Source organism: Megalops cyprinoides, chromosome 1, assembly GCF_013368585.1.
Source record: "Megalops cyprinoides isolate fMegCyp1 chromosome 1, fMegCyp1.pri, whole genome shotgun sequence".
NCBI lineage: Eukaryota > Metazoa > Chordata > Actinopteri > Elopiformes > Megalopidae > Megalops > Megalops cyprinoides.
In genome coordinates this window covers 68700619-68753000 of record NC_050583.1, presented here as the reverse complement: position 1 = coordinate 68753000, position 52382 = coordinate 68700619, and the positions used below count along the sequence as shown (strand labels likewise).

At 40.9% G+C, this 52382-nt stretch overlaps 5 protein-coding genes across 8 annotated transcripts; 4 read left to right on the top strand and 1 right to left on the bottom strand.

Moving 5' to 3' along the window:
- The first annotated feature begins 1515 nt into the window (after window positions 1–1515).
- capn8 (calpain 8) lies at window positions 1516–13539 on the top strand. Its single transcript, XM_036540672.1, has 21 exons — window positions 1516–1752; window positions 2730–2799; window positions 5162–5280; window positions 5377–5510; window positions 5837–6005; window positions 7489–7572; window positions 8197–8282; window positions 8366–8440; window positions 8615–8775; window positions 9082–9251; window positions 9365–9376; window positions 9716–9927; window positions 10296–10332; window positions 10461–10526; window positions 10729–10786; window positions 10895–10959; window positions 11298–11366; window positions 11492–11570; window positions 12337–12453; window positions 13217–13275; window positions 13516–13539. Exons 1-21 carry the CDS (start codon window positions 1516–1518, stop codon window positions 13537–13539), a joined length of 2103 nt encoding a protein of 700 aa, XP_036396565.1.
- Window positions 13540–14741: 1202 nt separating this feature from the next.
- Window positions 14742–31601, top strand: capn2l (calpain 2, (m/II) large subunit, like). Its single transcript, XM_036553690.1, has 21 exons — window positions 14742–15006; window positions 17003–17072; window positions 21493–21611; window positions 21830–21963; window positions 22702–22870; window positions 23143–23226; window positions 23418–23503; window positions 24141–24215; window positions 24926–25086; window positions 25662–25831; window positions 26116–26127; window positions 26889–27100; window positions 27706–27742; window positions 27979–28044; window positions 28458–28515; window positions 28859–28923; window positions 29538–29606; window positions 29991–30069; window positions 30438–30554; window positions 30798–30856; window positions 31578–31601. The coding sequence occupies exons 1-21, from the start codon at window positions 14770–14772 to the stop codon at window positions 31599–31601; spliced, it is 2103 nt and encodes a 700-aa protein (XP_036409583.1). The 5' UTR covers window positions 14742–14769.
- Window positions 31602–33855: 2254 nt separating this feature from the next.
- On the top strand, window positions 33856–38829 carry sde2 (SDE2 telomere maintenance homolog (S. pombe)). Its single transcript, XM_036540684.1, has 7 exons — window positions 33856–34193; window positions 34392–34509; window positions 35285–35396; window positions 36232–36401; window positions 37147–37237; window positions 37537–37963; window positions 38251–38829. Exons 1-7 carry the CDS (start codon window positions 34092–34094, stop codon window positions 38464–38466), a joined length of 1236 nt encoding a protein of 411 aa, XP_036396577.1. The 5' UTR covers window positions 33856–34091; the 3' UTR covers window positions 38467–38829.
- A 1559-nt stretch (window positions 38830–40388) lies between these two features.
- mtif2 (mitochondrial translational initiation factor 2) lies at window positions 40389–48063 on the top strand. Of its 3 annotated transcripts, none has more exons than XM_036540638.1 (14): window positions 40389–40446; window positions 41092–41303; window positions 42179–42293; window positions 42433–42604; window positions 43000–43160; window positions 43260–43436; window positions 43551–43690; window positions 44605–44729; window positions 44968–45172; window positions 45531–45783; window positions 46272–46412; window positions 46668–46832; window positions 47215–47355; window positions 47771–48063. In XM_036540638.1, the coding sequence occupies exons 2-14, from the start codon at window positions 41094–41096 to the stop codon at window positions 47938–47940; spliced, it is 2175 nt and encodes a 724-aa protein (XP_036396531.1). In that variant the 5' UTR covers window positions 40389–40446; window positions 41092–41093; the 3' UTR covers window positions 47941–48063. The 3 variants fall into 3 exon arrangements, with proteins under 3 accessions (XP_036396531.1, XP_036396523.1, XP_036396540.1); XM_036540630.1 differs by having other exon boundaries at window positions 40398–40537; XM_036540647.1 differs by lacking the exons at window positions 40389–40446; window positions 41092–41303 and having other exon boundaries at window positions 42233–42293; window positions 42486–42604.
- Window positions 48064–48617: 554 nt separating this feature from the next.
- On the bottom strand, window positions 48618–51470 carry LOC118785768 (ubiquitin-40S ribosomal protein S27a). 2 transcript variants are annotated; one of them, XM_036540707.1, is made up of 6 exons: window positions 51394–51470; window positions 51220–51284; window positions 50326–50380; window positions 50109–50194; window positions 49559–49690; window positions 48618–48906 (listed from the first exon to the last, which is right to left on the bottom strand). In XM_036540707.1, exons 2-6 carry the CDS (start codon window positions 51265–51267, stop codon window positions 48757–48759), a joined length of 471 nt encoding a protein of 156 aa, XP_036396600.1. In that variant the 5' UTR covers window positions 51268–51284; window positions 51394–51470; the 3' UTR covers window positions 48618–48756. The 2 variants fall into 2 exon arrangements, with proteins under 2 accessions (XP_036396600.1, XP_036396593.1); XM_036540700.1 differs by lacking the exon at window positions 51394–51470 and having other exon boundaries at window positions 51220–51387.
- Window positions 51471–52382: the final 912 nt, after the last annotated feature.

The window sequence follows — 52382 nt, the reverse complement described above, 5'->3', positions numbered from 1 at the left end:
CTGAGAGTATTCTATGGTACAGCAAATAACCAAGAAAAAGTGTTTGTTTGGGAACCCAAAGAGTTCATAATTATTTCTTGTAAGGCCCATTTACTTTCTAAAATATTTAAATACTATTCTTGGAGTTGTAAAATTCTTAGTGACTTTATGAGGAAAAAAGCAGAATCAGTTTCAATTTGATACGAATGTTGAATAATAATAAATATTGGTATAACCCAGGCTACTCTGTAACATTCACTTTCAGTGATGGCTGATGATGAATGCAAAAATCACTGGTTTATCAGTCATTGCTGATATGTATTTTATTCAACAGCATCAGAAAATTATGCTGTTATCCAAAAGCATAAGAACCTATCTTTGCTTAACATTGTACCCCTAAAATTTATTTTATTTTATTTTTCATGCATCAATAAAACTGTTTACACCTACTCCAGTTCAACCTGAAAATGAAAAAAAATAATTCCAGATCTGGAGGCCTTTCTAAGGTCAAGCTCACAAAGTGATTGCCATCCCATAGAATAATTAAGAATGATTTGAGTATCAATCTACTTTTTCCAAAATCATAAACAAACTAAAGGGAAAGGGACCCCTGAATGTGAAACAGCATTCTGAATGACTCACCTTCCTCCTTGGGGACACACACAGAACACACACGGCCCAGACAGCACAGTGTCAGAAACTGGATATTGTTTAGGCTCCCTCCCTTTTGTAGTGAAGTGGCTGCACTTTGTCATGTAACACCTGTGGCTGAGGAGCGCGTGCAGGTGAGCCGCTGCAAGCGAAACTCTGCAGGTTTGCCTTTGATCGTGGCTGGGTTATACAATAGGCATGGAAGGCAATACATGACCTGCTGACTCTGTTCCAGGTTTGGAGAAATCACTAAAACAGTTTGTAGAATTAATTTAAATGTCAAGGCTTCAATGCTGGTGGCCTGCATTTCCTTGAATGTATGTGTACTATGACCTTATTCAATGAACCAAAATCCTAGTTTTATTAGGATGCTTTCATCCATTGTATTGTACCGTATCTAGGTTCATGTGTCACATGGGCTAGTGTCTAATGCAGCTCATGTATGAGTGTGCCACTCTAAATTATTTAAACTTGAATGATGAATATGACAGATGGAATTTTAAATGGATTCAAATAGAATAAAGATGTGAAACCAGAAATCAGTCAACCTGGAGAAAAGATGAAATGCTAGCATCTATTTAATTTGGCAGGCTCAAGACAACATTACTAAACTTCAGTGAAAAAGGTTTAAGAGGACTGTTACACAACATCACTTGATGCATGTCTGTGCTGTTTTGCTAGCGTAGAAGAGACTGAAATGGAGACGGGGGATATAAGGTGTGGCCACCTCTACCTGTGGCTTGGGTGCTTTCAGGTGCACCTGACTCCACCCCTCCCCCTTTCCTACTGCCGACAAGCCCTTCATAAGCAAATGCTGGCTCCACCTCGCACCACATAAGAAGTCAACACTGCCAACCCACACGCACACACAGCCGAGGTGCTACCATGTCGAATATCGCGAACCATCTGGCCAGAAGAAAGGCCTGGGACGAGGGGCTGGGCAGCAATGAAAAAGCCATTCCCTTCAACAAGCAGGACTATCAGTCCCTACGGAGCCAGTGCCTGCAGAACCAGACCCTCTTCTGTGATGAAGCCTTCCCCGCCGATTCGAGCTCCCTTGGGTACAACGAGCTGGGCCGCTACTCCTCCAAAACTCGAGGGGTGGTGTGGAAGAGACCCACGGTAAGGGGCGGCTTCTTCTCCCAGGGTGTGAATGCTGATGCAGCTGCACACAGAGGGACACGGTGGGAGGTTTCCAGAATGTGAAACATCTCTTCATCTTTCTCGATTACACTGAGGATGTGTCTCCTTTAGCGGGTTACATAATCTGATCTGATAATCTGGTATTTATTATTCCACCATGTCTGTGTGTGCTTTGACTCCACCTACCTGTTGCCCTGGTTCAGGTTTCAAACACTAAGGAACATTAACTTGCCCTGGGGTGATGGTAAACAAAGGCACTGCTGGTCTCTGTGACAATGCTGCTTGTGCTTTGCACTGTAGTTGTTCCCTGAGGATGCAAACTAAGCTTTGTCTGCTCTGGTTTATCTTCCTTAAAACAACTGAAGATGACAACTCAATCTGTCTTGGCAGGAAAAAAAAAGAATAACAATATGATATGAATCATATCATAAGTCCCATGGAAAATGTAATCATGATGTTAAATCCCATATTAATCTTGATTGAGGGCATATACAATAGCATTTGGAGCAAACCATTATGTTAAAGGGAAAAATACAGGAGGAGTACTCTGGATGGTTGACAGACATTGTATGGAAAACTCATTGATTGTTCAGTGCATGATGAATGGTTTATTGTTGGTCCTCTGTGGGACATTTTGAAAAATTTCAGTATTTTACATTATACTTCATAATTAATAAGATAAGATAAATCTGATGGAGCTGAATTTAAAGCTGTTGGTTGCTTTCTGGGGAAAAAGTATTTCAAAGTGAACCTCAGTTTAACTGCTGACTTGGACACACAAAGCAGCTAAGTCTATGGTGCCATCAAGGCTAATTTATACATTTTCAGTAGGTTAGGCACTTTCTTTGGGTTTCATTTTCTCATACAACATACACAGTGAGAATTCTCCCATCCTTGATAGCATAGATTTAATTTACAGAGTTTTCTAACCCTTCATATATGTTTAATCTCTACAGGAGCTGTGCTCGAATCCTCAGTTCATTGTTGGTGGAGCCCAAAGAACAGATATCTGCCAAGGAGCCCTGGGTAAGCTGACTCCCCTGGAGCAAAAAAAGATGTAATTCAAGTGAGATAACTGCTGAATAAAGTTATTGCTAACAAGTATACTAGGTTTCCTGTTTCGTTGGGCTGATAGCAAGGTGGCATGGATGGTCTGATGAGACAGTTCTGCTTTGATCCAATTTCAGATTCTCATAATGGTTTGGTTTAGGGAAAAATATAATGCATGAAAAATCAATTTAACTAATTAAAAAATCTGTTCTAACGTGTCAGCTGGCATAGGTTTCCAAAATAAAAACTGAACTTACTTACTGTATACATTCTGGAGATTTCACAACACAACAGTGTGCGGTCAGCAACCAATTAAAACAAGATAAAAGAGTGTTCTTACTGATGTTTCTGAATGGGCAGCACAGTTTTGTTCTAAATATACTGCTTTCTTCTAACAATGCTTCTGTTCCAGTACTTATCAAATATTCTGTATGCTATGCTTTTTACATCATTAACAAATTTGTGTTTGATGGATAGATATAGTAAATGCAAACCCCTGCACTAACATCTCCCCATCTAATAAGTAACACATCACATGTAGAATAAAATCTGAATTACGTTATACATTTAAAGATAAAATGTTGTGATAAAAATCGATATCGATCGAGTGACAAACAAGTGCAAGACAGGGTTAGTGGTCTACATCCTGTTTTATTATTTGAAGACGGACAGTCATTCCTGCTGCATGTGTTGCTGGGGAGACTGTTGCTGCAGTGACCTGTTCCACTGCCACATCAGGTTTGTTGTGTTGATAAGAGGAGATCTCAGGGGGGACACTGAAGTGAGTGAATTGAATTGCGTGAATTGCTTCATGTTGGTGCAGTACAAACCAAGAAAAATATATGTATGTATAAGTGGGTTGCGGAATGCACAAAATACAGACGAATAAAGAGTGTAAAGAAAGACATTCTGTCAAGGGCATAGTTTTGGTCTCAACTTTGGTAGGGACACAACAACCAAGGGGACATTGGAATTATGTAATATGACTTCACTCCAAAGATAATGCGAATGAGTTTGCTCAAATATTGGTAGGGACATGTCCCTACCGTCCATATGCAAAAATTACGCCCTTGCATTCTGTTACGACCAGGTTGTAGGCTCCAGTGTTTCTCCTGACCTCCATCTAGGGGGTTTTGCGACTGTATGCACTCCTGTGTTTAATATGGGATGTTATGTTTTATACCACACTCCACCAAGACTGTTCTCAATGAGCCAGCAAGTCAAAACACTTGTAACAATGATATACACATACTTGCACTGAAAGGTAGAATTTTGCTCAATCAGTGGTGACAATTTGGTGGGTGTGGCAGGAGTTTGTGACCATGAATAGACGGTGGGTTTTCTTGAAAAAAGCAATTGCAAACTTTTGTTGGACACATTCAGCATGTTGTAAAAAATATTGAAAGTTGTCCGGGCAGAAATGTAGCCGCAACAAATATAGGCACACTTATCTGCAAGCTAAACACACACACCAACCCAAACACAGTGCACACACACCTATGTTTGTACTGCACAGTGATTCAGTATACAGCAATTAGGTACTGTATTATTTCACACTTTCATTCTTTAATAATGTCATCATTCAGCAGTGCCTGCCTCTTCCCAGAGACATTGCCGGTCACAATGCCTTTAAATCACTGTAATGTTGTCTCATGAGCTCCATGTTAAATATAAACCACCCTAAACTTACACATTATGGGGTGCGTTGTAGGAGTGTACCACTCTGTGCTGGATACCGGGTAAACTTGTCTCTGATTGGACGTGAAAATAGGGCATGCCTGGGAGTATCCTGTTCTGTACTGGCACACATTGCAGGGAATTCCTCACGTTTGATCCCTCTGTGATGCACCCTTTTTCCAGTGTACAGTACATGTACACTGTCCTACCTATATTCCATCTCCCAACAGCACTCAAAATTGGAGCAAAATTTAAAAAAACTAAACTTCACTCTAAAATGATTTATTGCTTTATTTACTAACCTGGCTTTTCTATAAATGTAAAAATGTACAACTGCACAACTCCAAAATATAAAATTAATGCTAAATATAAATGACTAAACATGAAAAGAGTCACCAAACATAAAGCAAGCACTGAACTTGAATATGTTATGAAAATGATATGTTATCTCAGTTAACAAAAATGGGATGGGATATGTTTAACAGTGAGCTACGTACTTAACCCTAGATGATGTTGTCCACTAAACTAATAATTCTACCTAGTTTTAAACATTTTGCATCATTTACATTCATGCTAAATGTTGGTGCTGGAAATCAGAAAGGGCTTCGCTTCCTGATTAACAGTTTGAATCCTCCCTCCTCAACTCTAAATGCCCATGCAGGTGACTGCTGGTTGCTGGCTGCCATTGCCTCCCTGACTTTGGATGAGGACATCTTGGCCCGTGTGGTCCCAGCTGGACAGAGCTTTCAGGAGAACTACGCTGGGATCTTTCACTTTCAGGTGAGAGGATATTTGAGCAGAAAATGGCAGAGGTAAGGATCACCATATGAAGGACAGCACAAGGCCACTGTCTTTGCGATTTAATGTGTCCCACAGTTTTGGCAGTACGGCGAGTGGGTGGATGTGGTCATTGACGACAGGCTGCCCACCAAAGACGGGAAGCTGCTGTTTGTCCACTCAGCCGAGGGCTCAGAGTTCTGGAGTGCCCTGCTGGAGAAGGCCTATGCCAAGTGGGTAGAAGGAACTTGGAGTCTTGCTGAAGGATGCCTGCATGTTAACTGATCCTCTCTTTGTACCGCTTTCTTTCATCCTTTCTTTCCATTCCTGTCTCCAGAAGTATAATGCAGTACTTGATGCACATATTATACAGAATGGGTAGTTCTATGAGGTCTTTTCACATAGAACTTGTAAGCTGTTTGGTCCACACTGGTTAGACATCTCCAGAAAAGTTTAAAAATACTTGCAGGTGATGCCTATCTTGCTGTGTCTAACAGACATGTGAAAGTGTGGTCTTCCTGCCTGTGAAGCCTTTCCCTGGCGTGCTGTTCCCTTGCAGGGTGAATGGCTGCTATGAGGCTTTGTCTGGGGGATCCACCACAGAGGGGTTTGAGGACTTCACTGGGGGGATCTCAGAGATGTATGAGCTGAACAAGGCCCCCCCATACCTCTTCAAAATCATCCAGAAGGCCCTGGGCCTGGGGTCTCTCCTGGGCTGCTCCATTGATGTGAGTGCTTGCAATGTATCATTTTTATGCTCTTTGCCAAAAGCAAAAGTGGACAAAATCTCAGTCTGGAATGATTTGGTTAATAGTTGACAGACAAATCAGGATGTTTTTACACATACAGTACCATCCATTAATTGAGAACACAGCAAAGAAAGGTCTCTGCTTTTTATTTATAGCATTACTGCAAAGAAATACAAAATGAGAAATAGCCAATCAAATAGGAGGAGTTAGTGCAAGTATCATAAGCAGTAGCATAATCATTTTGTCTCCGTCATGTTTTATATTTTGGTTCTTACTCTACCAACCACTTGAAACAGACAGCTGTAAATATTAGACATGCACAAAAAAGTCTGAAAGTACTACTGTGTCATGCATTATTGACAGCTGGAATACAATGTTGAAGTGAGGGACAGTTGACCAGTGATGGGGCTGGTGTCAGGTATACCTGTGGAAATTCAACAAATACACCAAAAAACTACCTTCCTGAATGGCCTCTTTCATTAATATGTGCTACACCTATACTTGACGACAAGGCAGAAAATCCCAATATGGCTCTTTCAATTTCACAGACTAATCAATACCTAGAGTTAATCGTTTCTGTATTATGACACTTGTTTCCTGGTTGCTATACACTTGTTGCTATACATTTTTGTAGCTGTCTATGTAAAAAAGGTCAACTTGCTTAAACTCTTAAAAGTTGCCATTATGGGAATTTTCCACTTTCAACCTTACAACTGGCAAATCATTTTCAGCAAACAGTTTTGTGGTTTTTTATCCTCTAAGCTAATCTTATCACAACAGGGCATGAGTACATACCTGTTCATTACTCGGGTATAATTTCAAATAATGAATTCACACCCTTATACAGCCATATTGCTCCTTTTTGTTTGTTCTTACTTGTTTCAAACGAACACAAGATTATCTGGAGTCTCCACACCTTTAGCTAATCTAATTTAGATCAAAGTAATATATATTTAAATAAATGTTGCAGATTTTTTAAAACTCCCATTTCCTCTTCATTTTTTATTGAGCAGAGCCACCTCACTGTTTTTTGCATTTTGGAATAGCTAAACAGACTAAATTGGTTATGTTGATGGCCGTACGTTATTGTCTGTATTGCAGTGATAAAAGGAAAGTCAGAGTAAATATTGTATGCATTAAAATTGGGAGAGGGAATGTCTGAAGACATAGGTTACTTACATACAGTTACTTCGCTGAACATTCCGCCAATGAAGAGTATATGATTACTGATTCCCATCTGATTATTTGCCATCAGTGACAATGTAGAAGCCTGAAGGATGGTTTGCCTTCTGTGGAGATGTTTTCTGAGTTGACAGAAACGTTTTAGCTCCAGGCATAAACCTAATGGAAATTTCATCCTATTCTTCATGACAGTAGTGCTCTGAATCATAGCTGTGATATTTCGTGCAGATCACCAGTGGGTATGAGATGCAGAAATTGATTGTTGTGGCATTCTGTGTAGATCACAAGTGCGTATGAGACGGAAGCAATCACTCGGCAGAAGCTGGTGAAGGGACATGCCTACTCTCTGACTGGGGCTGAAGAGGTAGGTCAGCCTGCAGACCTTCATCCTGTTTGAGTCAAAATTGTGATAGATACTAAGATGGCATTATGTTGTATATGAATGATTTTGTATACAAATGCCAAATGATTGTTCATTTCAATACTTTAGCGATTTTGTGAAAACATGGAAAAAATGTAGATCCATGTGTTATACACTAGCGCCTCCTTTTGGTGCTTTCCTTTTTGAAAACAATGCTTCACAAAGCAGAAAGTGCAAAAAATGTCTAAAATTAATTTATGTCTGGATGTGAATGTAATCACAATAACAACTTTGATTTTCTTTTTGGCTCAAATTTTCTTTTTGTTTGTGGATTCCTGCAAACAGTGACAGTAATAGTTAGATTTTAAGACCAGTTATTTACATTTTGAGTCTGGGATTGTATTTTTGAATAGCAAACGATGCATTCTGTTTGGTCAGTTCCTGCTTTATGATACTTGATGGTCAAATTTTCATTCAGCAGGCATTTTGTTTCTGAAGCGAAAGGCAACATAGTAAATCATTGGTTGAAGACAGTGCAAGTACTTGTAGCTGTATGTCATATTTGCTGAAATATCTAGAGAAGTGACATGACAGGCATGACAGAGAGCCATCTGGTCTGACCGTTAGGTGCACCTGCATGGCACCCCAGTGCAGCTGGTGCGCATCAGGAACCCCTGGGGCCAGGTGGAGTGGACCGGACCCTGGAGTGACGAGTGAGTGAATCCCCATATCAAACCCTCCAACCTCGCTGCCATTGCGAAAGGGAGTGTCCACAAATGCCCTCTCCTCTCACCAGCTCAAGGGAATGGGATCTCATCCCCCCGGAGGAGAAGGCAAAGCTGGACCATTCAGCCGACGATGGAGAATTCTGGTGAGACCCTGCCTCAGTTGCTTGTGACTCAGGGACCGCAGCTGTGCAATCTGCCCAGCCTTGGCAGGTAGCCAGACTGGGGACACCTGTTTATTTCTGACGTGGGATAGTAGGTCAAAGAGAAGAGGTGTCTGATTGGACACTTATTGGAGCACACTTCTTTATGCCCCTCAGGATGGCCTACACAGACTTTATCAGGCAGTACTCCAGACTAGAGATCTGTAATCTGACCCCGGACACCCTGACCAGCAATGAAGTTGGACGCTGGAACCACTACCAGTTTCAGGGAATGTGGAGGGTGGGCTCCACTGCTGGGGGCTGTAGGAATAACCCAGGTACAGATACCTACTTGTTACATGTTGATAGGACATTTTCAGCATCCATGTCAAAGTTTGTTCAATCCTGGGTCTGGTGGGCCACCATCAAGCAGGGTGTCATACTGTGTGAACATCACATGACAGTTTGAGGAAAGGAATGGAATAAAAAAACACACTAGGAGAAGAATGACCTTCAGAGGAGACAAGTACTAAAGTATACCCACCCGAGACCCAAAATTACTGTGGGAAAGCATTGGACTAAACATTTGGCACTACTATAAATGGTCTAACTACCAAACACCTGTGCCTCCTTCCCTCGAGCAGCCACTTTCTGCTCCAACCCCCAGTTTGTCATCAAGCTGGAGGATGTGGATGATGACCCCCATGATGGGGAGGATGGCTGCACCTTCCTTGTGGGTCTCATGCAGAAGGATGGACGCAAGGAGAGGCGTTTCGGCCGGGACCTTAACACCATTGGCTTTGCCATATATGAGGTGTGGCAATCTGAAGCTCACTGAGCTCTGTTGTTTCAACATAGCTTCAGCTGTGGTTAAAAATAGGCTGAAGATGATAATTCACACCTTGTTTTTCTGATTTTGTCTTCCAGGTGCCAGATGAGGTATGTCAGTACGGCAATATTTGCTCCTTACCCGTAATGGTAAAATCTGGATCACACAGGAAGCCGAAATGTGAGATGAAATTATCTGAGACGGTGAATTGGTGATGATGAATTTACTTCCAGAGGCAAGATATTGAGGGTTATTATGGTTCCCTGAATTAAAAAAAAATCAATTCTAAAACAACAAGCATTTTTTCTTCTCTCTTTGTGCAATTTCTTCTCTCTTCATGGATCCCTCCATTTATTTATATTAGCAATCTATATAGATAGCTCAACAATGAAGCAGTGAGTAAGATGCACCTAGATTGCAGTAATTCAGGTGTGTGGTCCCTGTTGAAGTACAAGGGCCGGACCAATATCCACCTGGGTCCGGATGTCCTCCTGAGGCAGCAGGCGGTGGCCATGAGCAGCACCTTCATCAATCTGCGTGAGATCTGCAACCGCTTCAAGCTGCCGCCGGGGGAGTACGTCATCATCCCCTCCACCTTTGAGCCACACAAGAAGGGCAGCTTCCTCCTGCGAGTCTTCTCTGAGAAGGAGGCCTCCACCAGGTGGGACAATTTCTGATGGGGATCTTGTGGATCCCTGCTGTTACCTGATCTCTGCTGTCATTTATTAAGCATCCTTGTCCTACACACTTCACAAAGAAAAAATACACTTTAAACATAAAATCCAGAATATGAAGAATACAAATTATAATATTCCTCAATAGGTAAAATATATGTTATCACAGGTGTACATCTACAATTATATCTAACTACACTACTACTATTTACACTATTAGCACTGGAAGGCTAATTATATCATCTTTTATAAGTAGCAGGGGAAAGATACAGTTCATTCTTTAATTCACAAGATCTTATTTTTTTCATAAAAGATTTCATTTTTGAATATGTAATTATTTTTTTGTTCATTGTAGCCCCATGGAAGAGGACATCAATGCAGAGGTGGAAGAGGTAAAATTTCAATCATTTGGGAACCATCATTTTTAAAAATAAACCTAGTCACACCTGCATTTCTAGACTGTCCTACAGTGCCTTCCAGTGCTAATTATTTAAATATAACCCCTTTAACATATTTCCAGCATGGAATCACAGAGGGCGATGTGGATCCCCATTTCAAACGCTTGTTCATGCAGATTTCTGGAAGTGTAAGTATTTTCATTTAGATGTGTTTAAATTCTAAAGATCATTTAGCACCGTGTTTATGTGAAAATGGATGGAAATGCATATACTGATGGCCATGGCAAGATGTATTGAGGTTCTATTAAAAATCTCAAAGCAAGTAAAGCGTTATTTAAATGAAACACAAACAAAATATAAGCCTATCATTTTCAATTTTTATCTTAACAGGATTCAGAAGTGTCAGCACCTGAACTTGTTCAAATTTTGAACAGAGTTCTTTCTCAAAGTAAGACCTATGGCTTATCATGATCTGATTATTCAGTGTCTAAAGTTTTGAAGATATGCATATTAAAATAAATGCAGAGGCCTAACGGGTTGCCCACTATCTTTTCAGGAACTGACATCAAGTCAGATGGCTTTAGCCTTGAGACCTGCCGCCACATTATTAGTCTTTTAGATGTATCCTTTTCTATAGACTATTATTACCTTTTTACCTCCATGTCGAAAATGCCTTGTAGTCTTACACTTTGTCGCTCCCATGAAGATTGGTCCATTTCAGAATTTGCAGGGTTGAACAAAATGACCTCTAGTGGCCAGCTGAATGTGTGGAATTACAACTTTAACAAAGATGTAATACATTTTCACTGTTCTTTGCATTAGTGCACACTATATTAAATCTATCAAAAAAAACAAAATTAAGGGCATTTATGTTTTTAAGCTCTTTGATAAGGTTGTCTTGTGGAAAAACTTCAGTCAACTGAATTTAGTGCTGAAAAATGGACCTTGACTGTAGGCAGTGTGACGGAAGTGGAAAACTGGGCCTGGTTGAGTTCCATGTTCTGTGGATGAAGATTCAGAAATACCTGGTATGAACTGAAATGTGGATCATGTTGCATACCATTTGAAACACTTCATAATCCCACAATACATCTAATTATATTTTGCTTAAGTTTGAACAAATATTGATAAATACTGCTTTATCCTCCTCCAGGAAGTATTCAAGAAGCATGACTCTGATGGTTCTGGCACCATGAGCAGTCATGAGATGAGGGAAGCTCTTACTGAAGCAGGTAAATCCATACGTGATGAAATATAGTTTTGATGTATTTATGTAACATGTTTCATTTCGGATTTTTATTTGCTATCAGTCTGTTTCACATGACAGTACCATATGATTTAGGGTTAGCTTGTCAGGACTCAGGCACGGACTCAGACGCGGACCACAAATGCTCCAATTCCAGGCGTTTATTCACAGAATCGTCGAACAAGCAGGCAGTCCAAAACAGGCAGGGTCAAAATACCAGGTAGGCAGTCCAAGGGCAAAACAAGGATCAAAACAGCAACAGGCAGGGTCAAACCGTGAAGGCAGGCAGATCAGGCAATCAGGACAGAAGGGCAGGCAAAAACGATGTCAAGGAACAGGCGAGGCAAAAACCAGCAAAATCCAAACAGGGAAACAGGCGGGAAACGAAACAGGCAGAAATACTGAAACAATCTGGCAAACAACACAGAGACAAGCAGGGTAGATATAGGGCTGGGCTGATAAGGTGATGGGAAGCAGGTGTGCAGGCAGGCAGGTGGAGACAATCAGGTGGGCGGAGACAGAGCGGAGAGCGGGGCAGGGCTAGAACACAAGGAAAACAAAAGCACATGGACAGGGAAAAACAAAAACACAACAGCTAGGGGGCGGGAGCCCTGACATAGCTTGCTCAAAGCACAAGAAAGACAGAATAAAAAATTGGCTACTGCAGATTAATGATTTATTGACAATAAGCACTGTGCACTTTACAGAAAGGTGTAAGCCTTTGTGTTAATGTTATGTTTGCCATTTCTCAGGGTTCCAGCTGAACAGTGCTGTGCTGCAGGTGATAGTGGCCCGCTACGCTGATCCTTCTTATGCCATAGACTTTGACTGCTTTGTGAGCTGCCTGATCCGATTAGAGATGCTTTTCAGTAAGTCTTATCTCCTTCAGGGACATATTTACGCATTTGGTGTCACCCATTTAATATTATTGTCATATTCCACATGAGGGCAGCAATGCATTGGTTAGATATAATGGAAGGGCTCACAGCTTGATGTTGTTTTTGTTAAACAACAGGCAGGATGTAAATGCACATAGTTTTCATAAAGGAAGCAGATTAGTATGTGCCGTTCTGTATTATGGATGAAAACAGAATGAAAATATAGCTTCAAGAAAAAACAAGACGGTTACGGATCTATTATTATTAACAACAACAGCAACAACTTTGTTGTTGTTTTGAACCAGTCTTTGATTATTTTGCTTCACATTGGTCTATGTTATCTGCAAAAGTCATGAATACAGTACCCCTCCACCAGTGCTGAATGTTTGACCCTTCTGAGGGTCCAGTTCCAGAGGCCATCCCATTTCTCCAGTACATTTTTCAGCAAATAGCACATGCATTCATTAGCATGCCCTATTTAATTTTAGGTGTAGAGACTTATCATAAATAGATTGTTATACTTATGCTTAATGGACCATTGAGAAACTGAAGCAGGAGGTAGGTTAGTTATGTAAGTTGTGCCATTTCTTGTTTAATAAGTAAAATTTTTGGATGTATATGGGAATGATACTTTTAATTAAGGATACGTTTTAAGCATCAAATGGCCAGCTCATCTTCGCTTTAATAATCATTTTAAGATTGCTGCCAGCAGGTCACGTCACAGTTTGACTATCAATTTTTTTTCCCCAACCAGAAATGTTTAAAACACTTGACAAAAGCAACACTGGGAAGATTGAGCTGGACGTGTCGCAGGTCAGTTGACACAGGTTTTCTGTGTGTATGTGTTTTTTTTTTTAACTTTTCGTTATCCAGTGTTGGATGATTTTGTGTGCATGCATGGCTACCACTCTCCTTTCACTAAATATTTTCTTGGCAATTGCACCATTTCACAGTGTTTTATGAGAAGAGCAAACGTTATTTTATAGCTTCAATTACAGTATTTTGGTGTTTTGCCAGCTGCTCTATTTGACATATGTCTGTGTTTATTTGCAGTGGTTATGTCTGGCCATCAATTAAAATTCAAGAAAACATTATCAACGATGGAATCATGTCAGTTTCAAACAGAATGAAGCTATTTGCAAAAGTCTCAGATATTGTTTGTTCAGTTATCTCTTACTTGATTAATTTATCTAAAGCTATCTTAATTAAAATCTGAATTTTAATTCTCATTCATAGCAATTTACTAGAAATGCCTTGAATTTACTACATTTTTTAAGTGATGAGGTGTCTGATTTAGTCCCTGATTCATCCTAAGTAATATGCTTTCAGAATACAAGATGACTTGACTGAATTTACATTAATAGATATTAATAGATTTATAGCTTTATTAACACAACACAATTAACACAACACTAACAGTAGTCTTCATTCAGTAATCTTTGCTTCATGAGAACAGAGATTTATATGATGTTTTCACAAATTTTCATTTCATCATTCTAGTAACCAGCTGTACATCATACACACCAAAGCACAATTGTATTACTGTGTAATGGGGGTATTTTGGGAATAAAATTTTATGTGACAGAACAATAAAGTTATAAGGACAACCTATGCGTGTATGTTCCATTTCTTTTTCTTCTGAGTCATCGGCCAAATTTGTGGGAAACTGCAATTTTTTGTAAATTCTAATGTAATGTACGTGTATATGTACAAAGTATTTTTCGGTTTGCCATTTATGTAATTACACATTCTTAACCTTAGCCTTACCCTTTCCTCTCAATTTTCAATAATGCAGTTCAGTTTTCAGAACTATGTGCTTTCCAAACAAAAAGTGTGGTGCAAGTCAAGAACTACCACACACACACACAGAGAGAGAGAGAGAGAGAGAGAGAGCGAGAGAAAAAAAACAGTAAAGCTGTATTTGTAAGAAGCAAATCGTTTTTGAACCAGATCCTTGCCAATGTCTTGAAATTAAAAATTTCATATTGCCATGTTCTTCCAAACTGTTGTCAGCTTCTAAAACTCGCGGCATATTTGGTCTTTTCACATTTTCCAGCGACAGAGATGTACACCAGGAGCAGGAAAAGGATTTGAACTTGAAAACTGGAAACTGGCAGTGTTGTTTAACCTTAGCAGTAAGTCGTTGCTTTTGCTTGTGTGAGAGGGAGCGACAGTAGGGGAATAGGTGTGGTGGGGGTATGGTTCATGGTTTACGGGCGGAGAGTATGACTCGCGCACACAACTGCCACACCTCAATCGTCTAAAACGACAGTCGCCGCTTCAGAGTACAGCGGTGTGGCAGGGAAGATGTCCGGAATCGCGGCGAAGCTTCAGCGTAACAGAGCAAGGGCGGAAGGCATCGGCACGAACGCCCAAGCAGTGAAATACTTGGGGCAAGATTTCGAGCTATTGAGGCAGAATTGCCTAGAATGTGGTCAGCTTTTCCAGGATGAGACTTTTGGAGCAATCCCTTCATCTCTGGGTTTCAACGAACTTGGACCCAACTCCTATAAAGTTCGAGGTATCACCTGGAAACGACCCACGGTAATTCTGTGATTAGCCGGTGCTATAACACACGCCTGTGTTACTTTATGATTGTTGGTTCAATGATGTGGTTCCACGTTGGCATTGCAGTTAGCAGTATAATAGTGCATGTTAAGAATCTTAACCTGAAGACATGTTAAAAAGTTTTAGGCGCCGCTGCGTGACTTCACAACCCTTATTAAATATATGTAGGCTCACGCTGGAGGGATACAAGGGAAAACGACAGGTGACCAGTTTTTTCTAAGATGAATACTAAAGTACTCCATATCTTAAACGCAACGACACAAATATTGGTAACAGAATTATTTTAAAAAGAAGAAAAAGAAATCAGTGCATTTCTTTAACTCTGTGTTAAAGTGCTATATAGTCTCCATTATAACCATATATATGGTTTACATTTACACACAGCCATCATGTCCAAAGTCCAGTGGCCTAACAGGTAAACACCTTGATGCATTATTTTATTAATGATGGCTTGTATAGTGAAAAGGAGATCCAAAGTCATTGCTCTTAGACATGGCAGATTAAAAGTCAATATGAGTGTGATGAAGTTCGGGTTCAGCATGGTGGTTGCAATGCAGCATTGTGACAAGTAGAGGTTAGGGGGAGGAAATACAAAAATCTAACATAAAATCATGTTTGCAAAGGATGGTACTGGTTTTATATCGGTAATTTGACAAGATAATCCTTCAGTTTCTCGAAGTTATATTTTGCGAAAGACAGCTGTTGAGTTTATCCAGCAAATTATTATGAGAAAGACTTCATGTCTTACTCAAAAGCCTGAATACTTTAAGTTCCTTTGACTGTGGCCCTGTGTCCTAGATACCATTGCGGAAGTGTGCCTCTTTGTTCACCTTGCCCCAGGGTGTTTTCTTTTTGATGTCCCAGTTCACATGAAATGTAAAGAAGTAAAATCCTTTTGCATAAGGGACCAAACAATCTTGTTTTAGTGATGTTACAGTTATTCTAGCATTTGTGTTCATGGGATTACCCTTGCTTTGATTAATGCAGTCCCAAGCAGGCTATTGGCCAGTGGCTTGGACATGTGACAGTCTTATGCCACCTTGCTTGCTAGAACCTTTTGTGAAGTGGCAGATAACTTGAATTGCTGTTCAAGCTCCAGTTCTCCTTACCTTTCTCATAGGATTCTACAATATTATTGAATGCACTAGTATATGTTTGATCTATTAAACTTAAATGACAATTTACACTGATAACCATTCTCATGTAGTAACCTGCAACTGAAGCTCTTTATTGGACCAGTCATAGTATGGAGATGGTGAATTGGTTAATGTATGTGAGGCATACAGAATATTCCAGCTCTGCGAGTATGATGTTAGTCATCCCTCTCATGAAAGCAGCGTCCTCCCCCAACATGCAGTGATTCATGCTGCAGGATGGGGCAGTTCCATTGTGTGCACTCATTCTGGAAAGCTGCAGCCGTCATTGCTGAGTGGGGTCAATCAAACTCCATAAAGCAGCCAACACCGGAACATCTGGGATTTAACAGGATAAGAGGTCTAAAGGTTGATCAGCCAACACAGGGCTGGATGATGAGAAAATGGCACTTAGTGGCTACTCTGTAATGGATACTGTATGCATAATCGATATGAATTCCTTCCACAATCCCATTATTCCCTTGACAAAGTCTATTAAAGAATACATAGATTGACTTCAGAATTGGCTCATGATTAATGATCTCCACTTAATTGTCTCCACTGTCTTTGTATGCAGTAAGTCCAGGTTAACTAGTCACAACAGCTGACACACAAATGTACCTGACTGAGATTTCACCCACAATGTGAAAACACAGTTGCCCCTCATCACACAGATGTTGTCCCATGCTGTGCTTCCCTTTAAATTGCACAAACACTTTAAGACCTGAACTATTTTTTGGCCATAATTTCTTTAAGTTTGCATTGTTTGCAAGGGATTGATGCCAATTCAGCATTAATAGTAGGATTGGTTCATGTTGTCTACCTGTTTTGTGTGTCAGGAGCTGTCTTCCAGCCCCCAGTTTATTGTTGGCGGTGCCACCAGGACTGATATCTGCCAGGGTGCTCTTGGTAAGTTCTCAGTGCAAACATTTCTGAATATGTTTTTGATTGACTGTACTGGATTTTGATGTGGTATACAGGTTATGGGGTGGAAAATATGTCCATATTTTTTGTTCGAAAAGTCATAGGCAAAGGTTAACTATTAGTGTTTCTCTTCATTTACCTTTACGACAGTCGATCGCTTCATAGCTTTTTTAGCCTTACAAGCGAGGTCTGAAGTCAAGGCAAACTGTACTAGCAGCGTTCTCTGAATAGTAGTCTTGTTGCAGTACCCAGCCTTGGCTTAATCTGCTCGCTTATTCTGTCAACCTGCGATACAAGCACCTCAGTGTAACATTGCAGTAAACCCGGGTAAGCTGGAGAGGGCTTAAATATTGGCACTGCACAAATTGCTTGATGGCTTCCCCTGTGCCTGCTCACATAAATTCTTGATGTTGTTTTAGTGTGGATGAAAGGCCTATGATGAGACTTTCCTTATGCTGCTATGCACATTCGGGCATTTTAGCCAAAGAAATACATCCTCTGTGCAATGCATTTGTAAACAGTTTGCTGGCTGATATGACAGCATATGGTCAGCCCATGAATGGGGAGGAGATTGGGTGGGTCTGAAGAGTGGGTGGAGACAGATGTAGGATCAGATGAGACAGATTTAAGCTGCTTGAAAACCAGAAACAGATGCACCCGAGACCATTGTAGTGATTTGGAAATTAAGTAAAGGAGAGTTAATATGGTGCCCAGTGCAAAGTCTGCATACAGAAAAATAAGATAAATACAGTTAAAGACTGAGGCAGAGTGCGACTTCATAGACAGAATGACTTAGCTATCTTAACACCAGAACAGGAAGAACTTAGAAGATTAGAGATGTAATAAACATAAAGTCAAAAAAAAGACAACAGCCCTTATCATAGTACTGTTAGAATAACCTCTTAATTTCTCATTAATTAGCTTCAGGTTACAAATCAATTGAATAAACAATCAGAATATTACTAATCCTATTTATATTCAGATTAATATGTTGATGTTGTATGTCTATAAGGTTCAAGAGAAGAAATGAAAGTACTTTTCTGTTTGGATTCAATGAGGATATTAGCCTTGGACACATTCCAGAAAAGTGTTTATACATGACATAGTGGTGGCTTTCTAACTTCCTCCAAAGTAGCATGCTTTTACATTTATCTACAAGAGTTTCTCTCATGCGAGAGAAGTTGTGTGCAGAACATAAAAGAAGGAGAGATTGTGTGAAGATTATTTATACGTGTGCACTTGAGTGCATTATGCTTTCACTGGTCCAGCATAGTCTAATTGGGCTGTTTTCAGTAATTTTGAGTGTATTTGCCTAGTGTTGGTAATACCATTTTTCTATCCCCATCAAAATAAAAAAATGGGTTGTGACCACTAAATTCAAGCAAATAGTTCTTAGTTTTAAGTGGTGGGTTTACACAATCCGTTACAGGATGATGGGGATGCAGGCTAACAGTGTGGTCAGTTATAATTTCAAAGTTAAAGGTGAGGGTTTCAGAGCAAAAACCTACAGATTCAAATCACTAACTGAATTATTTCAGGTGTTTCATTTGGGGGTTGCTGCTTGAGTTGCACGTACTTCCATCAGATGTTTTACTCAAATATATTTTGACAGTTCATTTTTAATGCCCTATAGAGAATTGGTGCTCAAAACGATGTGTTAAATGGATGGAGGAATGGTATTTTGATAAAGTTATGTGAAAAACCCTGTGTTTGACAGCAACTGCAAATGACAGCTTACATCTCACCAGCTCAGTGTTCTTGGGGACAAAACTGGATTACTGTGCAGTAGTGAGGATTTGTAGTGGTTATACTTCCCAGGGAAAATAGGTTCAGCCACATTCAGTTTAGCCTCAAAAAAATCATCCCAAGTGCAAAATCATGCAGAAAAAGTTACAAAATGCCAGACAGATGTTGCAGCAGGCATGCTTCATGAGTACACTCTTGCCAGAAATAAAGATGGAATGGAACTTACTAAATGAGACTGTATGCCTGTAAGTGAAAGAATTTAACTGAATGTCAGGCCGTCTAACATTTCAGAAAATGTTCTTAGTTTATTTTTGAGCTATACAGTCCCAGGAACATATACTCAGTGTCTTATCAAGTCTGTAGAAAATTTGACAATGACAATGCAATGCAAAGCTATGCAAAGCAGGAGACTCTCAGGGGTACTGGCGGGCATGTGGGGCCCGCTTCAGTGACAAACCCAGGCGACTGGAGCCGAGAAAGAAAGCACAAGTGAGGACAAACAGCGGTGCGGCTCTGCCCCGCCCATGGGAGCTTGCCAGTGCGGGTAAAAGTGAGGCCTGTGACTCAGCTGACATTCCTGCATCAGGCTCTCCGGGTTTGGAGGCAGCCAGGGAAACGCGTGCCAAACTACTCAAACTGCCCTGAAAGCAAATGTTGTTCTCTGATCATTCGCTCTTTTTAATGTTGCACTGCCAGTAAGACTAACACACCTTTCTGAGGCTTTGATATAAAAACATTTTCACTGTCACGTGCTTAAATGGGACAAAACTGAACAATTTCAGCCAAGCATAATAATAATAAGCTTAATGGCAGATTTATCTGATACATAATAAAGTGCTATATGATTTCCTGTGCGTAATAAGTTTTAGCTGACCCAGTTTTCAATCGAAGATTGTTAAAGGTATATTTGCATTAAAATGATGTTTTTTTGCATATTGTCATATCTGGAAGTCAGCACTAGGAAGACAGCAGTATGTAGTATTGTAGGACGTCACTTGGCTGTTAACAAGTGCAGACCCGACCTTATATCACAAGTAGACCATTGTCAGTTATACCTTAGCTCTACTTTGACCTAGCCCCAGCCTGCAGCCAATCAGCTTGAGCCAGAGTGTGTGATGGGGAAGTCTACTGATGATGGAAAATTCCATTTGCAGCTGTGGGTGTAGATGGAACAGGGAATACAAAATGTCTTGGACAAAAGCGTGTAGGCTGCAGGCCTAGGGTACGAGTATGAACAAGTGCAACGAGACATGTGTATACATACCATCTCCATTTGTGACTTGAGTTTGTGACATGAGAAACTAGTTTGTCCAATTTCACTTTCTGATGCATGGGCTGTCTGCCCTCTTACAACTCTTTTAGGGTTTTCTGTGTTTTAGCAAATACATGCACTGGGCTTTGGTTAATCTCACACAGATCAATGAAATGTCCCTCACCACACATGTCTCGTGCACTAGCTGTGAAATCCTGTCTGGATCATCTCCTACTTATGTTCAGCAAAACAGTATCATCTGCTGTCCAGCCTTGTTCTGTCCTCTTCTCTAATTTTCTCATTTTATTTCTCTTTATTTCCTTTGTTCATTTTTTTCTGTATCATTTCCTTAGTGTGCTTTGTTGTAGGTGAGTGTAGTTGCTTTTTTGCTGGATGCTTCTTTAAAATGGCAAAAGCAACTGAAGTTGTATGAACAAAAGCGATTTTTCATGGGTTGGTATTCAAAAGTTACATGAGCTTGTAACGGTTTTTAAAAACATGCCTATATTTCAGATATATGCTACTCTTTTAATGGTGTTTTGCCAGACAAAGTATTCATAAATTTGGTGTCCAGATTTGGATACAAAACAATAGCTCAGTGGAGTTTCAAGATCCGAGATCCGTGGTCTCTGAACTCAGATCTGTGACAATTATTCTGATTACCGAAATTGCTGCCAGACAAGTAGTCTTAACAGACAGTTGAAGTATTATACATTTAAAGGTCTAGTAGGCTTTATTGATGTATGTCTCTGTTGTGCAATAAGACTGTTAATAGCTTGAAAATGATTGATTTGGTCAATGCAGTCAACCTGATCATCCTTAACAAATTTGATTAACTCCTAATTACCTATTTATGAACAATCATTGCTGTGTGTTTAATTTCCTGTAAATTATTTAGGCTATTGGAATTTATTTTTCTGACACAGCTGTATCACAGCTGAGAATGCTCTTCTCCATTTCATCACAGAAAAGGTTGCAGGCTGGGCTGTTTTTCTAACATGTGTTTGAGACAGCTGGTATGTGCATCTTTTCCTTTCTGACCAGAGAAACATTATCATACTTTGCCTGTTTCCTGTTCACTGACTTATCATTCTACGCCAATTCTACGCCTTCTGAGTGCTGTGAAGCACTCTGGAAGATTGCAGAAAGACTAAAGTGTAAAATGACTTTTAAAGACTTAAAACACTCACTCTTGATAAACACCATGAACAACTGGTGGAAAATCTTTCTGAAATTTTGGCAAATTGTGTTGTAGTGAGCATAGCAGTAGTACACTGCAGCATTATGAAATACATGGAAATTGTCTTCAAGCAGCAGCTGATGAACCCCCTAACTAACAGTAATAGGACTGTAATGGAGGTACCAGTGCTGGCTATATGTGTAATATATGAAGCTGTTATTTCCCAGGTGACTGCTGGCTCCTTGCTGCCATTGCCTCCCTGACTCTGAATGAGCAGGTTCTGGCCCGGGTTGTCCCACCTGGGCAGAGCTTCGAGGAGAGTTATGCTGGAATCTTCCATTTTCAGGTGAAGCATGAGCCCTTGCTATTACCAAGCTGTAAAGAGATCTCTGACATAGAAAATGTTTAAGTAGCCATTAGTCTGATGAAGTCTGATGAAAAACAGTTTAAGTGAGAAGACTGTAACAAACTGGATATGATATATAGAGATGCAAAAGGCATACTTCATAGCTACGAAATATAAAATTAATCATCTCTCACAAGTAGTCTCTCTGTGTTCCACAGTTCTGGCAGTTTGGTGAGTGGGTGGATGTGGTCATTGACGACAGGCTGCCCACCAAAGATGGAGAGCTGCTGTTTGTCCACTCAGCCGAGGGCTCAGAGTTCTGGAGCGCCTTGCTGGAGAAGGCCTATGCCAAGTAATGGGGTTCTCTCATAAATAACTATTGGCTTCTTCCCAGAAAACTATAAAGATGTTTTAAATAATTATGGAAAGCTACAATACTAAGAATTGATATGTAGTTGACCATTTCAGCATTTGTGGAAAAAAGCAACGGTTACTGTGAGTTGAGAATAAACACCATGCCAATGGTCTATTGTCTATGGCTGAACCAGCAGATAAATGGTTCCCAGCACTGAAAATGTATGACACAATATAAAATGTTATTAAGGGTGAAAGACATGTTTTCTGCAAGTCACTGATATAACCACAGCTGATTTTATAGGATCAGATACAAAAAGGTAGTACAACAAAATACCATCTGTGCAGAAGGAGGGACTGATCAGCACTAAATCTCCACTACATGGTCCTCGTATTTTCAGATACCAGCAGACCATGGCTTTGATTGGATAAAACAGTTTTGTTGTCTTTTTAAATCACTAAACTATATTTTAAAGCGATTGTAAAAAAAAAATGTCTTTAGTTTTAAAATGCCTAGAGTTTTAAAACATTCTAACTCACATTTACACACAGGTAAATGAAAGGCAAGCTAGCAAACTGAGCAAAAAAGAACTAAACCCTTTGAGACAGCACAAGGTGTCATCCAAGGAAAAGCTGAAGTGGGTTTCATGCTGCATTAGAGCAATAGGCCAGGAGCAGGGAGGTGATGGACAGGAATCTAGTCTTCAGATGATGGACGCACGTCTACACCCTGCAGGCTGAATGGCTGTTATGAGGCCCTGTCGGGGGGGTCCACCACTGAGGGGTTCGAGGACTTCACTGGCGGCATTGCGGAGGTGCATGAGCTGCAGAGACCCAGCCCCCACCTTTTCAAGATCATCCAGAAGGCCTTGCGCCGCGGCTCACTCCTGGGCTGCTCCATAGATGTACGTTTGCATGCTCTCTTTCCCTCCTGCCCATTGCCACAGCACCTGGCCTGCCAATGCTCCTGATGCAACCTCAGTCAGAATCTTTTGACTGGGTTCTCATGGGCGTCAAAAGGGAATTTAATCCTCAAGTAGTAGAAGTAGTGAATTTGCTGAATTGAAGTATTGGGGACGTCCACTAAGTGGCATGGTATGGGCAGCGTCTGCATCGGTTAAAAAGCTATGCTACGCTAAGCCACGCTAACACAAACTATTTCCCATCCTGTTTGCAGATCACAAGCTCAGCTGACTCAGAGGCAATCACGTCACAGAAGCTGGTGAAGGGGCACGCGTATTCCGTGACAGCCGCGGAGGAGGTGAGTGGACTCTGAGAGCAAGCTCCCTGCACCCACCACCACGAGTGAACGGGAGTGCAGCCTGAAAACAGCAGGTGCAAAGGCAGTGATGGGATTTGTGGCAAAGGCAGTGATGGGATTTGTGGCAAAGGCAGTGATGGGATTTGTGGCAAAGGCAGTGATGGGATTTGTGCGTCACTGACCTGTGGCAGGTGGACTATCGCGGGAGCAGGGAGAAGCTGATCCGCATCAGGAACCCCTGGGGCCAGGTGGAGTGGACCGGGCCTTGGAGTGATGGGTACACCCCCTGCCTACCACAGAGTCTTACATGTGCCCATACCCTACTGTTTGTATTGGTTCCCTCAGACATGGACTGGTTTTGTATTCAGAGCTTTTATGTGAGTCAGTGAATTTTTTTTTTATTGTGTTGCTGTCAAGAAGCAAATTCACTTTATTACCAACTTGTGCTGCTAGATTTCTTAGCATTATGAAATTTATGAAATTTTGGCTTTTGACGTACAGATACGACAGTTGAGATGGGTTTGTCATTTGCTCAATATACTACAATGCCCAGCCCACACCTACGCATAGTACAGTAATTCTAAAGCATTTAGTTTAACCATCATGACAGGATGCCACGCCCAGTAAGACTCTTTTGAAACCTATTGTTATGGAGAAACTGGTTGTCATGGGGCCATTTTTATTTGGTGTGCTCCTGTCACCTCTAGCAAGGGTGTGTCCAGCTGCATTCTGTTCTGTGACATAGAGCTCTACCGCAGAGAATGTGTATTAAATACTACTTGCTGTCATCTTATAGGCCTAATTATATGTTCACAAAAGATTTAAAATAAAAAACAGAGATGGTAATAATACCGGCATTGTAGGGTGATGGAACACAGTGAACAGAGGCTGACACCTTCCATTTGCTCCTGCAGGTCCATGCAGTGGCGTCAAATCAGTGATGAGGACAGAGGGAGGCTAAGCAACCGATCTGAGGATGGAGAGTTCTGGTAAGACCGGTCCCCTTTCCAGTGGTCACCACCTGCTACATCTCCAAGTAGCTGCTCTTCCATTTGGCCAAATAGGACCAGGCCCAGCATCAATAGCCAAGAACTGAGTCACAGACCCAGGAAGCCATGTTGTTTTTCCACTGTCCACTGAACTTGTTCACTCACACATCCTCACAATGATCCTACCCAAAGACAAACAGAATATGAAGACTTGTTTTAAGGACAACATGACCGACCTGGAGCTAATTCACAGTAAATGTGCTAATTCAACACATTCATCACCTATTTTCCATAGAGTAAAATGTACATTTTGAAAATGTTCAACTTTCAATTTCTGGAGGTGAGGCTGAAGTACCAGCTTCAAGTTGGCAACAGGTTCACTAGTGTCATCATTATTGACAGTACTGACAGCACAGTATGGCCTCAGCTACATACCTAGCTGGATAGTCAAATTTTTACTGATTAATCATTTTAGGCAAACTGAACTACACTTTCAGATCAATGTCAACAAGCCACATACTTGCATTTGTACTCTTAGTGAGCCAACTTTTTGAACTTTTTTACTTTTGGTGGTATGGTTAACTTCTCACAGCTTTACATGCTTTGACCAGATATTGACAAGGACAGCACTGATACTTCACTGATGCTTTTAGGTTAAATGCTGCTTGTCTTTTGTGGCTTTTGAAATCTGCTCCCTTTGGGTCTCTCAGGATGTCATTCTCTGACTTCCTGCGGCACTACTCCCGGCTGGAGATCTGCAACCTCACACCTGACGCACTTTCCGATGACAGTGTGAAGAAGTGGGCCCTGTCCAAGTTTAACGGAAGCTGGCGGATGGGCTCCACAGCAGGGGGGTGTAGGAACTATCCAAGTACGAGCCCCCGCCGCCGGTGTGAGGTCATCAGTTCAAGCAATCACTTTTTGCTGATCCCACCATAGATGAGAAGACAACTTTGACCCTTGTTGCATTGACTTGAAGCCAGTGAAAAACAGTGCAAATGGGTGGTGGTGGTGGTGGGGGGGGGGTGCATACTTGCTAATTATCTTATCTCTGGTAAGCGGGGTTAAGGGGCAACAAAACTACATGCATTTGAGTGAAGGATCATTGAAATAAATCACCTATCATGTTCATACATCTGTAGCTAACGCAGGTAAGGGAAGAGGGTACCCAGTTGAGTCAACATTAAGTCATATCAATGTGCAGCTGATCAGATGCAATGTTTGTCAACCAGATAATCAGTTCAATATTACCTGTTTTCACCCAAAGTATTTTCCTGTTGTATTTATAGGTATGTGATGATATGTCTGCCAAATGGACATTTCACTCTTTTGGAACTGGCCTGGTTATGTCTCAACCTTGTCACAGTCAATGATATCGTAACAACATCTAACAACATACCCTAACAGCCTGACTCTCATGCTGTCCTTGTTTCTCTTCTTGCACAGACACATTCTGGACAAACCCCCAGTTTGTGATCAAGCTGGAGGAGGAGGATGATGACCCGAATGATGACGAGGCAGGCTGCAGCTTTGTGGTGGGCCTGATCCAGAAGAACCGACGCAAGATGAGGAAGATCGGAGAAGACATGCACACCATCGGCTTTGCCATATACGAGGTGAGATGGGATGAAGGCTGCCGCTTTGGTATAGGAGCAGGTGGCCCGTAACCATTAACCCTCCGCCCTTGGAAATCACAGGCCTAGTAGCATTAGAGACAATAGAGCCCTCGTAAATAGTACATGATAGGGGGGCTGCTATGTTCACAGCTTTGCTACTGCCCTGTGTTGTACTTTCAGAAATACCCACCCAGGAATATGTTAGTATGAAGTACTGATGACTGTTGGGTGCACAGTACCCACGTAAACACAACTTTTTGTCCTTGTCTGTTTGCCTTTTGCAGGTTCCTGATGAGGTATGTGTCCAATGGTGGTGTATCCTAGGGGCACATTGAAGTTCATACCATGTGAGGTTGTTGTTTACTTCCAGTTTTTACTGTTATGAGTCACAGACCTGTGCGTCAAGTTTAGTATAATTTTCAAGTACTGACAGAGGTTAGTTGATTGAAACCAAATCAGCTTATATTTTTGAAGGATCCAGAATACATATAGGTAATCAAGTTGCATTTCAGAGTGAACCTTGGTTCCCTATTGACTCCAAACCCATTGATTTCTGATCAGTGAACACCGATGGAGCTTTTCATGTGTCATTTTGTCCTGCGCACTTTCTGACACCTCCATCACATGTATGGTGAAACAGCATCGACAAGAGGCACTGTGATTGGGTGGGGTAAAGAATCCTTGGGAGTGCTGTGTTTGTATAATATAATAAGACATTTTTTCCCATGAAAAGGAGTTTATGTCTCCAGGGCAAGCTGTCACAAATTTTTCACATGCTGTTCAGTCATACTGTACTACATGTGCTCAATCATGGCCACACCTTCAAACAAGGGTACATTTAAAAAATTCAAGATAAGCTCTTGAGCCTGCTATGGTACCAAGTCTAACAGTCAGATGTGTGTGTTCATGCCACAGCAACTGTAAAATGAAAGTGCTCTCAAGACTTCTTCCAGCTTTATCCAGTTCTAATGTCTCTAGTTGATGTTCTCTGTATCTGCGGCTGTACAACCCTAACTTGTGTATTGCCCTTCCCCGTTACTGCATGCCCCACCTTCAGTATTCAGGCCAGAGGAACGTTCACTTGAACCGTGACTTCTTCCTGCGCCACGCCTCCAAGGCCCGGTCTGAGACCTTCATTAACCTGCGGGAGGTGTGCAACCGCTTCTGCCTACCACCAGGGGAGTACCTAATCTTGCCTTCCACCTTCGAGCCAGACAAGAATGGGGACTTCTGTGTGCGCGTCTTTTCAGAGAAACAGGCAGAGTTCCAGTATGTTCCCCGTCAACACAAGTTACTCAACCACATGCATAATTTTGTTTAGAGAGCAGTGCTACTTCTTCCATGCTGCTGTGATGTTTGTGGATGAAGTGTAAGCAATGAGAATCAATGCTTCGTGAAAGGGAGCAACCAATGTTGTTCTACTTCTCTTCAATCTTTCAAGTCCATTTGATGTTTTGTAGTGAATGAGAACCTTGATAGAATAGTATGAATATACAGAGAAAGCCTCAGTGATTGTTTTAATTGTTTCTTTCTGACAGTATGCTTGAAGAAAATTTATATATATGTATGACTTTTTGTGTGCAGAGTATCAAACATTAAAGGTGTGAACGTTTATAGTATAATCACGGAAAACTCCTCAGACTGCATTGATCTTTTGGCATTATCAGAAGTTCTTCAGAACCAGATTTACTTTGACATTTTTAAAAGACATTTTATTTCTCAAATATATGGATGAGCATCATCCTACCTCACTGAAGCATTTCTATTGAACAATGAACAAGGCCACAACATTATACACATACAAATTAAAACTTGTTGATCTATAGAACTTGCTGATTCATCACTTTTTGCATTATTTTCTTCTGTACTTTCAGAGAGCTGGATGACCCCATTGAGTCAAAGGTTGAAGAGGTAAAGCCACATTTATCCAAAGCCTCCATTGCACGTGATAGCGTGCCACTGTTGGTTTATTTGAAGGCTTCTTCAAACACTTGGCTTGAAGTTCTTTTTTGAGTCTGATTTGTCAGATAAAAAGTATATGTTAAAAATATTTCTCTGCATAACCTAATACAACTTTTTCTGCTCTCTGCTCTTAAAAAATCAATATCCTGAGATAAGTGAGTATACTGGCTTCTCTGTGGTCACAGGTTGAAATAGACGAAGATGACATTGATGACAAGTTCAGGAATCTCTTTGGGCAATTGGCAGGGCAAGTAAGTATTTGTCATGGGCAGATCGAAAAAAAAATTGGATTCTGAAAGTCTGATTTTTGTTCAGAGGAAATGTGAAATGTATTAGGGTGTTACAAGTTCACACACTGGGTTGTTCACTTAAGCATTTTTTCAAGAAATGAGCATTTGTGTGGCCTCCTTACAATCACACCAGCTGAGGCAAAATTTTGAGACAATAAACAGTTATGAAGTTCAATTTTACCTGTCAAAATCTCAAGATTTTTTTTTTTCATAAGTTCATTTTTGTCAAAATCAATGTCAATTTTTTCATTTACAAATGTTTTGAGAAAAGCTAGTTGAAACTGAAGTTAATGTGGAAGTATTTAAGCAAAATGCTGATGTTTTATAACTGGCAATGTATAATTTCGTAAACCTTGTGCTCTCTTGCTCTATAGGACAGTGAAATTTCAGCTTTTGAGCTAAGAAAGATCCTGAACAGAGTGGTAACTAAGCGTACGTCATTAGATTTCTATGTCTGTCATCTAGATTTTCCTGTTCCTCAAAGTAGACGATGCATTCATTGCCCCCTTGCAGTGCTTCAGCTTTGCAACAACTTTTGTGTTTACGATATTGAGTCAGTCACGTGCAAGGAGTGCATGGCTCAGTACTAGACAGCAGATAGCACAGCAGAAAAGCCAATTCACAAAGTCTGGTCAGGTGTGGTAGATGTAAACATATGACTTAAAATAGAAAATCACTCACTTTAATGACTCTTTTTCACTGTCATTTCCTACTAAAATGTTTTGATTTGCTAAGGTGGATTCCTAACAAGGAAGGAGTATGTTTCTTTTCACAGGCAAGGAAATCAAAACGGATGGATTTAGTCTAGAAACCTGCCGCAACATGGTCAATCTTCTGGATGTATCCTTTCTGAGGGGGATGTAAAGTTGGCTGGCTGTTCTTTTCTTGTCTTCTCTCTCATGTCATGCTCCTGCTGGTTACAGATTCCTTTTGTTTTTGTGAACTGACAAAACAGAAGGTCAAGCAGAGCATGTTATTGACAACAAATCTGGAACTTTAATGCTAGAAATGCATGGCTGACAAAGGCGACAACATTTGTACCAACTCACAAAGAATGAGTTTTTACCTTTCTGATGTACTGTATGTATTTCTGTATTTACACTTAAAATTATTCAGATAACTAATTTCCCACCATATTTATCTATACCTCTGACTATATAGAAAAGGAAAAATGTACGTTTTGTTCCATTTTTATGAACAATATGACTTTCCTCTGAGCAGTGCTATTAGGGGGTGAAGTATAATTTTTTTTCAGTAAAGAAGCAGAAAAAAAATCTAATATGCATTTTATAGCATTTTAGGGGTATGACTATATATTAAAGTCACATACTACTAATATTGCTTGAATCAATAATTCTAAATTGATTTCCACCTTTAATCAGAAGGAGTTTACATTGCAGGGAATGGTTCTCTAGCCACATTCTTGTCACACTGCCCTTAACTGTTCCCAACAGAAAGATGGAAGTGGCAAACTCGGGCTGGTAGAGTTCAAGATCCTGTGGACCAAAATTGAAAGCTACCTGGTCTGAACCTTGCTGTATTACCTAGTCTAACGTACACCCTTTGAGTACAGTTATCCTTGTTTTATGTGAATAATACTGTTCTAGAGTATTTTTCACTAATGCTGTCAACCCTTAACATTTACTCTAATATGGACCTTACGCAATGTCATAGGTTTCATTGAGGAGTCATTGTGTTGAATGCATAGAACAATGCTCTTGCAATGTTGCACTGACATTCCTACAATGTTAACATGAAAGTATGTTTACATGTTAACAACCCTAGCCAAAACCTTTATTAGAGAGGGTTCTTTAAGCAATAAGCAGACCAAATGCTGGCTGTAAACACCAGTCAACAGTTCTTGTTGTCAGGTTTGACTTTCTGATATGATCTTCCCTGTCTGGCAGAATATCTACCGAGAAAGGGACACGGACAAATCAGGTACAATGAGTTCCACAGAGATGCGCATGGCAGTGGAGCAGGCGGGTAAGACGTGTACTGATCTCATCAAACTAAATGCACTGCTTCAGTTGTATATAAACTGACGCTAGACCATAAGAACCCATTACATAATAACTTTAAACATTTACTTAAAAATTAATTTGAAAATCAACCATAACAGGGAGGAGGAGAGTTAAGGCCTTTCCCACAATGCCTTGCAGTTCACTGACCTTTCACCTTGTGTTTACCTCCCATGGTCATGATAGGATTCCTTTTTAAATTGAAACTAAAGTCTAGATGTCATGGAAAAGGTAAAATCCTCAACAAGCCTGCTCTGTGGCACTCCAGTTGGATTTTGAATCAGTGTCATGGGCACTTTTGTAACTCTGCACACCTCCTGTGGTGTACCTCAGGATTCTCCCTGAACAACCCTCTGCACCAGATCCTGGTGGCCCGCTACAGCGAGTCTGACCTCACTATCGACTTTGACAACTTTGTGGGCTGCCTGGTCCGCCTGGAATCCATGTTCAGTAAGTAATCATCAACAGCTCAGCCCTACTCGTTGCATATTACTGTGGCACACTGGATATCAGAGGGGCTACTGAAGAACTCATCAATGTTACATGAAAGAGGTTGCATAAGTGAATGTGTGGAATTGTCAAACATCCAGTAATGAGTATATAATGAAAATCAATATATTTTTAACCATCTGGTAGAGAGTCTGTAGGTTTGTGAACTGAAATATCTTGAGTCTTCTTTCGGTATCCTAACAGAAACATTCAAAACTTTGGACAAGGGTAATTCTGGAGAAGTGGAGCTGAATTTTCTGGAGGTAAGTACAGCAACAATCAGCATTCATTTGTGATGATTACACAGGCTCCAGATATACCTGGTATAAAAAAATTGAACATTACCATCAGTAAACGCACCACTTTTAGTACCTGGTGTTTCCACTTGTTGTAGGGCACTGTGGAATCTGCATTGTAGGGAAAGCAATCAAAATTGTGAAAACCAGACTTAAAACAGAATAAGACATCTCTGATCATTACCAAATAGTTTTGATTTTATTGACATTACATAATAGCACAGTATTTATGTCACTGTATTTAAAATGTAAAAATAAATCGATAAATTGATATAAATTTCAGCTTAAATCCTGTGAGATACAAATTCATAATTCATGTATTTCACCATTTGCAAAGGAGTTTACAGTAAACATTGTTTATGTACATGTTTATTTTTCCATATCTCAGTTTATGCAACAATGCTCCTTCGTTGTCGCATTATATAAATTTTGTGAAAAAAGTAGTGCTTAAAATCATTTCAAAATGTTGGTCTTTGTCAGGTTTTTCCTGCATGTTTCGGTCTATGTCTGGCAATGTATGTAAATACAGCAGAATAAACAAAAAACCTTAAAAACTAAAACCAAGAAATCCAAAATCAGTTAAACATAAATCTAAAATCTGAAAAACATAATAAAGTGTATATCATAGGCTCTGTACACGTGATTTTGTTAAATTTATGTGAGTAACTTTTCTTTTGTCTCCCTCTAGTGGCTGAATGTGTGTCTGCTATAAGACCTGATGACCGCAAGCATTGACCTGTAATTCTGATCAGGGCACAGGGCAATGGGGAAACAGAAAGCTTGTCTTGGAGACCTGACCTGGCTGAATCTACCAAACATGTTTTCTTTTAGTTTTGCTTTGAGAGGTTTTTAGACAATATATCTTTAGTGAAATATAGAAACAATATATATCTAAACATCTAAAAGGTGCCTTGTATTTTAGGAAGTAGGATTCTGTTTTGCTTGACTTTTATTGTAAACACTAACAGGCTGATACAGAAATGCTCAACATTGTTTAGGATCGAAGAAGTGTAATAAAAATCAGTTTTCCCGAAATGGCAAATCTGACTCTTATACTACATTCACTTATGAATATATGTTCACATTCACACAAAATAATAAGCCATGTTGAACACATTAGCTGAAATACCAGTTGTCACACTAGAAGTGCTGATCAAACAGTGACTGCGAGAGAGAAAGTTTTCGCTAACATTCATATCACTCATACTTTTTTTTGAATACAATGTTTTTATTAACAAAACATAGATGTTACAACGTCATAGCAGAATAACATGACAGTGTTACAATCAATACCCTCCCACCCCTCCCATCCACCCCCCCCCCCACCTCAGATATCAATCACACAATGGACCCTTACATTAGTACAAAAGAAACAGTAAATAAAAATAATAATAAAAAATCAAATGTCTTGATGACAAAGCATGTGTCTCATCTCATATTACTTGCCAGCAAAGCCTTGACTCTCAGTGCACTTCATTCCCACAATTCTATTGTTGAAAGTTTAGCATTATGAATTCTAGCAGTAGAAAGTTCCATCATAATAACATCTTGAAAGTATAACAACCATTTTCTAATTGGTAGTTTGTGTGGGGGTAACCACCTCTGCACAATCAGTTTCTTCGCTGCTGTTAAACTTGCAAGCCAGACTTTACGCTGTTTTTCAGTAAACTTTATCTGCAAGTCATCATTAAGCAACAACAGAGTCGGTTGTAAGGGAATATGAATTTCTAATAAACCAGACAGTGTAACAGTTACATCTTTCCAAAATGACTTGACCTCTTGACAGTCCCAAACCATGTGCTTAAAATGTACCTGGAATCCCTTTGTCACATAAATCACAATCCAACCTGGTTGCTCGCTACGCATGATATCTATCAATTGGTGTATCACTCATACTTTTAAGATTACTTTTCTCAACACCATATTTGAATGTGTTCACAATTTTTTTAGTACAGTGAATTTTAAGACTGAAAAAGGTCCATCCATTTTATACAATCACTGTTCAAGAAGATATAAAGAAGGGAATGGTATCTTACCTGACACAAAATAAGTAGCCTTTCCATTTCCATTCCATTTTCTCTGCTTCTTTTTACAAAGGGAAAATATCAGACAGACAGCTAGAATCTGCATTCAAATGTATTTTGGAAGGGTCCACAGAATGAACCACTATTATGGTTAAGTAGATGTATTTTACTGAACAGCCATATCTTCATTATCAGTCAATACACCTTACCCTCCTTCAATATACAACACTGTACAAGTATATCAGCATCATCAGAGAGGCAGAGCAAACTTTGAAGGCCTAAGAGATTACCTTTACCTTTCCAGTTCTGGAAAGTCCACTTTCAAAGCCAAATGGACACACCAACACATCAATCCAATTTTTCAGTTGATGTTTGTTGTTGTTCATAGTTATACTGTACATCGTTGACTATTTATCTCCTGATAGATGCTGTTGTTTATTTATTTATTTGAAAACTATAACTCTTGTACGCGTTATAGAATCACATTACCATACATGCGTGTCTACAGTCTACACTCTTAGTTCCTTGTGGGTTGTGCTCGTCCTCACACCTCAACATTCAGTCCAGTTCTGCACAGTTCAAGGACAGTTTGGTGGCTGTGAAATTTGTCCATAAGACTGGTTTTGTACATAAAGGTTGGGCTGAAATTCTAAATAATTTAGCTCTCAATATCCGGTTGAGAGACTAAATTTTTTTCAGGAACACAAGTTATTATTCCTAACAAATTAACATAGGACGACACCATTCTGATTACAAAATGGAATTTTTAATATACTGGTCATTAACTCTATGAAGTGTATCGTTGAATCTTGTTTGCGCTTCCCCCACGAACGCGACCCTCCTTGAGTGAACTCCAGATCGGTAGATGGCGGCAATGAAATTTTTGTCCAGCATACGGAACAACTGACGTAAATTAACGACAGACTACAACTACATAAAACAAGATGGCGAATGGCAGCTGTTTGTAGACGGTATTTATATAGTTGCCTGCTGTCTCTCTAGAACTCGAGATCTACAGAACATTTTGGTTGAAAACGTTAACAGAATCTTTGCTATCCGATACAGGAAGAATCACAGCGACACATCTTTGTCGATTGCTAAAGTTAACTAACGTTAGTGAGCACGCTAGCTTGACTGGCCGCTCAAAAACCAAGAAAAACAGTGAAGACGCGTAAAACATGGAAGTCCTTGTAACCGATCTTTCGTTTCGACTTTGTCATGTGTGCCTCTCCTCAGGCGCCTCGGTTGGGGATTTGGCACATGTCCTCTCTCAGGAACGGGTGAGTCTCCTCGGTAAAACTTGCTAGCTAGTGAACTAACGTTAGCCATATTTTGTAAACAAACGGCGTTACGTTAATTTAACGTCGATTTAACGTTAGCTAAGCATTTGTGTTTTAGTTAGCTACCCAACGTCATCGTATTTGCAAACAAGTCATATATATTACCACGTATAATGTATGTAACCACTGTTGCTTCAGGGAATTCCTACTACGGAGTTTTACGTGAAGAACAACGGACGGCTGTTGGGGAACAATGAGAGACTGCAAGAGGGAGTGTGGTACCGGATGGAGCCCCGGCTCTGTGGAGGGAAAGGAGGTAACGTTATCTAACTGTAGCAATAGTTGCTGAAGACTAAAACACGATTATTACTGCCCGTTATGGTGGGACCTCATACTAGAAGGACCTCCAATATGTAAGGGACTGCTTATTATATCAGAAATCCATGTTAGTCACTAACTAGGTGTAGCCAACGTTAGACCTCTCTTGGTCTCGCTTCACTGGCTCCCTGTAGCTGCCCGCATCATGTTCAAGGCCTTGATGCTCACGTACAGGGCAGCCAACAAAACTGCACCTACCTACCTGAACTCACTGCTGCAACCCTATGTTCCCTCCCCACTGCCACGCTCTGCTACTGAACTATCCAGAACTTTCTCCGCTGTTGTCCCCCGATGGTGGAATGAACTTCAACACTTCATCTGTTCTGCTGAATCCCTCTCTGTCTTGAAGAAACACCTGAAGACACAGCTCTTCTGCTCTCACCGGAGCACCTGAAATACTGCCCCCCCCAAAGCAACGTCTTGTGGCTCAAAACTGTCTGTAAAATAAAAAAGTAATCTAATAGTTGAACGCACTCTTAAGCTTTACCCGCTAGTTTGTACCTTGCCTAGCCAACCACAGAAACCTGGTCATGCAGTGCTTCAAATATTTTTGGCTCCTTTTGGTTTTTTGCTTATGTTGTACTCTACCTCACTTGTAAGTCACTTACAAAGCGTCTGCCAAATGCATGAATGTAAATTTACTAGAGCTGACGTGTGAGCATGGTTGTTTTCCCCAGAAGCATATAGTCAGTATTTTTTTTTTTCCCCGACAGGTTTTGGATCCATGCTACGAGCTCTCGGAGCTCAGATTGAGAAGACCACTAATCGTGAGGCATGCAGGGACCTGAGTGGAAGGCGGCTCAGAGATGTGAACCACGAGAAAGAGTAAGCAGCCGTCTTACCAGTGCCTTGTGAAATGAACTTGCTACATTATTTCTTGACCTAGCAACTTGTAGTAACCCAGCACCTCATACAGACTGATAAAGACACATTTCTCGCTTTTAACTGAGCTGCTGTGCTGGTATCCATTTCAGAGCTTCTGTCTCTTTTCAACTTTTTTAGCTATCTAATTTCTTAATGAAATAATGCAGCGGGCAACTTTTCCTGTAGCTAGTCTCTTTTTTAATGGTTTTCTTTTTCTGAGCAAATGTTTTTTGAGCTGGAAAACCAGAAGAAATTTTAAAATTCTCTGCTGTAGAATTGCTAGGAACTGACTTGCTCCTGCTGTGCTTTATCGCTGTGTTTACCTTTGGCTGTCAAATGACAACAAAGTAGTGTATTTATCCAAGAATACGTGTAAAAAATTAGTTAAGCTTAAAATGAAATGTCTTCATAGACCGCTATACTGTTATGTCTTAACTTTTGATGTCTAATACTTGTGGGAAATGCAGGATAGTCACTTAAACTGTTTAAAGGATAGAATTCAAAGAGTGCATGGTGGGTGTTTAGCGGTGGCCAAGTTACATTTACATTTACATTTATTCATTCAGCAGACGCTTTTATCCAAAGCGACGTACATAGGTTACAGTTCTTTACAATGTTATCCATTTATACAGCTGGATATTTACTGAGGCACCAGGGGGTTACCTTGCCCAAGGGTACAGCAGCAGTGTTCCAGCGGGGATCGAACCGGCAACCTTTCGGTTACGAGTCCTGCTCCTTAACCACTATGCTACACTGCCGCCCATTACCATGCGCATGTCTGCCTAACCGTGTACAGGATGGCGGAGTGGCTGAAGAAGCAGGCGGACCGCGAGGCAGAGAAGGAGCAGCGGCGCATGGAGCGGCTACAGCGCAAGCTGGCCGAGCCCAAGCACTACTTCAGTGATCCCGAGTATGAGAAACAGTGCCACGAGATGTCAGAGCGCCTGGAGGAGTCCATCAAAAGAGGTACCGCTGTAGGGTCTCTCAAAGCCTCGGACCTCAGGTGTTTGGGATTGGACATTTAGAATGTGCAGCAGAAAGCTTTGTTCATGTTTTGTTGACTTTGCACAGAGTTTCTGAACCCTTTGTCGTTGGGGCATATAGTGTTTTTATTTGAGCAGAGTCAGGTTTGAATGAGCTTGAATCCCACTTTGGATTTGACATCACTTCTCAGGGGTAGCGTTGGGGTGTTGTTGTAGGGAGTGGGGCTCCTAAACCAAAGGTAGCCGATATGATTCCCAGACAGGCCATTGCTTGGGAAAAGTACTGAACCTGAACCGCCTCAGATCCATTTATGTAAATGGATTGTGTAAATAAGCTTTAGGCTGATCAAGTCATCCTGAGTAAAGTCTTTGCAAACAATGCTGGAAGGATGTTCAAGTAACAAGGGTGTTGCAAGTTAAAATTTAAACCAAATTTAAGGGACTGATATGAGCAAAAATGTATTGTAGAAATCCTGTGGATCTTTTCACTTTTGTATTGCATTCTCTATGCAAAGTACTAAAATGTGATTAACTGATGATATGTTAAATATTGGTCAGTGCTCAATTAACCTTAAATCAACCCCATTAAAACCATCTGTAGATAAAAACAATGTATAAAGTGTGCCTCCAAGAGCCAGGGTAGAGAATGCTTGATAATAGGGATCATTCCACATTGTCATGATGAAATGGAATGCAAGTGTGAGTACCTGTGTGTTATTTTGTCAAAGGTATGCAGGCATCATCTAGTGGAGTTGCAGGGGCTACAAGGAAAAGGTCCTCTCCATATGAAGTGGAGTCTGGGAAAAGGAAATGTGATTGGTAAGTAAGATTTTGTGGAATAGCTCTCCATACCCTCCATTTCATAAGTAGCCTGGTAGACAGTTGTGAGACTTCAGTCGTTAAGAACATGCTTCATGACATTTATGTCCTGGACACAAGTGCTTCAGAGCCCATAGAAAAGGAAAGGTCTTCTGCTTTTCAGTTATCTTTGGTCTTACAGTTTCACAACTGCAGAAACAATGTATCTTAGATGGCATATTGGTCTGGGACATTGATGCTTCTGTAGCAGAGTCCCATTGAAGTTGACAGAGAGCACTGAGCTTGATTTGCCTCTTCAGGCTGGATGTGATCAATGGAATCTCGAGCTCTGAGGACGACAGTGACGCCAGCGATGGGGAGGCCTCCGCCACCTCCTCCTCAGCTGCCCACCCAACGAGAAGCTCAGCCGCTCAGAGCTGTGTGCCTCAGCGTGCTGCAGAGGCCACAGGGATCCCCAGCACAAACAGCTCCGGTGCCAGCACTGGGTCCAGCTCTCCACAGAGCAGTCCAGGAGAACCACACAAGGAGGAGGCCGAGGGGGAGGCTGCAGTTGTGGCTCAAGAGGTTGAGGCAGCTGTTGAGAGGGAGGCAGAGTCAGCAGCTGTGGCGCAGGAAGAGGCAGCAGCTCCAGGTTCAAGTGAAGGGTTCCATACACAGCAGAGCACCCCTTCAGACAGGAGCCCTGAGGAAACCTCTCAGCAAGAGGTGGCTGCTACACAACCTGCAGTAAGTGCTTGAATTTCATAGGTGGCCCACTGTATTTGTTAATCCATCTCAACACTACGTGGTTCACGCCTGTATGGTCCGGTTTTATTTCTGACAATTATGTGAGACCTGCAAAATACAAGAGTCCCATTATGTTACCACTGAACCGCACACATGTCCCTTAACATTAACTGAGTCTGGGTTCTGTTCAGAAGGTTTTGACAGTATGGTATACTTTTGACAGTATGGAATCAAAAGTCTTGATAGATTATTCTGTAGTAGTTTATGAGATGTTTGTCCCATTGCAGGATGACAGTCCTCTGGATCTGCAGGCGGTTTCCAGTGCTGCGGAGCTGGAGGCGCTGGGCTTAGAGAGACTGAAGATGGAGCTGGTGGGACTGGGGATGAAGTGTGGGGGCACATTGCAGGAGCGGGCTGCCAGGCTTTTCTCTGTCAGAGGCCTGTCCAAGGACGAGATCCCATCTGCCCTCCTGGCCAAGCCCACCAAGGGCAAGAAAAAGTGACCTGCCAGCGATGGATTCTACAAAATATTTTACATGTATCTGATCACAAGGGACATTTAATCCTTTTTGCAAATTTGGAATTTTTATTTTTTACACCAGTGAAATCCAGCTGAAGTGTAAGATGTTTCTGGAAAAATCTTTTGGATTTTGGATTTGGAAAGAGTGTAGAAATTAATTGCGTATTCTTTGAGCAAAATTAAATGGTCCAGTGTATACACATTTCTTTTCCAAAGTTGACATGATGGCAGTGTGATTACATCATAGGTTGTACGTAATCACTCTTTCTGGAAGTTGCTCTTATGTTTTGTGTTATATAGTAAAGATTTTTTTTTCCATAACTGATGTAACCGGTCTTTTATTTGTAATTTTTTTGGGGGGTAAAGGACCATTATGATGTCAACTATTTTGTCTAAGGTTATTCCCCAAAACATTTATATTAGAATCTCAATCTAAAAGGCTACAAGCTTTTTTAAGTGTAGTGAGGAAGACACTGATATGACCAACAGCAATTGTGTTTAGTGTATAGGGATATTCATATTTTATTGTGTATATCATTTAAAAGGCTGTCTGTCTTTTATTTGAGTTCATCTGCCTTGGATTACAGATCATATATGTTCCTTTATTATGCAAATAGTTCTTGTGTGAGAACACGTATGTAAGGGTGACATGACCAATTTTAAATTTATTCTAAATTTTAGAACTACCAAAAACACCCCCTGTAAATGGAACAAAACAGTTTTATAGTTTTGCGTCATAACATTCAGTAAAAATGAGGGAAGTCTACAACTGCAGTGTCAGTGACATATCTTGTATATATCACTGTTTATAGTTTTATGGTGACCAACTCAGTGCTGTGGCTTTGGACCAGAAGAACGTAACTCACATCCTACAAAAAGAACAGATTACACCTGTTCTTTGAATTCAAGAACATTGAGCAAACCTTTGAACTGAAATGTCATTAAAATGTGGACACCCTAAGTGTAGTTAAAGCACTGTATGTAATAAATGTAATTGAACTGTACATTAATTGCTTAAATATAGTTGCTACAACCAGCACCATACAAAGTTACACTGTCACATGATGCATGACATCATTAGTCAGGGAAAGCACCAGAAAGTGACATTTTTATTGACATGACATAGAGTGCCCTATATTTACATTAATACATTTGATACAGATGAACTAAAGAGATTAAATATGAAATATAAAATAAAGCATACAAGCACTGACTGAATTATGCTTAAAAACTGGAAAATGCTTTTCTCCAATATTAATACATTTGCTTGAAAAATAAAATGACAGGATCACAATTGCTCACATTCACAATTAATATTTTAAATAAAATCCAGCAAAAATTAAAATCTGCATCAACATGCTATGTTAATATTTGTAAATTTAGGGAACTTTACCATGGCCTCCAATCGTTTCTTGGGGTGCAAATACAGAGATGACACGCATTCTTAATCGCCGGCCATCAGCGCAGTGGTGATAATACAATACACAATGATGAAATCAGCATTTCAACCTAGGTATTGTATGAGTATAGTTGAGAATATTTTCGACCTAGATAATAACCTAAACAGAAGGTAACTGTTGAGTGCATTTTCTTAAATTCTGTATCGTAGTAGTCAGCGTCTCTCAGTAACACGAGTGATGTTCATTATCGTGGCAACAAAGTGTTTAAATAAACTTAGCCACGGTTCAAACATATTCCCTTGCAAAACACATGATGAAAAATGCAATAACCTATATTGTTTCATATGCTTTTAAAACTTACTTCACAACTACGTTAAAGCCATCATACACGCAACGTCCTAAACGTGTGCTGTGCTCATATTTACACACAAAACACGCCCAGACACACAACAATTTCCGGGAAACACGAACAGTTCAACAGGCGAATTGCATTATGGGAATTAGTGTCATGGCGGCGACCATGAAAACAGGCGGAATGACATCAGATCATGGCTCTTAAAAAGGCATGACTATATCAGATGTTTTATATGCCAGTCTTTTTCGGTAGCAATGAAATTATATATTGGTAATCGAAGGTGATATCGATATTAGGAGGTGAGTCTGGAACAGCAAGCTTTGTCACCTAGCCAGGTTCCTAATATGATTGTCACTACTTAGCTAGCTGGCAATCTCGATTGCAAGTGGCTTCATTTGTATTAGTGTGGCTAGCTAGCTATATGAAGCTGAATCAGTTAATATGATAACTAGATAAGTAAATTTGATTATTCTCATGTTTTGCGATGATTTATTTTGCTGTCTTAGCTGACAGTGGACAAATGGATGTCCTAATTTATAAGCTCCTGCAGTTTATATTATACTAATACTAATGTATTAGAGGCAACATTATAGCTAGCCAGCTACATTACTGAACACCAGGTGCCGTTTAGCAATTGGCATGTTCTGAACTTTGACATGCTAATTAAATCACATGTGGTGTGGAAATGCAGTGTCTGAGAGGAATATTATGCATTAAAACTATTTTGGGATGTTTTTCTGGGTTTATCATAATATAAAAGCATGATTTAAGTCATTGTACAATACATGTGAATCATCTGTGTGCACATGTGAAAGCTGAATTTCTTCCTGTGACATGTATGTTTTTTGTGTAGTGATGACAGGACTTAAAACCCTCCTCAGGCTGGAGCGTGTCCTCTGCTGTGGTGGGGTGATGAGCCAGCTGTGTGCACTGCGCTGTGAGGGAGTGCGCCTGGCACACTGGAGGGCGGCTGGCTCGCACTGCGTCAACCCCCTGTCCTCAACAGTCTGGCCCTGCACACCACCGACCACTTACCAGCTTACCCGGTTCATGGCCACCAAGCATGTAAGATTGGCTTATCATAAGCTGGGGGACTGAGAATGTGCAGCACCGATCCTGGAGATGGGCTTGTGTCTGAATCATTGTTTCAGACATATGTGCATATATGATCTTTCTCTCTAACTGAACCTGATGGGAGCCTCACCTTTTATGTCCTCCTCAAATGAATTGTAACAGTGGGTTTACGTAAGGATAAGAATATAAGTATTAAGTGTAGAAATGAGCGAATAAATGTAAATGTAATGTAAATAATAATGTAATGTAATGTAAATAAATGTAAATGTAAGTACTCCAGTCAAACAAAAAAAAAACACCCTAAATGATCCTAAATGATCCATGGTGGATATGGTTGTTTGGATTTAGTAATGACAGTAAATTTAGTCCAGATATGAACACTTTGGGACAGCAAAATAAGAGCACTGCAGCACTCCGTGATCTACTTGATTACTTTCCTGCAATATACATTCTCAACATTTGAAAACCCAGAAAAGTGTTTGGTTTGATGCATCATCTTATTTGAAATATGTAGCATGGCCAGTCATGTAAATTTATTCAATCAAATGTCCAAAATGTGTGTAGTCACAAATAGAGTCATACATTTACTTTGGTGTGTCAATATACATTAACTTAAGGATCATACATTTTATATGAGATTGATATATCCATCAAAACACTTTTCCCGGGTTAATTTCTAAATATTAAATGAACAAAATATTGTGAAACTCCATTTGGACACAGGTTAAGATGATTTGGCCTTATGTTATTAATAATTTTTCAGCAAACAGTCCTTTGGAGAAATGCCTTTCAGGTGCACACATAAGATTTTGCTGATTTGTTTTATATTGAATTCAGTTTCTCATTGAGACTTGTGTGCTCAACAGGGTAAAATCTCTGGGAAAGTTCCGAAGCCCAAACCAAAGCAAGAGAAACAGGAAGTGGAGATCAAGCAGCGAATGACAGTGTCTGAGCTGGCTCAAGCCATGAAACGAGATACAGGTATGCCTGACCACATAATTCCCAGTAGTCATATGTATATTTATGATTACTTATCTTCTGCCTTAAAAACTGGGCCATCAGATATAAAGATGATGAGCATTGTAATAGATGTAGAATTACTACTTACTTCTCTCTCAAGATCATGTTTATGAGGCCTTGCTCAATACCTCCTTCGACTTGGATTCTCTTGAGCCTGAGACCATGCTAGAGGAAGACTGGATCAAGGAGATTGTGAAGAGGTCTGGGATGAAATTTAAGTGGGCCAAACTGACAGAGGACAAAGTGAGGGAGAACAAGGATGTGGAGAGACAGTAGGTTTGATTGTCAAATCATCATTTTGATTCTATTAATGACTTTTCTTTGTGAAAATTCTCTATACTGCTTGGAAACTCTAAGCAATTGGTAGATGACCTACCAGCAGGATCATAATATAATCAAGTGTCTGGTGTCAGATATCATGGGTGGATTTATCTGCCCCTGAATCTGCTTTTTTCTGTATCAAGTGAGGCTGATATAACTGAAGTGAGATAGCTGCTTGATTCCAGATGACTACATACCTCATATCATGTTATTCTGCTTGGTCAATATAATGCATTTCGCCTGTAAATATATTATAATAATATAATGCACTTCTCCTTGCAGTGTGTTCTGTATGAAAGGCTGGTGGGGCAGCTTGGTGACCATGTGCATATGCCTGTTTTTCCAGGCCTCCCCCTGACCCAGCAGCGCTGGTCCCCCGACCCCCTGTGGTCACTATCATGGGCCACGTCGATCACGGCAAGACCACTCTTCTGGACAGCCTGAGGAAGAGCCAGGTGGCAGCCATGGAGGCGGGGGGCATAACCCAGCACATTGGGGCCTTCCTGGGTGAGCACAGCTATGGGTGGGCACACTTCAGTACAGCCACTGCATTTCTCATGACAGTTGTTTGTGACACCAGATTGACCTCTGTTTTGCCCTTTGCAGTTCAGCTGCCCTCAGGGGAGAGAATCACTTTTCTGGATACCCCAGGACACGCCGCCTTCTCCGCCATGAGGGCCAGGGGCACCCTGGTCACAGACATCGTCATCCTGGTGGTGGCTGCAGATGATGGGGTGATGAAGCAGACTATAGAGTCCATACAGCATGCCAAGAAAGCCAAAGGTACCTTGCAGTTTCCATTGAAGTATTATGATTTCTGTGGGACAACTACACTGTGTGGAGCTATAGCATTATCATCACTGTGTTGTAGTTGGTGCATTTCGTTGTGCTTTGCAGTGCCAATCATTGTGGCAGTGAACAAGTGTGACAAGCATGAGGCAGACCCATCCCGGGTGAAGCAGGAGCTGCTGGCCCATGATGTGGTGTGTGAGGAGTTTGGCGGGGACGTGCAGGCCATCCATGTGTCTGCACTGAAGGTCAGCCTTCAACCATCTAAACAGTTAGTTGCCAGCCCTCACGAAATATCAGATAGCTATAGTTGTACATCAACTCTGTATGGGGGTCATGGGAGAGCCATGTCCTATAGAGCTATGACAAAATAACTATTAAAACAAATTTTATTAGCTCCACCCACCCAGTCCAATAATGCATACCATATTTCCAATAGAACACTTCTGTTTCCAGCCACCCCAGCATTTCAGTTTTCACTCTCCATTTAGGTTAAGTTGTTATGAGTGTAAATTGGTAGGGTTAGGGTATATTTAGTTGTCTTGCAACTGGTTTTAACCACAGTTTGGTTCCTTTCATATACACTCCAGGTGTAGCTTGGTCTGGGCCGTATTGGTGGCCTTTCTGGGGTAATACTCAATATGGCTATGCAGAAGTTGGTGTGCTCGTTGTGATGTGGGAATGGTAATCAGGATTTTTTATTCCCACACACCTTGCATATTATTTAATTAAACAAAGCGAAGTGTGTTGTTTTTGTGCTATTTTGTTGCTGTGAGCATTGCAAAGAGACAAATAGCTGTCACAGTTTTTGTTTTGGGGAAGTGCAGATTGCAGCTTCTGCTACGTGCAGTTGTAAATCAGTTAATCTCTTTGATTTTCCATGTTTTGCTCATTTTCAAGGTTTTGCAAACCCACATTAACAAGTTATATTATTGGATGGCATGTAGATGCAAAATGAGGTAGTTGACATGTAATGTTGCTGGAATGGGTTTGAGGCTAATTGTCTGTTTACCTGCTGAAATTCAAGAAAAAATCCCAAACACAATCTTGAAGGACACCAGGTGAACATGGTACAATGCCGCTGTGCCTTAATGCAGAACGTCAATTAGGTATTCAGGTGATGTAGTTTCTTCTTTGATGGAGGCTTTTGTTCTTCCTGCAGGGGGACAATCTGCTGGAGCTGGCAGAGGCCACTGTGACACTGGCTGAGGTGCTGGAACTGAAGGCCGACCCCACAGGCCAGGTGGAGGGCACTATCATTGAGAGCCGCACTGACAAGGGCAAAGGGTGGGGGCGGAGTCTGACACTGTAACTCACTGAATGACAATTACAAGTAGTCACAAGCTGGATGTTTGTTGACTGAGAGATAAAAATGGTAACAACTGTATGGACATTTGTAGGTTGCATAAAAAAGTCCCACGCTGGAATATTCAACATTACATTGGCAATGAATGTTCTTTTTACTTTGTAGGTGAATTTACGTGTCTTGATTACACACTGACCCAGATCCCATTTCTCTCTATAGCCCTGTCTCCACAGCGATAATCAAGCGTGGAACCCTGAGGAAGGGCTGCACGCTGGTGGCGGGGAAGTCTTGGGCCAAAGTGCGCTTCATGTTCAATGAGAACAACCAGGCAGTGAGCGAGGCCGGGCCCAGCACTGCTGTTGAGATTGTGGGCTGGAAGGAACTGCCCTCTGCCGGGGAGGAGATCCTGGAGGTGGCGTCTGAGGTGAGACACGCTGTCAGCTCCGGCTGCAGCTTTTCAACACTTTGGCATTGCAATGCAGAGTCCCTTCGACTTCCAGCTTTGACTTCGACTCTGTGTTTAAGGGCTTTTTGGAAGTCCCTCAGAGGTCCAAAGGTCTGTGGTTTTCATTCCAACTTTTAATGACTTCACTAGCGCTGTTAATTGGAATGTTAACTTTAACAGACTGCTGTTTGTAGGTGATTAAGCAGTTGAAAGGAATTTTAAAATTTCATGCAAAAAACCATGCATGTCTAGGACCAATAGTTAAGTAATAGTTAAGTAATGCCAAACTGCAAACCCTCTAGATGAGTCCCATTCTGTTCATCCTCTGTCCTCCCAGCAAAGAGCACGAGAGGTGGTGGATTGGCGCTGTTACGTGGAGGAGCAGGACAAACTGAAGGAGGACATGAAGGCTATTGAGGCCAAGCAGCATGAGCACCAGGAGAGCTACAAGAAGGAGCGTGAAAGCATGGCCCACCTTTCCTGGAAGCAGAGGAAGTCTGCCATGTACCGGGCCAACAAGCAGCGCATGGCCTTCAGGCCCAGTGAGAGGGTGGAGAGCCAGGAGCTGACCTTGCCACTCATTGTCAAAGGTGCACACAAAATGGCACATCCTGTTTGTACAGAGCAACAGTAAATCCAAGCATGAGAACCACCCAGTAACCAAATGTACCAGGGAGACCATACAGGAAAACTTTACTTTAAGCTCTTTCCATGAAATTACCATGCTGTAGGGCTTCAAAATATTCAACAAATTCCTACCATAGTAATTTTGTACTTGAATCCATTTTACAATGTGTGCTGGAAAGGACATACAGAATGTTGATATTAACGCGTGTACACAGCCTGCAGGTCGAACTTGATAGGGATGGACAGAACACTAGTAGATTAGACATGATGAACGAATACTGTAATGAAGAATAGTATTGGAGAAGATATGCTTGCTCACAGAAGGTTCCATATGGACACAGAGCCATGTTTTTCCTTCTGACCATTCTTTTAACGACTGTGGAATACAGTGCGCTCACGGGCCTTTGAAAGTGTGCTTGGAGAAATGACCAGTCCTTGTTGCTGCTGCTAGGGGATGTGGATGGCTCGGTGGAGGCCATCTTGAACATTCTGGACAGCTATGATGCAGATGAGCAGTGTCAGCTGAACGTGGTGCACTTCGGAGTTGGGGACATCACTGAAAATGACCTCAAGCTGGCTGAAACGTTCTCAGGTAAGTCCTCTCTCAATAGCACAACTAAAAAATGGCATTTCGAAGGGATAGAACAGATGCATTATTACAGACCTCTCAATAACCACAGTAATTGATGTTACCGGATCTATAAGCTGCCCTCCGTCAGTCACCCATCCTGTGCCTTGCAAATGTTTTTACATAATCTTAAAATTCTTACAGTACTTTTTAAACTGTGGCTTCTTGTTTGTTTAGTGTAAATCTGGTTTCTGTCATCTTGTTTTCTCTGTTGGTTAGGCACCATATATGGCTTTAATGTAGCAGCCAGCAAATCTGTGCAGCAGACTGCAGCCAAGACAGGGATTCCTCTGAAGCTGCACCGGGTCATCTACAAGCTCATCGATGACCTCAAAGATGAGTTGAGCAGCAAACTGCCGCCAACCCTGGAGGAGAACGTGATTGGTATATAGCTCGGCATCAGGGTTTGGCCTTTAGCTGTAGTGAGCAGGGGTGGACTCATGGGGCACTAAGGACTGCTGTTAGAAACAGATCAGCTGCTTTCATTTAATATGTATATCAATATGGAGTTAAGAATAAAACTTGTGTTTTCTGGTAACTTCGTCTCATAATGAATTGCAGGGTAAGTATTTAGGTGTACATATCATTCACGCACCATGTTGGTGAGGCAGGGTGATTTATAAATGCTATGTATGTCACTTACATAACTTAACACCTTCTAAGGGGTAAGGATAAGTGTATCATTTAGTTAGTCTGGTGTGAAGGCATGTGAATACAGGCTTGTTTAACCTGAGATGTGCCCCGACCACTGTATTGCACTGTATAGGTGAGGCCTCAGTCCTAGCCACTTTTGATGTGACTGTGGGGAAGAAGAAAGTGCCTGTGGCTGGCTGCAGGGTACAAAAGGGACAGCTTGACAGAAGGATGAAGTTCAGGGTCATCCGTGGCCGAGATGTCCTCTGGGAAGGTAGATGAACTATGCAGGTTTGATGTGCCGGGTAGGCTCTCCTAGCATGGCAGCAGACCTTGTATTTAATTGTAAACAAATTCCCCAAGATGCGTTTCATTCATTCATCATTCATCATTCAACATTCAACATTCATTCATCTGGGTCCATAAAACCAGTTTTTGTACTTTTCCTAGCTTGCAAGGTCATTCTTGACAAAATTTAAGAGTACTTAAGTGTTACACACACATATGTTACAAAGTAGTACACTGGAATTTCATTTTATATGCGCAGTTTTTTCTTTAAAAACACACTGCACATAGACCGATCATGGGGGAGCGCATATTGCGTGCCAACAGAAAAGGGAGACATCTCCATATCAGCATCATACTTTCCCTAACATTTCCGTTCCCTGACTTGTGTCTTGCATCTGCAGGCCACTTGACAACACTGAAGCACCACAAGGATGATGTGCAGACAGTAAAGACGGGGATGGAGTGTGGGCTGTCCTTGGATCGAGATGTAGACTTCAGGCCTGGGGATGAGATTGTGTGCTACGAGGAGGCTGAGAAGCAGCAGAAAATCTCCTGGGATCCTGGATTCTAGCACTGTCGCTAAACTGAATATCCCTCCAACAATATGCTCAGCAGGAAAATTTCAGCAGAAGATGGTGTAAAATACCAGCATGTGTTTTTTTTATATGGCTTCAGCAGGCAATCATTTGAATGTCATTAAAGAAAACAACCATGTATTTAAAATTGTAAATACCAATACTTGTCTATGTTTAATTAAAATTGTGAAAGACTGATATAGTGCTTGTGAAGATTCTTCATTGAAATGCATTTGGGTAGTGCAGTCCAATCTTGATTTTAGAGGGCAGTAGTGGCGGCAAGTTTTGGTCAATCCTAACTTGACCACCCACTTCATTCAATGACAGTAACTTTAACTGACTTTAAGTAACTTTTAACTAGTTTTATGGGAGAATCACAGCTTCCAGGACCACAAAGAAAAGCAGTGCTGGACTGCTAAATGGAAAGTGAAAAACCTCCATCTATCCACAGTGAAATATGTGCATTAAATTTTTAAACATAATGTCTCCAATGAAAAATATGAACTTCACAAGGCCAAAGTTTGATCACATGCCCTGGGAATGAGATGAAACTCAAAGTTGAGACAGTTGAAATCAAACTGATTAATTACTAAGGAATCAAGTTATATTGTGTTTTCTTGACAGCTGTCATCTTGACATTACTAGGGAAATTAAATCTGTTTTGAGAATGGAGCCAGCGTGCAACACTGCTTTATTTTGCTTTTGATTACAGAATATAAAAAAGAGCTTCATTTACAATCCTACAGCAGCATGACATAAAAAAGAGCGGTGGTGAAGTGGTAGGCCAAAGCTTTGCTGTTCACAGTTCATTCTCACTTGTCCTCGGGCTTGTTGAAGCAGTAGGTGAGGCAGCACTTTCCGCAGTAGTGCCTGTCAAAGTGGCTGGCCATGAACACGCCTGCGCCACACTCGTCCGCCGGGCACTCGCGCCGCAGCCGATGGATCTTGCCATTTTCATCCACCTGGGGGTGGGGGGGGTGGGCAGGGGAGCAACTTGTGAGAAACGTCACGTGGTGGGAAGCGCCATGTATGGCCTGTGTAAAATGCCATGGCATTCCTAACACACTGGGCTTTGCCTTCCTTAACTCAGGTTGTAACAACATTTTAACCTGCCAAACATTTACTGTGTACATATATTCTTAAGTACCAGCAATTTTCAGTAACGCTAGCAGTAATTATGGTATTCAATAACATTACTGGCATTTAGCAGATGCCAGACTGACTTACATAGGTTCCAGTCCCCCCCCCCCCCCCCCCCAATGTCATCCAATTATACAGCTGGATATTTACTAAGGCAATTGTGGGTTAAGTACCTTCCCTAAGGGTACAACAGCAGTGCCCCAGTGGGGAACTGAACCACCAACCTGGAGTCTGGCTCCTTAACCACTAAGCTATACTGCCGCATTAACAATTAAATCAATTAGAGAACTGCCAAACCCACTAAAATTCAATTCATAAATGATTCAGCAAATTATTTAAGATCAATAAGGATGAAGATGGGCTACAATCTCTCCTTTATCATATACTCTTTTAGAGTGTACTTCTCTTGATTACAGCAAATTCTCCAGACCTCAACAGGAAAATCCACTTCCAGAGCTAGAACAGACGTTGTACCTTATAATACTTGAGCACGGCAAGCTTGACCTTCTTTCTCTTGTGCTTATTCTTCTTGGGTGTGGTGTAGGACTTCTTCTTCCTCTTCTTTGCACCACCTCGCAGCCTCAGCACAAGGTGCAGAGTGGACTCCTGCAGAGAGCATGAAAAAAATCATGGTGAGCATGTGCTCATGACAGCCAGGTCACTGAACTGGGCATCTGCAACAGTCTGGTCTGTTATTAAGATTAAAATTAATTGAATAAAAATTAAATATCTGAGGTCAGATATCAGATGGTACAGTACTGAGTCATGCAATAATCAATATTAGCTTGCAAGTCATTTATTACATTTAAATTGTATATTTAGATGTAACCTGCTGCAATGCAAAACACAGACACGCATGCATAAAGGGGGGCTTCACAACCTCTGGGCCTCAGAGCCTCAGAGCATGGAAAGCTAATTTGACGACCTATGTGCATTATAACCACAATCTCAGGATCCAAGCACTTCATATTTGCTTTGCCAAATGTAAGTGAGTCTGTGCTTTAAACAGGTGACAGACACTCACCTTCTGGATGTTGTAGTCAGATAGGGTGCGTCCATCTTCAAGCTGCTTTCCAGCAAAGATCAACCTTTGCTGATCAGGGGGGATTCCTAAAGAAGAATTAGCTGTTAACATAATCAGCTCCAAATGCAAGCTATACAAAGCAAGTGTCCTTCCATCTAAAGATGCCACTGTTAATACTGAGTGTATGTCAGGTAGTTCTTAAAAAATCCACCCTTACCTTCTTTGTCTTGGATCTTAGCCTTGACGTTTTCGATTGTATCCGAAGGCTCAACCTGTTGATTGAAATCAGATACTGTGTCATTCTGACAGTAACTTTAACTAGCAGCGTCACCCAGTTTAAGGCAGACACTGCAATGCGTCTCACCCATCCACAGTACCTACCACTTCTCTCTCATATTACGTCATACTTATATTCCGAGGCAAGAACAGATCTGTCTTTAAATTCAACAGGCAACCACCGGTCTCGTTTCAGCTAAATAGCTACCGTGTCAGGATAGCCAACATTAAACAAACTTGCATGGTCAACATTAGCTTTCGCTTGTTAAATATCTACGATTTTCAATAGCTAGCAAACTCTAATCTAGCTCCCTGTTACGATTTTCTCTTGGTTGTAACAAAATATTACGTAGCAACTGACAGTAGTTTTAATGTCTCTGCTCAAGCAAGACAGCTTGTTATCCATTAAGTACCTTGTTAGCGAATGCATGCAAATTGGTGTGCGAGTTGTTTCTAAGGAACAAACAAGTTCTAGAGAGTTTTTCACTAACGTAACGTGAGACAGATGATCAGCAACAAAACAGAGAATCGCCCAATAAAGGCCACACTGGCTATTTAATTGTAGTTGGTTAGCTAAGTAACACGACTGTGTCAGTGATGGTTAGCAGCCCATCGCATCGAGAAGATTTTTTCGTTATAACCCAGGCAGTGGACACACTTATCCAAATCTGGTCCCTCTTTGTTTGGGTTTTCATCAATACGCACGGAAATATTTATTGACAGCAGCTTCAGTAGCTTGTTACAACCATTACAGGTAGCTAGCTAGCAAGCTGAACGTGTTTTTACGATATTGAAATCGTACTGTCACGTTACTGCCTCACTTTCTGACACCCACCTCTAGGGTTATAGTCTTCCCCGTGAGTGTTTTCACGAATATCTGCATTTTGGAGTCAGATCCACCTGCAGATATGAATATAAAGCATTCCACTGTAGAGTTGGACAACATACAGTTCCGACATGAACAATTTATTTCACAGTTTATTGCGGGAATTAGGAAGCCATCACTCACAGCCGACCTCCCGCTAATGGCGGACCATGAGAAGAGGGCTTTTCAGATGCAGCATGGGGTTTTAGCAGGGGGTGGCGTGGTGTCTTACGAAATGCCTGTATGGATGTATTTTAAGCCATATTCAACAGCTGGTGTCCGCACACTGTTTTAACATTTATTCCGCCTGAGTAGTTCAATTCAACTGTTATTTGTGGAAAATGAATTATTGCTGTCAACGCCTTAGTGCAAATGGAAGTGCATGTTATTAAGAATTTAGTTTCTTCACGTTCAAGTATAAATAGAATGTGTTGCAGTTTAAGGCGTCCATCATATACTTAGAAATCTCAATTGCTGTTCTTTTTAAAACATGGAGTGTATTCTTTTGTTGTCACAATTATTGATATTAACATTTATACCCCAAATGTCACAATTACAATTCCAGACACCAACAATTAATTCGTATAAACACAACAGTATTCTACATATTACACGGTATTGCATATCGTATAGCGGTTTCTAAACGTCCAGTCTGCACCTGATTAGTACACATTCTCATTAGTGAAATTTGCAGTAATTGTTGATGTTAATAGAAATTTCCCAGGTTGTAATTTAATATGACAAACCTGCAAACAGGATCTTTGTCTGTGCTCTTGGAGTCTGGATAGACTAGTTAGAGTATTGTGTCTACTTAAAAACAGGGATACGCTAGCCTGAGTTATTACTCTGCTCTGCAGTTCCAGCTAGAGTACTTATCATACATATTCACACCATTGCTCTGCTGCTACGGTATTGTTAGTTACCATATTTGAATATATGTATTCACTAGGTATCTGCTATAAACTCCAGAGCATTCCAGTAAGGGCCAGAATCTATGAGATATGGTAAATTAAAATGTGGACAGAGTGTGAACTTGGGGACAACTGATTCCTCTGCAATGCATCTGCGCTGCTCTTTTCTGTCAGGCTCCTTACATTAAAAACCAACTGAAAAAGAATGTTCTCACAATGAAT

Coding starts and splice junctions, on each gene's coding strand:
- sde2 (XM_036540684.1), top strand. CDS start 34,092: ATGGAAGTCCTTGTAACCGATCTTTCGTTTCGACTTTGTCATGTGTGC. Junction 34,194..34,391: donor ATGTCCTCTCTCAGGAACGG/GTGAGTCTCCTC, acceptor CTGTTGCTTCAG/GGAATTCCTACTACGGAGTT. Junction 37,238..37,536: donor GGGAAAAGGAAATGTGATTG/GTAAGTAAGATT, acceptor TTGCCTCTTCAG/GCTGGATGTGATCAATGGAA.
- mtif2 (XM_036540638.1), top strand. CDS start 41,094: ATGACAGGACTTAAAACCCTCCTCAGGCTGGAGCGTGTCCTCTGCTGT. Junction 45,173..45,530: donor TCCTGGAGGTGGCGTCTGAG/GTGAGACACGCT, acceptor CTGTCCTCCCAG/CAAAGAGCACGAGAGGTGGT. Junction 46,833..47,214: donor CCTGGAGGAGAACGTGATTG/GTATATAGCTCG, acceptor TGCACTGTATAG/GTGAGGCCTCAGTCCTAGCC.
- capn2l (XM_036553690.1), top strand. CDS start 14,770: ATGTCCGGAATCGCGGCGAAGCTTCAGCGTAACAGAGCAAGGGCGGAA. Junction 21,612..21,829: donor CTGGAATCTTCCATTTTCAG/GTGAAGCATGAG, acceptor TGTGTTCCACAG/TTCTGGCAGTTTGGTGAGTG. Junction 27,743..27,978: donor TTGAGTCAAAGGTTGAAGAG/GTAAAGCCACAT, acceptor CTGTGGTCACAG/GTTGAAATAGACGAAGATGA.
- LOC118785768 (XM_036540700.1), bottom strand. CDS start 51,330: ATGTTGTCCAACTCTACAGTGGAATGCTTTATATTCATATCTGCAGGT. Junction 49,691..50,108: donor CTGACTACAACATCCAGAAG/GTGAGTGTCTGT, acceptor TGCTCTCTGCAG/GAGTCCACTCTGCACCTTGT. Junction 48,907..49,558: donor CCGTGCTCAAGTATTATAAG/GTACAACGTCTG, acceptor CCCCACCCCCAG/GTGGATGAAAATGGCAAGAT.
- capn8 (XM_036540672.1), top strand. CDS start 1,516: ATGTCGAATATCGCGAACCATCTGGCCAGAAGAAAGGCCTGGGACGAG. Junction 7,573..8,196: donor CTCTGACTGGGGCTGAAGAG/GTAGGTCAGCCT, acceptor TCTGACCGTTAG/GTGCACCTGCATGGCACCCC. Junction 11,367..11,491: donor TGAAGATTCAGAAATACCTG/GTATGAACTGAA, acceptor ATCCTCCTCCAG/GAAGTATTCAAGAAGCATGA.